The 72,089-nt window shown below is 36.0% G+C and overlaps 1 protein-coding gene across 1 annotated transcript; it reads right to left on the bottom strand.

Annotated features, from left to right (window-relative positions):
* Positions 1–40,244: 40,244 nt before the first annotated feature.
* On the bottom strand, positions 40,245–41,256 carry LOC149155439 (2S seed storage-like protein). The gene is made up of 2 exons (XM_089440688.1): positions 40,768–41,256; positions 40,245–40,507 (listed from the first exon to the last, which is right to left on the bottom strand). Exons 1-2 carry the CDS (start codon positions 41,177–41,179, stop codon positions 40,479–40,481), a joined length of 441 nt encoding a protein of 146 aa, XP_089296814.1. The 5' UTR covers positions 41,180–41,256; the 3' UTR covers positions 40,245–40,478.
* Between the last annotated feature and the right edge of the window lie 30,833 nt (positions 41,257–72,089).

The raw sequence follows: 72,089 nt of genomic DNA, 5'->3' as shown, positions 1-72,089 counted from the left end.
ATATAGGTTGGCTTAAGCCCCTAGCAGACTTGTGCCAGCTGACCAAGTGATAGCTGCGGCAAGAGCTAGTACTTGTGCATACAACATCGTCTCTTCCAAGTTTGTTACGAACTACCGGGTTGATAAAAGTAAAGAAGGGAGTCCCAGGAGTTGCAGCACTTTTGCTGCAATACTGGAGCACACGGAAGTGTTGAATCAAAAATTAGTTATAATTTCCCCCACTATAAATTACTAATGAAAAAGGAAGAAATATTGTTACTTTTCTTAGGATTAATTCCTTACCTACCAAGAGGCTCAAATGAGATGCCTTTCCTGGTCATAACTTTGTACAAAAAATAAAAATAAATAAGAGGATAATTATTCCATGAAGGGTTTCAATGTATAGAGAATTCAAAGTGTGAAAAAACCTCAATGCTACCTCGGCCTTTTACCTAGACTTCCCTCATTTTTCTTTTGAAATAGCTGGTGAAATTTCTGCAATCTCAATGAAAGGGAAGGTTAAGTTCCTTATTCTAGTGAAGGGTGAGTACCCTGTTAAAATGGGTAAGACGAAAAATTATCAGAAAGCTCAGAGAACCTCTGTCAAAATTTAAGAAAGAAAAAATAAAGAAATTGTTTAGAGGCTTAAAGAGACTAAGGAGATCCTATCTCGTAATCTCATGTGCCATTGAGGACAAAGTATACATTTTTCCAAATAGATAAAACCTACAGCTATCCCTCACCAAGACAATGAAAATTTAGCTGCCTTGAGTACTACACTAGGGCTTGAAGCTAGATAAAAGAGATCCAAGCCATTGTGAGATAAATTGCACAACGAGACTTCGCTGGTAAGTTTGGGTAGGGCAGTTATAGAAAGAACAATAGTGTGATGGATTATTCTATTCATAATTATGAGGCATAATTTCCATAACATGATAGGGAGGTGGTAAATTTGTTAGAAAATAAAAATAAAAATATAAGGTTAATTTCGTCATTTACTTTTTTGTTAATTTGGGGATGTGACATTTAAGAGAAGAACGCCACAACAAATAAAGTGTTCCTAATGAAAAAATTATATAATTTTGTTGGGATGTGTTATATTCTTTCCACAACTAGCCCACACATAGTTAACCTGGGGGTTAGACGCCCCCCCTTTGTTGCACCGACTACGTTGCAGGGGGAGTCACAGGGGGTTTGAAGGGTGCAGGTAACCCCACTCTGTGGGGTATGGGGCAGCACCTCGGAAAATTTTGTTTTTGGATCCTATATTAGGTTGGGCAGACCTACCTATGGTTTTGTGCATGATTTTCGCACAAGGTTTTGGACGTGATGGTTTTCAGTCCATGGTATTGAATGCTTCTACATGTATAATATGTATTGTAACATTGAAAGGAACATAATAAAAAATCAAGCTAGGAGTCCCGGTTTTGGGATCCAGGGGAAAATCTCTATGTATATGTGTTTTATGTGTTATTCTCTCGCATTATTTATTTTCTATGTTTTAGAATTCATATGAAGGTAATTTATGTACGGGGTTAAAACCGACATTTGGTATCAGAGTTTTTTTGGCTTCAAGGGGACACCTTTATTGCTGAGGGGTTTTCTCAGGTCTGTGGTAGACCTTGTTCAGTGGGAGATCTACGAGATTGATTCTGGTGATGAAAGAAGATGGCGAGCAGTGGAAAGATTGAGATAGAGAAATTTAATGCTCAGAGTTTTGAGTTGTGGAAACTCAAGATGGAGGATCTGTTGGTACATAAAGATCAGTGAATCATGGTAGATCCAAGTACTAAACCAAAGGGAGTGGCCGATGAAGAATGGAAGAAGTTGGATCGGAAGGCAAAGAGCACAATACGATTGTGTGTCTCAGATTTAGTATTGCTGAATGTATCAGGGGAAGCTATAGTGAAGGCTTTATGGGACAAGTTAGGGACTTTGTACCAATCTAAGTCTCTGGTGAATAAACTGGTACTACTAAAAAATATGTATAACTTGAGGATGAGAGATGGAGATTCGGTGATAGAGCAACTAAATGCATTTAATACTGTAGTAAGTCAGTTATTGTATGTTGATATTAAAATTTCAGATGAATATAAGTGCATTAGTTTGTTGTGTTCTCTACTAGATTTGTGGGATAGTCTGGTTATTGCAATAGGTAGCAATGAAACTGCCTTGGCGTTTGATGAAATAGTCTCATCCTTGCTGATGGAGGAGATGAGACGGAAAAATATGGAGATCCAAAATGGTGATTCCTTGTCTGTACGAGGACGGTCCGAGAACAGAAACAAAAATAAGTCATCGAGTGGGAGATCTAAATCTCTAGGAAAACCTGTAAAGGTGGTGTGCTGGAAATGCGGAAAGGAAGGGCACTACAAAAGGGATTGTAAATCTAAAGCTCCTAAAAAAGGAAATGGATTTGATGATGCTCCTTCTACAGAGGTGAAAACCACCTCAGATGAAGGTGGGGATTTGCACTTGGCTTCTTCAAGTACACATGTAGATCATGAGGCATGGTTAATTGACTCGGGTGCATCCTTTCACTTCACTCCCCCTAGAGAGTGGTTCTGCGAGTATGAGAAATATGATGGCGGTGATATCTTTTTGGCGGATGACAGGAAGGCTAGAATAATTGGTCACGGAAAAGTAAAGTTGAAGTTGCAAGGTTGAAGGGTTAGAACACTTCCGGGTGTTTTGCATATTCCTGAACTAGCCAGAAATCTGATTTCTGTAAGCAAGCTAGATGATGCAGGTGTAAAAATAGTGTTAGAGAAGGATACCTGCAAGATGGTTCCGGGGGCACTGGTATTGATGTGGGGAGTCCAAATTGGAACTCTGTACAAGCTATAAGGTAGCAGTGTTGTTGATGGGTGCAATAGTTATGTGGTTTCGGAAAGTGGAGTAGGAAATCTAGTGGTCTTTAGAGAGAAGACCATGCAGTGGCATCAAATGCATGGACATATTGGAGAGAAGGGGCTTCGAATGCTTCATGGTAAAGGTACGGTAGAAGGTATGAGTAATAGCTCTCTGGATTTTGGTTTCTGTGAAAATTGTGTATATGGGAAGCAGAATTGGGTGAGTTTCTCCTCTGGTGGTAAGAGGGCAAAACAGATATTAGAGCTTGTGCACAGTGATGTGTTTAGACCTATAAAGGTTCCATCATTGGGTAAGTTTGTGTATTATGTATCATTTATAGATGAATTCTCAAGGAATACATTGATATATTTACTTAAGAAGAAATCTGAAGTCTTTGACAAGTTTAAATAATTTAAGGTTCTGGTGGAAAACCAGACAGAGAAGAAGATAAAGGTGTTGAGGATAGATAACGATGGAGAATTTTGCAGTAAGGAATTCAAAGAATTTTGTAAGTGTGGTATAGCAGGAAAGAAGACTACTCCATATACACCTCAGCAAAATGGAGTTGCAGAAAGAATGAACAAGACGTTGATGGAAAGGGCAAGAAGCATGCTTAGTGGTGCCAGGTTCGGACAAGAATTCTGGGCAGAGGCCGTGGAGACTGTATGTTACCTGGTTAGCAGATCACCTTCATCGGTGTTAGAGGATAAGACTCCACAAGAGGTATGGACTAGTAAGAATCCCTCTCTTTCACATCTGAGGGTATTTGGATGAGATGCATATGTACATTTTCCAAAGGAGAAATGAACCAAGTTGGATAGTAAATCTGAAAAGTGCATCTTTATTGGGTATAAGTATGGTTTAAAGGGTTATAAGCTTTGGAACCCAGTTACAAGGAAGGTTGTGTATAGCTGAGATGTGGTGTTCAGAGAGGTGAAAATTGTTATGAAACATGAATTCCAACCGAAGGAACATGAGAAGATAGAGTTTGAACTAAAGGAGGAAGAATCAGACTCTACAACAAAGGAGGAATCAGAAGATGAAGAGCCACAAACTCTAGGTGTGAGAAGGTCAGTTCGAGAAAGAAGGCAGCCAAAAAGGTATAGTCCATCTACTTTCTATTCAAATTTTTCTTTATCTATTACTGATGATGATCCCAAAACTGTTAAGGAAGCAGTAGATTCAGAGGATGGAAAACTCTAGAAAGAGGCCATGGTTGATGAAATGGCATCTTTGCACAAAAATGAGGCTTGGGATCTGGTGGAGTTACCAGCTGGAAGGAAACCCATTGGCAGCAAATGGGTGTTCAAGAAGAAGACAAATGCAGAAGGAAAGGTGGAGAAATACAAAGATCGGTTGGTAGCAAAAGGTTATTCCCAGGTGCCAGGAATTGATTTTGGTGATATTTTCTCTCCCGTTGCCAAGGTAACTTCTATTATATTACTTTTATCTGTTGCTACTGCTTTTGATTTTGAGGTAGAACAAATGGATGTGAAGATAGTATTTCCTCACGGGGATCTAGAAGAGGAGACCTACATGGAGCAACCTGAAGGCTTTGCGGTGAAGGGTAAGAAAGAACTGGTATGCAAGTTAAATAAGTCTCTGTATGGGTTAAAACAGTCACGAAGGATGTGGTATTTGAATTTTGATACATTTAAATGGGGACTTGGCTTCACTAGAAGCAAAGAAGATCACTGTGTGTATTTTAAATTAATTGGTGACCGTGTTATTTATCTGGTCTTGTATGTGGATGATATGTTGCTGGTTCGAAATGACAAAGAAATTATCTAGGATTTGAAGACCCATTTGTCTTCCAAATTCAAGATGAAAGATCTTGGTACTGCAAAATATATTTTGGGCATGGAAATTAAAAGAGATCAGACAAAGACGAAGCTCTGGTTAAACCAGAGGAAGTATGCTCAGACAATATTGCAGAGGTTTAATATGCAGAATACTAAACCGATGAAGGTTCCTATTCCTGTAGGTGTAAAGTTATCTGTTGAATAGTGTCCCAAGACATAAGAAGAGGAAGAGGACATGTCTTGTGTTCCATATGCAAGTGTATTCGATAGCCTGATGTATGTGGTGGTTTGTACTAGACCAGACATTGCACATGCAGTGGGAGTATTGAGCAGGTTTATGTCAAAACTAGGGAAGGAGCACTGGACAATAGTGAAGCAGGTTTTTAGGAATTTGCGTGGCACTAGTGATTATGGTTTGTACTACCAAGGAAGACCAGGATTAGACAGAGTGTTGGATATTCGTGGCTTTGTTGATGCCGAATGGGCTGGAGATCTGGATCAGAGAAGATCCACAAGTGGATATGTGTTTACCCTATTTGGAGGTGCAGTCAGTTGGATGAGTAAGAAACAATCTGTAGTAGCAATATCAACTATAGAGGCAGAATACATGGCAGCCACTCATGTAGGCAAGGAAGCAGTTTGGTTGCAGAGATTGTGTTCAAGTATGGGGTTAGTATAGGGAGCTACAAGGATAGATTGTGACAGCCAAAGTGCAATTTTCTTGGCAAAGATCCCTGCATATCATTCAAAGATAAAGAAAATTGATGTTCAATATCACTTTGTGAGGAATATGATAGAAGACAAAAAGGTGTTGCTGGTAAAGGTGGACACTTTGAAGAATACTATAGATGCATTGACAAAATTTGTGAGGTCTGAGAAGTTCACTTGGTGTAGAGAAACAATGGGCATTGGAGGGCTGGATAAATGACTAAGCTCTCTTGTGGCCCCCTGTGGAAAGAAAACAACAAGTGGGAGAATGTTGGGATGTGTTATATTCTTTCCACGATTAACCCACGTAGTTAACTAGGGGGTTAGAAGGGGGCTAGATCCCCTCCTTCGTTGCATCGATTGCACTTTTTGGGCAGACCTACCTATGGTTTTGTGAATGATTTTCACACATGGTTTTGGATGCGATGGTTTTTGGTCCATGGTATTGGATGCTTCGACATGTATAAATATGTATTATAACATTGAAAAGAGCATAACGAAAAATCAAGCTAGTAGTCCTGGTTTTGGGATATAGGGGAAAATCTCTATGTATATGTGTTTTATGTGTTATGCTATTGCATTGTTTATTTTCAGTGTTTTAGAATTCATATGCATGTAATTTCTTTATGGGGTTAAAATCTACAAATTTTAAGATGGAAGATGATGCATTAGTTGTAGAGCACTTAAATGAATTTAATATAATTCCTACTCTACTTTTATTTATAAAAATCATTTTATATGATGAGATTATATTCATCATGCTCATGTACTCCATACAACATAGTTGGGAGAATTTGATAGTAGATATCAACACTTCAACACTTGCAAGGACGTTGAAATTTGATATTGTTAGCAGTGGTTTAATGAATAAGAAGTTGCGACACAAATTAATTTTAGAAAATAAGGGAGGAGAAGCTCTAGCCGTATATGATTGTGGAATGAAAATTGAATGTGATGGATGAGCGAATTCAAAATCTGGAGGTAGATCAAAGTTTAGAAAAGGAAGAATAATTTTCCATTATTAACGAAAATGTGGTCACATCAAGAGGAATTGTTGGATATGGAAGAAAGATCCAAAGAGTTAAAGGGAGCAAAAGGTGACCCACAATGACAATGATGAAACCACTATTGTTCCATCAAAAGGTGAGGTATTAATAATAGTTTCTTATGAAGATGCATGTCTTTATTCTTCTAATGTTGTTATGTTTGTGTTGCCATTGATGTTTCCTAATGGTTATCATGACTCATATTTTTCTATTAATGCATTTTCTATGTATTTCATGTTGTCACTGTATTCAAAAGGTTGTCATGGCTTTTCCTAAGTTTCTCATTGTGTTAAAGGGTTTGATGATAGCAACCATGTTATCTCATGTTCACTACTAAAGTTTACCTCATAGATGGAGGTCATTACCCGATACTTGCATATAGATATTACATATGCTTGGAGGTATTGCCATGTTTATAAGTGCCTTGATGTCGTAGAGGTGTTGTAGAAGTTTTCATGATGTATCAAGCACACTTCTGAAGCTGAGCTACATGGTTGATGCCACTTGACAAAACTCTTGCACTCGTGAGTATTATCATATACTCATGAATTCTATGTCTTTTATGAGATTAAAAATATGTTTCAAAGTTGTTTCCAAGAATTTTCAAGGTTGGATAAGTCCTACAGATGTTGGAAAAGTTTATCAAGCAGTTTGGTAGTGTTGTAACATTTTCTAACACCTTTAAAAGTTACAAAAATATTTCAAAATCTACTAAGTGATTTCTTGGTTATATATATAAATTTTTGTCAAGTTACCATCACCTAAATCCTTCAATTAATTAATCTTCCAAAAAAATCATCTCCTCTATGAGTCAAAATTGAAAAATATCCCAAACCCATATCTAGCCTTAATTTTTATCTAAATTCCTTGGTCCCTTTCTAGCTATTCCCAAATCTTATATTTCTTTCAGGAACAATATTTTTATGTGGGTCACTGCACTCGCCTTTCGCCCTTATTATCACACCCCCTATTTTTTCTTATATATATTTTACTATACCCTACTATTAATTTTATTATTCATTCATTCTCCATGTTTACCATAATCACACGTAAAAATTATAATCTTGTACTTTACTTTTTATCTTATTTATTTATTGCCATTATTCCATACTCCACGCATTATTAAAATATTATTTATGTTCATTAAAACTGATGTCCCCACCTGCGTTTCACACATCAAAATAACATTATATACATAACCTCGAGGTGTGTGAATAAATAAATCTATGGTTTGTGGAGGGCTGCCTATCCAACCTTTAATCTACCGCCCTCCACAAAGTTGTTTCATTTTTACTGCATTTTGCATGTGTTCCTATTTCATGTATTACGGACACCCCCTCCTAAACCATTTACCACCAACTATCCCCATGCAAAACTGTTGACATACCACTTACCATATGGATTTGAATCTATAAATGGAGTGTGGGAAATTATAAAGTCTGCATCAAAGGCGATAATGGAGGGAAGACTTTTATAGTCCAATTTTTGAGGAATGAGATTATGGGTGAAATATTAATAGAATAGGAGGTTAGATCAACAATTGAAATATATTTTCGTGCAGGTAAAATGAGGATGCATGTCCTAGAAATACATTTCAATACAAATCATAGAGTTTCCAATGTTATAAAGAATTATTTACACCTTGTGGAATAATTTTACAGAGGTAAAAATATAATTTTACATAGCATACAAATAAACGTTTCATGCTATAAGGAGGAAAATAATTATAAAGAGGAAAATGCACATGAACAAAAAATTTAGATAATTTCTTATCCAAAATTTTTACAAGCATTAAAAGGGGGAGATGAAAATATATTTTAACTACTTACCAAACATGGTTGGAGACATGGTTTTCAAAACCATGGAAAGAAAAACAATAGATGGTTTTCAACCAAAAAATGAGAATTATTTATGAAGTTTCATTTATTCATAAGTATACAAAAAGTGGGAAAAAATAAATATGAAAGCAGTGCATGATTTGGGTAAATTATTGTAAATTTATTTTATGAAATTCATAAACAAATAAATTTTACAAAGGAGAAATATTACAAGAGATGGTTTTCAAATCCATGGATGGATTTTCAAAGAAAAGATTATTTAAGTAAATATTTCAGGATTTGATTTATGAAACTCATGAGAAGAAACAATTTTATAAGTCAAAACAAGATATGGCTCTATATTAAAGACATGGTTTTTCAAAACCACAAGCAGGAATGATTTTTATGGAAATATGAGTTTACAGATTTTTGGGAATTAGTTTATGAAATTCTTATTCCCAAAAATTTCAGATGTATATTTTTCAAAATTAAAGAGTGACAAAAAATCAATCATTTCCAAATCATTTTCAAATTTCTCGACAATGGTTGAGCACATAAGGATAATTAAGATAATTGAATCATCAAAGGATTTTATAAACTAAGAGGGGATTAATCAATTATATAAAAAGAGATGAGTCAACCAGATTATGGGTGTATTAACTGAGTTTTAGGGAGAAACTTCAACAACCTCCAGAATCTGAGGCAAAAGATCACATGGCAGAAGATTAAATCAAATTTGTGACAAAAAATGGGCAACCAATTTTAAGAATAAAGGCAATCAATAAGTGATTAGTTAGCCAATTCCCAGATTTGGAGGAATAAGAATTTCAAGCGCTAGATTTCCTGCAGTTTTTCAAAGATTCTTTTTCTTTTAATATATTGTTCATATTCTTATTTCGAAAATATAGACACAGTCAGTTGGGTGTAATGCTATAGATATTGTTTCAATTTCAATGTAAAAGGGTTGGCTTTTGATGCCAAAACCCTCTTATTTTTATAAAGAATTTGATTGTAGAAATTTTAATTGAAGTATTCTATATTTAGTTTCATGAAATAATTTGTTTCTCATGTATATTTTTGCTGTGATTTCATAATCTATTTATGCATATGTTCAAGGTAACATAGGCACTAGGAAAAGGCTACGTTTGAGTATCAACCTCCTTGAAAGCCCATGGCAAAGTTATCATCATTACAGAGACTAGTTAATTGAACAATCTATTTAAAAAAGTTCATGTGCATCATTTGATTGTTTCATTATGTGATCTATTGAATGCATATTTGTTTGTTTGTAAAATTATTCTACTCGCATCTACTATATCTAGTTGATTAAGTATTTAGTATGAATGTTTAATTATTATATATTCTCTTCTATTCCTCTACCAAATTTGCTAAAATATATTATTCTGTTGAAGCTAGATGTTAGAACTTTGATAAGGCCTTTGCAAGAGAGGGATTTATTCAGAGTAGAGATTGGATACTCATCAACAATCACCTATAAAGGCCATAGATATATTTTTTGTACTTCATAGGTTGTTTTCTAGTTATAGTGAACATTGTAAAAAAATCTAACACTTGAGGGACCCCCTTTAGTTTGAGCGCTAGCTTGAACCTAAATTTTGGTCGAGCTCGTTTCTTGGCATAGTTTCACATCCAAGAACTACTTTCGAGTAACATATACAACATTTGGCACTGTTGCTGGGGAGCGAAGTAATGAAGAAAGATTTCCCTAGATAATGATCAATACTAGATCTATTCCTTACTAGTGAACAATGTAACGCAGTTAATATTGGTTGTATTTCTTTCACCTAGCGACTCCACTTTTCCTATGTGGCGATTCCGCTGAGTTACCAATTCCAGTGGTTCAAGATTTTAGTTTCATTCATTGTTGTGTTTGTTCAAGGCTCAACGATGGTTTCATTCAGTAATATATCTTTCTTCCCCTCAACCGTGATGAGAAATATCATATGTCTACAGAGGATGAAGTCTTCAAATTTCAGTTGTAAGTATTAGTTACCTATGGAATTTGTATTTCATATTGTAATTATATTTCATATCTTCAACTCCATGCAAAGTGATCTTCTAGTTAATTGACTTCCCCTGTGGTTACAATGGAAATTTGACTACATCTAACAGTACATATTTTTAGTTCGTTTAGATAGAGGTGTGCGGGATTGAATCAATATATCATTTAGTTTCAGTGCACAGTAGATCATTCAGTTTTGGTGTGCAGTTTGTAAATGGGTTTTACTTTCTGTAGTTGTTTGAGTTTGGATTCCAGTTGTAGTATGTAGTTTGGTTTGCTTGAATTGAAATAAGTTGTAGGAGATGTCAAGAAGAATATTTTTTTACTATTAACTTCACTAACCCAATGGTTTAAGCATTGTTATACTTAATTTTACTTGCAACAACTGATAGTTTCGTTTTAGTAGGAAACTTACATATTTCAGGCCACAGATTGTAGGTATGAGAGTGCATATGATTATTCTAATTATGGAAGGACTCCATGACCAACAAATTCAAGGTAGCTGGTTTATAGAATCTTTGCATCCCGTAGGGGGAAGAAGTCCCCAGTAGCCTATGTTGTAACGTTTTGTGACACCTCTAAAAGTTACAAAAAAAATTCAAAATTCGCTAAGTGATTTCTTGGCTATATATAAAAATTCCCATAAAGTTCCCATCACCTAAAGCCTTCACTTAATTAATCTTCCAAAAAGTTCATGTCCTCCATGAGTCAAAATTGACAAATATCCCATATCCATATCTAGCCTTAATTTTTATATAAATTCCTTGGTCCCTTTTGACCTATTCCCAAATCTTATATTTCTTTTAGAAATAATTTTTTTATTCCCGTCACTCCATTCAATTTTCACCCTTATTATCATATCCCCATTTTTTTTTTATATACGTTTTACTATGCCCTACTATTATTTTTAGTATTCATCCATTTTCCATGATTACCATAATCACAGGTAAAAATAATTATATTGTACTTTACTTTTTATCTTATTATTTATCCCCATTATTCCATACTCTATGTATTATTAAAATATTATTTATGTTCATTCAAACATATGTCCCCACCCCACATTTGACATATTAAAATACCATTATATACATAACCTCGAGATGTGCGAAACGCTAAATCTATGGTCTTTTGGGAGCTTCCTATCCAACCATTAACCTATCCCCCCGCCCTTGCAAAGTTGTTTCATTTTTATTGCCTTTTGTACATGTTCCTTTTTCATGCATCGCGCCCCCCCTAAACCCATCAACAATAACATTAACATAACACTTACCATATAGGTTTTAATTTAGAAATGGTCCATGGGAGATTATAAAGTTTGCATCGAAGGCAATAATGGAGGGAAATTTTTTATTGTCCAATGAGCTTATGGCTGAAAGATTTAGGGAAGAGGAGGCTAGTCAACAATTGAAATAAATCATACAGTTTCTAATGTTATAAAGAAATATTTTCTCCATGTGGAATAATTTTATAGAGTAAAAAATAAAATTTTACACAATAGACAAATAAATATTTTATGCTATAAGGAGGAAATGAATTATAAAGAGAAAAATGCACTTGAACAAAGAAATTGGATAATTTCTTATGGGTGTAAGATTTAGGGAAGAGGAGGCTAGGTCAACAATTGAAATAAATCATAGATTTTCCAATGTTATAAAGAAATATTTCCTCCATGTGGAATAATTTTACATAGGTAAAACCATGGGAGGAAAAACAGGTGATGGTTTTCATAGATAAATGGGAATTATTTATGAAGCTTCATGTATTCATAAGTATACCAAAAGTGGGAAAAACTAAATATGAAAACAGTGGATGATTTGGGTAAATTATTGTAATTTTATTTTATGAAATTCATAAACAAATAAATTCTACAATGGAGAAGTATTATAAGACATTGTTTTCTAAACCATCGATGGTTTTACAAAGAAAAGATTATTTAAGGAAATATTTCAAGATTTGATTTATGAAATTCATGAGAAAATGAATAGTTTTACGAGTCAAAACAAGACATGGTTTTATATTTAAGACATGATTTTTCAAAACCATAGGCAAGAATTATTTTTATGGAAACATGGAAATATGAATTTATAGATTTTTGGGAAATAATTTTATCAAACTATATTAATCCCAAAAGTTTAAGATTTATATTTTTGAAAATTAAAGAGTGACAAAGAATCAATGATTTCCAAATCATTTTCAAATTTCTCGACAATCGTTAAGCACCTGAAGGATAATTAAAATAATTTAATTATCAAAGGATTTTATCAAACTACAAGGGATTAATCAATTCTATAAAAAGAGACCAGTCAACGAGGTTATGGGCATATTAACTAAGTTTTAGGGAGAAAATTCAACAACCTCCATATTCTGAGGCAAAAGATCAACAAGCAGAAGATTAAGGCATATATGCGACAAAAATTGGGTAACCAGTGTTAGGAATAAAGGAAATCAATCAACAATTAGTGAGCCAATTCCTAGATTTGGAGGCATAAGAATTTCAAACAACTCTAGATTTCCTGCAGTTTTTCAAAGATTCTTTTTATTTTAGTTGTTCATATTTTTATTCCAAAAATATAGACACAGTGAGTTGGGTGTGATGTTCTATATACTATTTTAATTTCAATGTAAAAGGGTTTCCTTTTGATGCCAAAACCCTGCCATTTTTTAAAGGGTTTTATTACATAATTTTTAATTGAAGTATTTTGGCTTTAGTTACATGGAAGCGTTGTTTCTCATGTATGTTTTCCCTGTGTTTTCATAATATATTTTTTGCATATTTTCAACGTAACATAGGAGCTAGGGAAAGGCTAGGTTTGAGTATCAACCCCCCTGAGAACCCATTGCAAAGTTATCATCATTATGGAGATTAGATAATTGAACAATCTATTTAAAACAACTTCTATACATCATTTAATCATTTCCTTTTGTCAACTCTTGAACGTATATTTGTTTGGCTATATAATTCTTCTACACACATCTACTATATCTAGTTGATTAAGTATTCAGTATGAATATTTAGTTATCATATATTTTCTTTTATTCCTCTACCAAATTCTATAAAATTTATGTTATTTTGTCGAAGTTGGACATTGGCACTTTGATTTGGACTCTCCAAGAGAGGGATTTATTTCTGAGAAGAGATTGGATACTCATCAACAACCATCTATAGAAATCATAGATCTCATCATTGTGCTTCATAGGCTGTTGTCCAGTGACAGTGAACAATGTTAAAAGATGTTGTGTAACACATGAGGGAACCCCCTCTGGTTTGAGGGCCAGCTTGAACCTACATTTTGGCCGAATTGGTTTCTCAGTGCCGTTTCACAACAAAGAAATGCCTTCGAGAAATACATACAACATGTAGAAGTCTAGGTTGAAAGAAGTTGAGTTTTCCCTATCATCTGCCCCAACTTCTAGGAGAGAGTGTTGTGGGTGTGGTTGTAAGTATTCAGTCGAGATCTGCTAGTATCAGGGGTTCGGTTGTAAACCTTTCAATTGAGTTTTTCTAGTTTAGTCCCTATGGTTGTGGCCTAAATTAGCAATTCTATGCATTCCTCTTGCATCTCAAGAGTTTAATTGGTTTCTGATTGTCTTGCTCATGATTTTTCATTAAAAGGTTGGGAAAACGGTAACTAACTTCTAGAAGATGGTTAAAGTGAAGAATCTCTCTGATTAATTGAATTTAGTGGCAAGATCAATTCTAGGAAATGAATGTGAATCAATTCAAGTGTATGACCAAAGCTTTTGAGTGCTCCATCACCTATAGCATTACAAATTTAACCATCTTAGAAAATTATAAATATGAGGATGTTATGAGATTATTTGGTTGGTTATTTTTGAGTGTGTGGGAGTATGCCATTGAGAGGGCATGGAGGGAGAAAATATATAGTTGTTTCTACTCACGCATAATTGTAGAAATATTTTAGAGTGTTGTATGCAAGAAATTTATATCAGATTTGATGAAAAGATGTAGAGGGTGAATTTCATCACAAAACATGCTATATATTGATTTTATTTTCATTGTAATTATTAGTTGGATGGATTAAGATAATTTCATGGTGGCTATAGATGCATATCGTATATCATATTTTGTTTTGTAGGTCCCTGATTTTGTTATGCATATTACAATGTTTAGAGAAGAGAAGAAGTGGCAGAAGATAGAGTGTTAGAGAGTGAGGAATTGATATGGATATTTTTGTTGTTGATCTATCATGGTTGTGTTGTAGATATTGTTGTTCTTTTTGAGCTTGGAGTCCAATTTAAAAATGAACGAAAGTGTGGCTCTAAGAGTTTGATAGGGGTGGTGGGTCCTTGCTGGTGGTATCTAGCAAAAAAATATATTAGGACTTGAATAAACATCTGTGATGATGAATAGTCTAGTGGTAGCTAGGCGAGGCTCGTTGTGAGTGGTTGTTTTCAACAAGTGTTGGCTTGTAGAGTCGTGTGAGTAGAGACTTCCTAGTTGGTGGATGCAAACAATACTAATCACATGGGTGGTTCCTCCTTGCTATTGTAGGCTCACTAAATTGATGTAAAATAAGATTTGATTAATGAAGATTTAGAGCAACACAAAAGCATCAAGGTGTTTTTTCTCCCCTTGAGGGTTTCCACCAGAAATACTTGTCTTATTGTGCATGACTCTGTTGATTCTTTTCACTGTTTTGATGTGTTGATTTACATTAATATCTGTTAATATTGTTCATGTGTGTGGCCATTTGGTAATCTACAAAAAAGTTTTTAAAAGGTAATATAGTTTCTATCATTATTGATTTACCCCACCTCTTAGTAACGATCTAGTTTCTAACATATAATCATGATAATGGTTGGATTTTAGATTTTTGAGCTTCCTATAATGCTACACAAATTAGAGAAAAAAATATTTCTTATAAATCTAGTAATTTTGGTAAGGTTTGATTGGGAAATAAAAGTATTTATGGCATTAAAGGAGTAGGAGATGTAATAGTAAAGACGAAATATGTTTCGAGTTTATTGTTGAAATAGGTTAGGCATGTGCTAAAGCTTGAAATGAATTTTATTTCCACTAATAAGTTAGATAATGAAGGATATTATCTAGTGTTTGGTAAAGGAACATGGAAAGTTATTAAAAGAGCACTGGTCATGGCTAAAGGACTCAAGGTAAGATCCTTGTATACATTAAGGGAAAAGAAAGAAATATCGAATATTGTATTTTTTGCAAAAGAATGAAACTCAACCGATTTATGGATAAGTGGTTGGGTCACATGAGTGAAATGGGCCTTAAAATCTGTGTTGAAAAAAATATTCTTCTAGGAATGAAATCCCATGAACTTAGTCATTGTGAACATTGCATATATGGTAGATAATGAATAGTTTCATTTATGAGAAGTTTCCATGAAAGGAAAACAAGTATACTAAAATTCATATATTATGATGTGTGTGGGTCATTCAATATTAAGTCTTTAGGAGGAGCCTCATATTTTGTCACATTCATAGATGATGCATATAAGAAGGATTGGGCATATCCCATGAAAAAAAATGGTGAGGTGTTTGATATATTTCAAAAATTTCAAGTTGCTATTGAAAGAGAGACTAACAAACTATTGAAGTGTTTAAGGATAGATAATCGTGGTGAATATTGCTCAAATGCATTCAACGGTTACTACAATAGGTTATGCATAAAGCATGAAAATAATGTCCTCGGTAACACTCAATATAATGGTACTATAGAAATAATGAATCATACTATTATGGAGAAGATGAGGGGTATCTTGTCCATCTCAGGATTGGAATTTGTTTTTTGCGCAAAAGCAACAAGGACATCTTGTTACATCATAAATTGATCACCTACTATAGCCTTGGATGGTGGCATTTTTCTCACTTGAAATTTTTTGGATTTGAGGCATTTTATGCATATTCCCATAGAGAATAGAACTAAATTAGATTATAAATCCATGAGGTGAAATTTTGGGATATGTGGATGGTGAGCTTGGGTACCATCTTTGGGATCCATTTAAAAATAAAGTTATTGGAAGCGACATGTTATATTTAATGGGTTATAAGGTGGTAAAAAGGGATTTACAATAGCTAAAGTGGTAAAAAGGGGGACATGTCCTAAGCTAATGAACAATTACTTTTAATTTATAAAGTTAAAAAACCATTGAAGTGACTTTATGAAAATAAAAGAGTAAAAGGGTGGAAAATGTGGAAAATGAGTTATAAAAAGAGGAAGATGAGGAGCCTATCCTCATTATATCTTTTGTCATTTGAGAAAATAAATTTTGGAGAGCTCTTAGAGAATAATTTAGACTTTTGGAAACTTGACTTGTATATTGCTAGTTTCAATGTTGAGACCATACACCCTAGCTAGTTGGAGAGTGGAGTAACTTAGATTTGACTATTGTGGTTCAATGGAGAAGAAGAATTAAGGAGGGGAATAGAAGTAACAATGTTATCTGTTGATTTTATCCTCTAATCTTGAGTTTTCTATATATCTATTTATAGGAGGATATTCCTGAAGATTAAGGGCCAAATATGAATCATATTATTCTGATCCAAATTGGGTATCCTCTTATGGGTCGAAATCCAAATCCTAAACTTTACTATGGGTCGAGTTTGACTTGCTAAAGGGATCGATTTCTTCCCAAAAGTCTTGGTCAGTTTTTATAATCTATATTGGGGTCGAGTTTCATAATGAGAGGTTGAGTTCCTTATCTTCTGGCTAGTTGAGAATCTTTACAACTGTTAGGATATTCCGACACATAGGAAATAGTTAAGTACAACTTGGTCTAGTATAGAGTTAGGTAAAGTGTGTTTCTTTACCGTTGTAAATTTTGTAACTTACAATCCGACGGTCACGATATGTAGTGATCCGACGGTCCATTCTCTCCTCGGTATTACCGACACTTGATCTGTGGCTTGACACTCGATTGGTCCACGATTTCTATTTAAAGCGCATGGAGGGTCATTTGTAGGGTAATCCGTGCATGAGAGAAGCATATGTAAATTTTCATTCTTTTATTAATAAATTGCCTGAAGTGGCCGCATTGGCTCAGGCCGTGGACTGTTTCCCTCTTTGAGGGTTTTAACCACGTCAAAAATACTAGTGTATTGATCTGCGATCTGGTTGTGAGCGGTGTCCTTTGGTGTTCTGTCTGAGGAACTTACCCTGTAAATTCCTACATGGTATCAGAGCTATTTGATGGCCATGTCCGTTGGTGATCCAAATCTGAAGCCGGTAGAACTGCATCCGATTTTCTGTTTCCTAGATCTGCTGTTTCTGACTACTTTCGGGCCGAGAGGAATGCTTTGCTGTGTTGGGAGCATCTGTTTCAGTGAGGAACCCCTTTTGTTTCACGCGAAAAGGTTTCTAGTAGCCCTAGCTGCGTCATTTTTAAGATCTGGAGGTATACAGTGTTTATTTGCAGTTTACTGTTATTTTCTCTCTATTTATTTCGGTTTCGGTTTATTTAGCCTTTTTTATTACCGGATATATACCTTTCATTTCTGCGTATGCTCTTTGCCCTGTGACTCTGTGCGGTCTGGGCAAATCAGAAACAGAAAGGAAGGATTTTTCTCATGCGTATGCTCTTTTCCCTGCGCCTTACGGTGATCTCAGAAAATCAGAAACATTGAGGAAAATATTTAGTTTCCGGCTAAAGCTAACTTTGAGCCGCAAGGTTCATTTTTGAAAATATTCAGTTTTTCAGCTAAAGCTAACTTCGAGCCGTAAGGTTCATTTTCTTTGCATGTCCATGTTGGGTTTTGTGTTTTTTGTTTTGTAGGGAAAAAGAGCTTTCTTAAAGCAAGCACGCAACCCAAAGCACCCCCCCCCTCTCTCTCTCTCTCTCAAATTTTTTGTATAACTCAATTGGTTCAAAGCTATTTTAAGAGAGTAGAGGTCTTGGGTTCAAGTTTCCATTTTGTGGGGGCGGACTTTTTCATTTCCGCACATTCCCGTACTTCATCAGCAACTTCAACAACTTTGTTTCCAAAAGCCATAACTTCTTCATCCAGAAGCCGTTTTCAGAGCCATTTTTTTTAAACCAGCCTAATTTTTCGAGATCTATCCATTGGAACACTTAGTTTCAGCATATTTAGCTTCAATTTCCGTTGAAATGGAGAGTCAATACCAAGTTACCCTTGACAGCACCCACTACTTCCAATGGTTGGCCTACATTGAGGATTTACTTAGAAGTAAATGTCTCTACAGAATAGCCTCAGGCCAAGAAAAGAAACCGAAGGATGAAGATAAGGCTGCTAAATGGGAAAATAGGCAAGATCAAGCACGTGGACTGATAGGGATGTCTATTTCTCCAGATCTTAGATTCCATATTGCAGAACTTGATACTCCTGATGAAGCAATGAAACAAATCAATAAAGTTTTTGGGATTAAAAATGAACTTAGAGCCCATCAACTTGAAAATGAGTTGCTTACATTGGACCCTAATAATTTTTCTTGCATTGAAGATTTCTTGTCCAAGTTCAAGACGCTTAGATATCTCTTGGAAGGTGTTAAAGTTAAGAAAGAATATAGTAACCTTATCTATTCCATTCTTACTAAGTTGGGACCAGCCTACTCTGTGTTTGTTTCCACCTTCCATTCTACAAGAGAAGCCTTCATTTCTCAAGGAACAGACTATAAGTCCCCTTCCTTTGACTCTTTTTGTGATTCTTTAATAAGAGAACAAGAAAAACTCTTACACCTTGGTCTTCTTAATCTTGGAAACTCGTCCAAGAAAGCGTTAGCCGCCCAGCAGCAACCAAATTCAAAGAATCCTAAGAAGTCATATCCTAAAAGGAATGGTCCTAAACCAAACAAGGGTCCTAAGAAATCTCAGCCTCAAAATGAAAAATCTTTTCAACAAAATGATAAGACAAATAAAAACAAATGGAAGAAGACTGATAGACATTGCAACTTTTGTAATCGAGATGGCCACTTAGAATCAAATTCTTTAAGAAGATGGAAGACTTGGAAGCAGCAATGAAGAAGCATAACATCCATTTGAGGCAATCTTCAACTTCAACTTCATCTTCATGAATGGCACTTTCTTCATGTGGATGTCAAGCATCTCGGTCTGGCTATGCATTAAATGTATCTTCTTCTTCTCATTCTCATGAGTGGCTCATTGATTCTGAAGCTTCTTATCACATGGCCAAAAACAAAGCCATGTTTTCTTCTTTAAATGATTGTAACACCAAAAATATATATGTTGGTGATGATAGATCTCTTAGTGTTGTAGGGATTGGAACTGTTCATCTAGACAATGGTCAGTTTAATGATGTATTATGTGTTCCAACCTTATCCTGCAACCTTATATCTGTATATTAGATAACTCATTCAGGTGAAGGTAAAATCGTTGAATTTTCACCCCATGATGTTGCAATCAAGGACCTAAGAGATCCTAAACAGATTTTGGCTACTGGCATTGCTGATGATTCTACAAGGTTGTATAAGTTTCACAACTTTGGGTCATCAAATCTTCCCTCAGTATTTGTTGCTCATAACAATGAAGTGAGCAAACTTTGGCATGAGCGATTTGGTCACTTAAACTATCGCTCCCTTCAGCATCTATGTAAAGAAAATATGGTGACAGGTCTTCCTATGGTGTCTTGCAAAGATGGTGTTTGTTCCGGATGTGTACTCGGAAAACATCATTGGGACAGTTTTGAAAAACGTGCCTCTTGGCACGCCTCAGCCCCTTTACAGCTTGTGCATAGTGATTTATGTGGTCCACTTCCTGTTGTTTCATTCTCTGGCTGCAAGTATTTCTTAACTTTCATTGATGATTTCTCCAGACGCACTTGGGCATACTTCTTGAAACTCAAGAGTGAAGTATTTAACACATTTTTGGCCTTGAAGGACTTTTTTGAAAAACAATCTGGACATCAAATTCTTAAGCTAATATCTGATAATGGCGGAGAATATGTTAAAAACACATTCATCAACTTTTGCACTGAGAATGGAATTCAAATGCAACATACTGTTCCATATACTCCACAACAAAATGGTGTAGCTGAAAGGAAGAATCGCACCTTAAAGGAAATGGCTAATTGTATGCTACAATCTAAAGGACTTGGTCTTAGTTTTTGGGCAGAAGCAATTAAGTGTGCAAATTACATAATAAATCGCACTCCTACTAAGGCTTTAAAGAATATCACTCCATAAGAAGCATGGAGCTCAATCAAACCAGATGTAAGTCACTTTCGTGTTTTTGGAAGTGAAGCGTGGGCCCATATTCCAGATGAAAAGCATAAAGCTTTAGAACCTAAAAGTGAAAAATGTACTTTTGTTGGATATTCTGAAGATGTCAAAGGCTATAGACTTATTCCATTTAAGTCCAAAAATGTTATCATTAGAAGAGATGTAAAATTTTATGAAAATATATCGGCCTGCGAGCCTCATCCGACGGATGTGCCACCTCTCCCTATCTCTTCTACCTTTGAAAACATTTCTTCTTTAGATGATGAAAGTGAGGATGAAAATCCTTCCCCACCATCTTAGGATCCTCCTTCAGCTCCTGAGCTTCCAAAATGGTTTCGTGCTACTCGAGATGCAGCAGGTAATCTTGCCGGTGATCCTACAGATCAACGATGCACACGTTCTCAGTTCGAGAGAGCCTCTTCTTTACTGGCTCAAGCTCCAGTAAATTATGATCCTAACACCTTTGAGAAAGCTTCAGGCCATCCAGATTGGGAAGCAGCTATGAATGAAGAATATCATTCATTATTGGCAAATGATACATGGGATCTTGTTCCTCTACCAAAGGGACGAAAACTTGTTAGATGCAAATGGGTTTACAGAACCAAGTATGGACCAGATGGGAAAGTTGATAAACATAAAGCTCGTCTTGTTGCTAAAGGTTTTTCATAGGTTGAAGGCATTGACTACACTGAAACCTTCTCCACTGTTTCCAAAATGAACTCTATCCACCTTGTTTTTTCCCTTGCTGCCTCGTTCAAATGGGAAGTCCATCAGATGCATGTTAAATCTGCCTTCTTGCATGGGGACTTGAATGAAGAAATCTACATGGAACAACCCATTGGCTTCATAAAAACGGACTCCAGCCTTGTATGTCGGCTTAAGAAATCCCTTTATGGTCTCAAGCAAGCTCCTCAAGCTTGGTATGCCAAAATGGACACCTTTCTTTTAGAATCTGCCTTTTCTAGGTGTCATTCTGACAATACTGTCTACACCAAGAAAGTGGGCAAGTCTCTTATCATTCTTGTTCTTTATGTTGATGATCTTATCCTTACCGGTAGTGATCCCAACCTTATCAACCATGTGAAGTCTAGCCTTAAAAGGAAGTTTGAAATGACAGACTTAGGACACTTACATTATTTTCTTGGTCTTCAAGTCTTGCGATCCAAGGAAGGTATTTCCCTTTCTCAGTCCAAGTATGCCTGTGATATTCTATGCCACTTTCACATGGAAGACTGTAAGCCAACCCCTTCTCCCTTTCAGTTTGGAGTCAAACTTTCAGTCACTTGTACTTCTCCTAAAGTTGATGCTACCTTATACCGTCAACTTGTAGGAAAACTTTTGTATCTAACCCATACTCGTCCTGACCTTTCCTTTGATGTTGGCCTTGTTGCTCGGTTCATGCAAAACCCCCGTGAAAGTCATTGGAAAGTTGCTAAAAGAATACTTCGTTATGTTTGAGGTACAGTTCAGTTTGGGATTCATTACATTGCCAAAGAATCTCCTCTATTGGTTGGTTTCACTAATTCTGATTGGGCTGGTGACCCTGATGATCGGAAGTCTACTGCCGGTTATGTGTTCACTCTTGGTTCAGGACCTATTACATGGGCTTGCAAGAAACAAGGTGCCATTTCTCTTTCATCAGTAGAAGCAGAGTATCGTGGTGCCGTAGAAGCTAGTAAGGAAGCATTGTGGCTTCATCAGATCCTATCAGAGTTTGGATTTGAGCAGCAGCATCCGACTACACTTTGGTGTGATAATCAAAGTGCCATTCAGCTATGCAAAGATCGAGTCCAACATCAACGCAGCAAACACATTGAATTGCACATGCACTTCATCAGAAAGCTCATTCACGACCATGTTCTTGAAGTGCAATATTGTTCAACAGATGATCAAGTTGCAGACATCTTCACAAAGGCTCTCACAGAGGCGAAGTTCACTAAACTTCGATTTATGGTTGGAGTTCAGGAAGTTGTCACTAAGGGGGGATAGGCTCTAGTGCCTCCTTCCTTCTCCTATTGTGTCATATTTGTAAATCCTTCAATCCTATCCCAAGTTGTTCTTAAGGGGGGATGTTAGGATATTCCGACACATGGGAAATAGTTAAGTACAACTTGGTCTATTATAGAGTTAGGTAAAGTGTGTTTCTTTACCGTTGTACATTTTGTAACTTACAATCCAACGGTCACGATATGTAGTGATCCGACGGTTCATTCTCTCCTCGGTATTACCGAAACTTGATTCGTGGCTTGACACCCGATTGGTCCATGATTTCTATTTAAAGCGCATGGAGGGTCATTTGTAGGGTAATCCATGCATGAGAGAAGCATATGTAAATTTTCATTCTTTTATTAATAAATTTCCTGAAGTGGCCGCGTTGGCTCAGGCCGTGGACTGTTTCCCTCTTTGAGGGTTTTAACCACGTCAAAAATACTGGTGTATTGATCTGCGATCTGGTTGTGCGCAGTGTCCTTTGGTGTTCTGTCTGAGGAACTTACCCTGTAAATTCCTACAACAACTTGGGCATACAATTATTCCATTATAGGGGGAGTTTGTTGTCAGGGAATCTCTGTGTTGTGGAGTGGAGATCTATCAATGTGAAAGGGTCGAGTTTAGCCACCATCGTTGGACAAGATGGATCATTTGAGAGGGTTTTAGTATCACTAATTTTTGGGTCTGAATTTCAAGTTGAGAAGCTCTTCTAGACAGACCATGAGAACCGAATTATAGGTTTTGGTCCTCATTTTCTTAGGAGTATGAATGAAACCACTATTGGAGGTTGAATATTCTCCTATTCATCATTGGTTGCAAGTGGAATTACCATGGGTTTCATTTTAGGTTCCTACATACCATTTCCAATATTTACAAACTCTAATATATATTTAATAAAGTCGTTTAATATTGTTAAACCTTTTTTATACAAATTAGGGTTGTTTTCAATACAAGATAGTGGTTCTACATGTTGTCATAAATGTGTATCAATGGTGCTATAATTTCGTGAGTTTGCTTTCATTATTTATTTTTGTTGAGGAGCATTTTATAGAGTATATTTTATATTGTGTGTCTATTTTTGGGGATAAATATATTAAAGTACACCTACAACATTTCATGTGCCAACTGTTTGTTAAAATGTCATAGTGAACCAAATCAAATAAAGTAAAAGATTTTGTTGGATTTAAAGATATTCCTAAGACAACATCTTACAGTTTCTTGGAAAATTGGAGGTTTAAGGGGAATTTTGAAACCACAATTTATGAGTTATAAAGAACATTTATACGCCACTTACAAAAGGAACTACAAGGTCAGGGAACCAACTCCAATTTCAGAGGAAGAGGAAAATCCTAAAGCAAAAAGAGAGGTAGAAGAACCACTTAAGAAGGGTAAAATAGTTGTTGGAGACAAAGAGAATCCAGAGTTTAACAACTTTCTTAGAGTCCTAAATGACTTTGCTAAAGGCAGAAAGGAGATGGTAGATTTGATGATAAACTTAAGAAGCAAGGTGGATTTTGCTAGAACTCAACTAGGGGAGTAACATAATAATGATCCTAATAATGGTGAGGGGACCAATAGTGGAGACGTTATCCACACATAAACAAAAATACAGAACCAACCCCACATATATAGTAAGACATCCAGACCCACCATGCCATAATTTCTCAGAGAGATAGAAACTAAACACGTGGATTAGAATGAAAAGGAAATTACCTTTGGTGATTATATGGTGGATTATACGAGGTTTGATTCATACTTCCAAGCTATCATGAGCTTGAGATACTTTTGCAAAATTTAGATGAAGAATAAGCCCAAGGGTGTGAAGAAGACAATGGGGGAGAGAAATGATCTCCAAAATACACTAAGGAAGGTGTCTATTCTATGTTATGATGGGTCATCAAAGTGCTCAGCTATATCATGGTTCCAAAATTTGGACACCTATTATCATATACATTAGATGCCTCAAGTGGATGCCATTAAGTTGGCTACATTTCATTTGGATGGGGGAGCCCATGAGTGGTCGTATCATGGGTTATAAACCGTGGGTCATGCCAAAATCACCTCATACCATAATTTCACGTAGATACTCATCAAGAAATTGAACAAGAAGGATTAGGAGATTCATTTAAGAGATCCCTCTCAACTCAAGTAGACAAGAAGTCCATAGGCATACATATTACAATTTTAGAGACTAGCGGTTAGTCATAGACATATTTTAGGCACTAGTGGTGATGCTATTAGTGGAGGGGCTATCTAATCCTCTACATGGTTGGGTTAAGGGTTATCATCCTACCACTTTATGAGATGTAGCAAATAGGCCTAGGGACATGCATGATGTTGTTCCTAGGAGCATATACTCTCCTAAGCCTTCCTAACCCAAGAATAGAAAAGGGATGAAATATTTTCACGAGTGGATGAGGAGACCCAAAAGGATTTGAAGAAGAAGAATCCATGTTTTAGCTATCAAGATCCTTGGGCACAAGGGAAAAAATGTGTAGGAAATGAATAGATAGGAAAGGCCCATTATATTGAGGCGTACTCAGAGAGTGACAATGAAGAAGATGATGATGAGTTAGAACTGGAGTAGACACAGGGACAAAGACACTAGATAATTGGGAATGATACATGGAAAACTGGAGGAAAATCCCATGTTATTGCATCTATGTTAGGATTCCCTAGGTATCATACTTTTAGAGTCATCGGAGTTCTGAGACCGAATAAGGGTGACAATATTAATTAATGGTGGGGCTTCCCATAAATTCATAGATGCAATCACGTTTTATTCGATAGAGTTTCCAAAAGAGGAGTTCGGCGGCTTCACAGAAGCCATACTAGGTGGCCATCAAATGCATTTCACTAGATACACCCAAAATTTGAAGCTAAAAATGGGGAATTACATAGTGTAAGATGATTTCTTCGCGGTGGATGTTCCCAACAAAAATGTGGTGCTATGAGTTTAGTGGCTCTGTTAGAATGGGACATATACTACCAAATAGAGGAACATCGTGATGGAATTCACTGACTCGGTAGATGGCAAGAAGGTGGTATTAAAGGATATGCATAAGTACCCACAAAAGATAGTATCATCTAACAATACGGGAGCAATGTTTCAATGTTATGAAACTGAGTTGGTATTCCAGTGCTTCATTATAGATAACAGGCAATTGGATTAGCCTCAATGAAATTCAGTTATTATTCTACAAACACCAAAACGTTTTCCCTAGCATTCCTCTAGGTAGACCACCAGACAAAGGTTTTTCACATGTCATAAAGTTGGAGGGAGTGCAGACTATCATATCCATCCCTTATCAACATCCCAAGGTTTACAATATGAGATTGAGAAATACATTAAGGATTTGTTAAGGTTGGGCCATATTCACCCTCATTTTAGCCCCTTCGCTTATTGAATAGTGATGGCTAAAAAGAAGGGTGACGCTTTGCAGATGTGTATTAACTATTGAGCTCTTAACAGGAAGACAATAAAAAACTGGTATCCCATTCCCATAATAAATGGGTTGATGGATGAGCTGAGAGGAGCCAAATATTTTTCAAAGATAGATATTCATTTGGGCTACAATCAAATCATGGTGGCTTCACTTAATGAACCCGCAACATATCACAGGCATTCATGGCATACTAAACAATACCCTTAATTTGACTACATATTGGAAAATACCTTTAAAAATCACATTATTTAACCCCATACCAATATGAACCCAATACATCTTCCCAATTTAAGAATCCCCTACTTTCACTAGATATTGTAGGTATCCAATTTTTCATTAACATTTTTTATACCCCTATATATTTTTTCAATAACTTTGATCTTCATTTTTTATACTTGCCAATGTAAAAACCCTTTACCCCCTATTTTCTGCTCAATTTATTATGTCATTTTTTCCTCAATATACATCCCCTAATATGAATGCATGTGGTATGGTATTGCTACCCCAGTGAAACCCTTGTGCATCAAATATGAGTTCAGGAGTAGGACATCTCGAAGATTGCTTTCATTCGCCATTAAGGGAACTACAAGTTTCTGGTTATTCAATTTGGGCGAACGAATGGCCCTAGAACTTTTCATTCCTACATGAACCATGTGTTCGACAAAAAATTGTAGAAGTACTTTCTATTTTTCTTTAACAACATACTTGTCTACAACAAGACTTGGGAGGATCATCTCATACACTTAAATGAGGTATTGTGGAGTAAGAACACTATGCAAAAGATTCCAAGTGTGAGTTTGGCATGACATATATGCTCTAATTGCGACATGTGATTAGGAGTTTTGCCATTTAGGTCCACTAATGGATGATCATGGCAATCATTGAGTAGCATACCCCAAAGAATGTAACTAAATTAAAGAACTTCTTAGGATTTCACACATACTACAAGAAGTTTGTTAAGGGGTTTTCACTGTTGATGACACCTTTTACAAACCTCACCAAAATGGGGGCCTTCATTTGGTCCGATGATTGTTAGAAAACCTTTGGAATGATGGAGCGGGCAACGAGTTCATAACCTGTGCTAGCGCTATCAGATTTCACTTATTCGTTTGTGCTAGAGTGTGATGCTTTGAGGACTAGAATATGAGTATTTATAATGTAGGATCACCACCCCATAGTGTTAGAGAGCCACAAAATAAAGGATTATGAGTGGCATTACTTTATTTATAACAAGGAGATGTTATCCATTATGCATGTACAAGCCAAATTCAGACAATATTTAGTGGTGAATAGGTTTAAAGTGAAGACGGATCATAAAATATTGATATTATTCATGGAATAGAAGGAGTTGAGTGAGAGTCAACATAAATGGATCAGCAATATATAGGGCTATGATTTTGAAATTGAGTATGTTAATGGAAAAAATAATTTTGTAGAAGATGCCTTTTTTAGGATACGACACAGTCGCTCACTCAATGGAGATTACCCAGGATTAGAAGTCGTTCATGCTTGTAGAATACTATTAAAAAAAATATTCTTATGAGATTATGTAGGGATTGATCTAAGACGATAGATACAGGGTCATACATGACATCATCTACTATAAGAACTATATCTATTTGGTACCAGAATCATAACCCAAGGAGAAAATCATGCAAGAAACTAATGACTCACGCCTAGTAGGGCAGTCATAGTACTTGAATACCTACAGGAAAATAGGAGAGAGATTCACTTGGAAGAGACTCAAGATGGATGTGATGAGGTTTGTGAAGGAATGCAACATCCGCCAATTGAACAAATCCTAACACACTTATATTGTGGAATTGCTACAACCACTCCCCATCCCTAATAAAAACTGGAGATAATTTCTATGGATTTCATCATTGGGATACCTCAGGTACAAGGGAAAGACTACATATATGTAGTGGTGGATAGGCTTACAAAGTTTGCACACTTCTTTTCCATACCTTCAAAATATTCAGTAGCACAGGTGGAGTTGTTGTTCTTAAGAGAGGTCTCCTGACTACATGGGTTGTCGAAGACTATTGTGAGTGATAGGGACAATAGATTTATCAGATACTTCTTGCAGGAATTATTCATATTTATGGATACAAAGTTAACACCAAACACTAGTTACTACTAAAAAATTGATGGACAAACCGAGATAGTCAACAAATGGCTAGAGGGATATGTTAGAAACAATACATCCAACAAATATAATGCATGGGTAAAGTTATTGCATATGGGAGAACACGGTTAACACCACTTTCCTCATGTCTATTGGAATGACACCCTTCAAATCACTATATGGATATGATGCCCCAACATTTGCAAACTGAATATTTGGAGACAACCTAACCCCTTTAGCTAAATATTGGCTTTAGGAGAGCTAGGATATTCTATGGGTCCTTAAAGACAACTTGCAAATGGCTCAGAACCAACAAAAAGTATATGTATATAGGCACAAGGTAGATCATAGCTTTGAAGTGGGGGACATGGTGTACCTTCATCTACAACCATATACACAGTCATCGCTCAAAATAAAGGCGGCACAGAAACTGAAGCCTAGGTTATACATGCCATACATGATTTTGAGATGAGTTGGGGAGGTGGCCCACAAGCTAGATCTTTCATATGGGTGTAAAATTCATAATGCCTTCCATGTTTCTTGCCTAAAAAAGGCTCTATGCTAGGTCCCCATAATACTAGTGTAGCCTCCTTATTATTATTGTTAATGTAGCCCCCTTATTGTCATTTTTGTGCCCATGTAGCCCCTATATTTTTATTATTGTGCACTATAGAATCCCATTATTGATATTGTTGTTCCCTTACATTATTATTGTTATGTAGTCTCTTGTGATACTGTGACCCCTTAGACTCCTCTATATACCAAGGAGGTCTTGTCATTTGTATCATCCAAGAAATTTTTATTTATATGATTTAAATGAGGTTTCCACTTAAAAGAGGATAATTTTCAAGTCATTGTTCTATCTTTTCTTCTATTTTGTGATCTGGTTGCATAACATTTGGTATTAGAATTTTGGATCCTAGGGTTTTGCTACTTCAAACATGTCATCTTGGAATTTTTGCTATAAATGTTTTTGTACAATACTTCAGAAGTTGAAATTTCGACCAAGTGGAGAAAACATAATGGTGAACTTTGTATAAAATTTTAAGATCTTGGTTTGCTATATTTTTGGAAATATGGTCGAAATAATTTAGGGTTTTGCATGCTCTATGATTCAGTCTCAAACAAGAAACCAAGGAAAAATTGTCATAATTTTTTCTATGAGCCTCAAAATTTGAATTTCGTAAAAAGTGACTGAAAGTGCATAGACTTTAGTTTTTCTAATATCATTTTTAGGGTTGAATGTTGAAACAATGACATGTGGAATGTCGTACAAGTTCATTCTACTGAACGAGTCCATAACCGAGTCATAGTGGGATATTGGGCATAATTTTAGCTCGAGAAATCCAATCTTAGTCCAACTTGTGGAGTTGGAAAGAAGACTCAGAGAGATACTAGAGGATGAAATTTCAGAACCTGTGGAGTCAAAATTATAGAGACAAAACCGTTTCAAGATTGAGCTCCTAAAAGCAAGAAAAATGTGTGTAGTTTTTTTTAATTGCATGAATTTTGTTTGAAAAATTAGCTTGAAGTGATTCGAAGGGAATACTGAAGCATAAATATTAGTATTTGGTTCTAAAATGTCTCCCAAAAAAAATAATATTACACCCATTCATCCCTCAGAAATCTCTATTATGATGCATGAAGAGTAATAATTCCAACATGATATATCAAAATTAAGGGACCAAGTGGAACAAATTTCACTCGCACAAAGAGCAACCAACGATGAAAAAAAGGGCACATGGATGAATTTAAAGGTGACATGGATGGTTTAAAAGAATAAATATAAGGTGACATGGATGGTTTAAAAGTAGAAATAAAAGGCAATATGAATGGTTTAAAAGCAAACATGGAAGCTTTGTAGGAAGGCTTGATAAAGTTGCTACAATAAATGCTTCTTAATGACGATGAGGTATTCCATGAAACTCATGATGAGGAAAAAAATAATGTTGATCATGATTTTAGAGACTCTAACTTTGGGTTTAATATCAACCACTTTCCAAAGATCGATATGAGGAAATTCAATGGCAAGGATATGGTAGCATGCATACTATAGATGGAAGAGTATTTTTGTCTAAATCCAACAGGAGGTTCACCTTTAGTAACCTACTTCATTGGAAACGACATTCAGGGTGGAAAAAAAAGTTGAAAGAAAAATTATGGAAACATGGAAGTCTACAACTCACAATTATAAAAATGAAAGTGTTGCTGGTCCTAGCCTCCCACAACCTACAAGGCTTAAACCATAAAAACTAGAGGAAAAGAGAGAAAACGGATTTGTTACAGTTGTGATAGAAAAATACAATAAAGGTCATAAATGTGCCAAGAATAAATTATTTTACATATATTTTAAAGAGGAGGAAGAAAATGAACAAGAAACATGAAAAGAAGAGTATATACACCAAGAACCAACTTTGGAAAAAGAAGAAATGAATCTGACCATATCTTGTAATTCATTAGCGAGAGATAATACTCCTCAAACTCTCAAGATAGAAGGATATATAAAGAAGAAAAAGGTAATAGTGTTGATTGATTTAGGTAGTACCCATAATTTTATTCATTGTAAGATAACCAAGGAATTGAATTTCTTTCTATATCGAGTACCAGAGTGACAAGTGATGGTTACAAATGGAGGAACTATAAATTTCTCTACAAAGTTCCACAATATCAATCTAACCATGGGTGATTATGTATTAAATAGTTCAATTCTTTCCATTCTAATGGGAGGTGATGAGGTTGTACTAGGAGTCCAATGGTTACAACCTTTGTGGATGATAGGTTTTAATTTTCAAGAACGTTTCTTGAAATATTTCTTGAAAGGAAAGGAATCCCAGGGAAACCAAGGAAGATATTCAACTCTAATGGCATGAAAAATATTTTGAAGAAAGAAAAATAGGGTGTAATAGCAAAATTATTCTCACTAGAGGTTCAAACATCCAAATCATCCATTTCTCCACATCTGCAAAAGCCTTGGACAATATTTCAAAGCTATTTGAGACTCCAAAAGGCCTCCTTCCTATTCGTGATTATGATCATTCTATTCACTTGATTCTAGGAAGTATTCCTTCAAACATCAGGCCTTGCAGATATCCCTATGACCAAAAGAGTGAAATTGAACATATGGTTGCATAAATGCTAGAGGTCAGTATAATTCAAAATATCCAAAGTTCTTTCTGTGCTCCAATAGTATTGGTGCACAAGATGGATGGACCATGGTGTATGTGTCCAACTTATAGGGAGCTTAACAAGATCACTATTAAATATAAATTTCTTGTTCATGTCATTGATGAATTGTTGGATGAATTACATGGAGAAATTTACTTCTCCAAGTTGGATCTTTGTTTAGGATATCATCAAATTAGAAATAAGACATAATACATTCCAAAAATAATATTCAAAACTCGTGAAGGTCATTCTTAATTTTTGGTTGTTCCTTTTGGCCTTACTAATGCACCTTCCACATCTCAAGGTTTTATGAATTCCATTTTCAAACCATTATAAAATCTCTGTTAATTTTTTTATGATATACTAATCTATAGGAAGTATTGGAAGGATAATGCTAAACATGTTGATAAGGTGCTCAAACTATTGGAGGAGAAACAATTATATGAGAAAACCTCCAAATGTTTCTTTGGGGTGCAAGGGGTGGAATATTTGTGTCATATTGTATAGACTTATGAGGGTGTTAAGGTAGAACTTAACAAAATTAAAGATATTAAGGAATGGAAAATCCCCACAACCCTAAAGCATATTCAAGGGTTTCTCGGGTTGATAAGGAATTATCGCAAGTTTGTTAAGAATTATGGCACAATAGTAGCACCTCTAACAAAATTAATGAGTAAAGATGCATTTTCTTGGACTCGATTTGCAACTAAGGCCTTTGAATATCTTAAAGAGGCAATGTGCCAAGCATCGGTCTTAGCTACACCAAACTTCACAAAAAATATTTATTATGGAATGTGATGCTTCGGGAAATGGAATTGGTCTTTTAATCCAAGAAGGAAGACCCATTGCTTTTAAAATTTGTCAAATCAAGGGAAATTATTTACAAAAACTTATTTATGAGAAGGAAATGTTGGCAATATTACATGCACTAAAGTAATGGCGACCTTACCTAATGGGAAGACGCTTCAAGGTGAAAGTGAATCATGATAGTCCTAAATACTTTTTGGAACAAATATTATCTTCAGAAGAACAATAGAAATGGGTCACAAAGATGTTGGATTATGACTTTGAAATCATCTACATAAAAGGGAAGAAAAATTTTGTTGTAGATGCACTCTCAAGAAGGGATGAGGATGTGGAAACATTGCTTTGTGTCATTTCTATTGTCCAGCCTGATTGGATAACTAAAGCAAGGGATGAATGGAAGAATGAAAACTAGGTGTGGACACTCATTCAAAAGTTGCAGCAAGATCCCAATACATCTGATACATTTATCTGGAAAAATGAACCATTATAGTACAAAGATTGCTTATATCTATATAAGAATTCTCAATTCCAACAAAAAAATATTTTGGAATTACACACCACCCCCTTAGAAGGGAACCGAGGATTTTTAAAAAGTTACCACAGGGTCAAGAAGGAATTCTTTTTGGGATGATGTTAAATATAATATTCATATGATTATAGCTAAATGTTTGGTTTGCCAAAAAAATAAAGTTGAGACAATTAAGAACGTGGGTCTATTACAACCTTTAGCCATTCGAAGTTCCAAGTGAGCATTGTGGGGAAGTCCCATTGGATTTTTATCACCAGTTTACCCAAGTCCAAAGGAAATAGTGTCACTATGTTGGTAGTTGATAATCTTACCAATCATGAACACTTTTATGCATTATCTCATCCTATTAAAGCCACTACAATTTCTACTGCATTTAAGGAAACAATTCAAAAGCTACATTAAAACCCAAAAAATGTTGTAAGTGAAAGAGATTCCATTTCCAATGGAAATTTTTGGATAGAGTAATTTTATTGTCTTGGTACTCAATTGGCTCATAGCTCATATAATCATCGTCAATCTGACAAAAAAACCGAGATAGTGAACAAATGTTTGGAAGGATATCTTCATTGCTTTGTATCTAATAATCAAACATAATGGGTCAAGTGGTCACCTTTGTCCAAATAGTTGTATAACACTTCCTTCCATACTGTAGCAAAAATGATGCCATTTATGGCACTTTATGGATACTAGCCACGATCCATCACATTACCTTTGAGAGGAAATTCTAAGGTTTAAGCAGTGGAGATCACATTGAGCATCAACAACAGGTTCTCCAACTCTTAAAGGATAACCTCACTATGGCACAAAATCGAGTGAAACAACATGAAAGATCGACATCATAGTGAAAGAATTTTTGATGTAGACGATTGGGTATTTTTACAGCTTAAACCATACAAACAAATATCCCTCAAGCAAGCTAAGAAGGATAATAAATTATCACCCAAGTACTATGGTCCTTAAAACGTGTTGCAAAAGATTAGTACTATGGCATAAAAATTGGAGTTGCCTGCATCTTCATAGGTACACCTAATTTTCCATGTTTCATGCTTAAAGAAGGCTATCAATGAGAAGCTCCCACTTCAAACCATATTTATAGAGCTTGACAAAGAAGGAAAAATTATATTTGAGCCTCATGCAGTCATGGAAAGAAGAAGCCAACAAATGTGAAATCATTCAATTTTAGAGTATCTCATTAAGTGGAAGAACTTATATGTTGAATATTCTACATGGGAGGATGAGAATTTTATACAAAAGCATCCAATACTACTCAAATGTTGAGGATAAATCCTTTTTTTGAAGGGGAGGGGCATGTTAGGTCCCTATAATACTAGTGTAGACTCTTTATTGTTATTGTTAATTTATCCCCCTTATTATTATTGTTGTGCCCATGTAGACCCCATATTGGCATTATTGTGCCCCATAGAAGCCCACTATTGTGATTGTTCTGCCCTTACATTATTATTGTTATGTAGGCTTTGATTATATTATGACCCCTTAGACTCCTATATATACCAAGGAGGTATTTTCATTTGTATCATCCAAGAATTGTTCATTTATGTTATGTAAAGGAGGTTGCCCCATCGAAGAGGCTAATTTTCAAGTCGTTGAGCTATCTTCTTTTTTTTGTGATCTGATTGCATAACACTCTAGGACATCATGTAGTTACTTCTTGCGAGTTTCCTTCCTAATATGAAGAAGGGGAGTTGGTTATGGTTTTGGAGGAAATTTTGGAGGTAAGGGAGTGGAAGTTAAGTAGTAGGGCTGTGAAGGAGTACTTGCTAAAGTGGAAGGATCCAAGAATTATTCATTTATGTGATGTAAAGGAGGTTGCCCCATCGAAGAGGCTAATTTTAAAGTCATTGATCTATCTTTTTTTGTTTTTTTTTGTTTTGCGATCTCATTGCATAACACTCTAGGACATCATGTAGTTACTTCTTCCGAGCTTCCACCCTAAGATGAAGAAGGGGAGTTGGTTTTAGTTTTGGAGGATATTTTGGAGGTAAGGCAGTGGAAGTTAAGTAGTAGGACTGTGAAGGAGTACTTGCTAAAGTGGAAGGATCCAAGAATTTTACATCTATGTGATGTAAAGGAGGCTGCCCCATCGAAGAGGCTATTTTTCAAGTCGTTGATCTATCTTTTATTTTGTTTTTTGATCTGGTTGCATAACACTCTGGGACATCATGTAGTTACTTCTTCTGAGCTTCCACCCTTAGATGAAGAAGGGGAGTTGTTTTTGGTTTTGGAGGAAATTCTATAGGTAAGGGAGTGGAAGTTAAGTAGTACGAACGTGAAGGAGTACTTGCTAAAGTGGAAGGATTTTCTTGTTGAAGATGCCATTTGGAAAGGTGAACAAATGCTTAGTTGTCCAGAGTTGAAATTGTTTGAGGAGAAGCAATCTTGGGAAAAGAGGACTATAATGTCCTGAAATTCTTAGGAGGCATAAGGGGGAGTTATGCTAGTGTAATAAACTTCTCGTAGAATAAGCCTAGGAAAAATTAACTAACATAACATGATTCACCTAGGAGAAACATTACAAATGCTAAAGTGGTAAAAAGGGTTCATGTACTAGCATAATGAAAAGTCACTTTTAATCTATAAAACGAATTAGATAGTAAAGTGAATTTATAAAAATAAAAAGCCAAAAAGATGGAAAAAGTGACACATAACTTATAAAAATGAGAGATTTAGGAGCCTCCCCTCATTCTATATTTTGTCATTTGAGAAAAGAGAAATTAGAGATCCCTTAGAAGAGAGTCTGTGGCTTTGAAACCCTAAGATTTCACCATTGTGCTTTATTGGAGAAGAATATTTAAGGAGGAGAATGGAGATAACAATTTTATTAGTTGCACAAGGAGTTTTAGTTGATTTTATTCTCTAACCTTGAAATTTCCATATATCTATTTGCACGAGGTATTTTCTGAAGATGAAGAGACAAAGATAAATCATATTCTTGTGAGCCAAAGTGGGCATCATCTTGTGGGTCAAATTTCCATGTTTGAGATTTATTATGGGTCGATTTTTGACTTGACGACGAGACTGAGTTCTTCACCAAAGTCCTAGTTGACTTTTTTCCTATGTTGCACAAGTTTCTAGTATGTGGGTACTTCTGATACACGGGAATGAGTATCCGGCACGGCTAGAAGTATTGCCCAAATTTACAGGAAACGTCAAGTTGGGAGTGACTATAATATAATATATTAAAATTTAATATATATTAAAAATAAAAATAAAATAATTTATTTATTTCCATCCAAAACTTGCCAATCAAATTCCATCTTGCAAAGAAACATGTAAAAGATTGAACTTTGAAACATTGCCAAAAGAATGAAAATATTGATCCATCAACAATTTCTCAATCAAACTCCTTCCAAGCAAAGAAACATGCAGAACTCCCAAACCAAAAAATATATTGTTATTACTAGATTATTAGGTGATTTCATGCAACGCTATATGTTAAGTCATTGGTTCAATTCTTCGCCCTTGATGTAACCTCACCAATATTATATATATTACATCTAATTATAATAGAGATAAGAAAAAATAAAATATATATTAATAGTAATTAAAAAAAATTAAGAGAATAGAGTTTAAATCCAATGTTATTTTAAAAAGAGTTTGTATAATAAAATTATAAATTTCCAAGTTAATATATATTTTATACTTAAATAAATACGAGAATTAAATTAAAAATTGTTTTTTAATAACATTTATATTTCATAATTTCATAATTTCAACTATTTTTTTTTTTTTTTTAGTATTCCATCTTTTGTCCATTCAGCTTGGGTGATAATGATGGTTTTTCCAGTGGCCAACGATCTTCTTAAACTCTTTTATCCATCTGCCATGCACGTATATGAGGATAATTAATAGATTTCCAATGAAAAAGATTAGGATTGGCCAGACACCTTTGGATAGAAGGGCTTTCCATAAACATGTTGTGTCTCTTAGTTCCAGACCCATATCCAAATCTAAAACGAGCGGCATACCCTTCCCTTCACACAGTTCCATCAGTTCAAGAAGCACCCAAGTTGGCAATGTCAAATGCACCTACTTTTGCACTTACTCATTACATTGAAGCTACCAAAACGTCAAAAATCGGTTGCAACGAAGCTCCCAAAAAGTTCCAAAGTACCCGTTGAAGCTCCCAACGACTTTGGAGCATTTTTTATAAGCTCCCAAGCTCCGAGGGGCAGGGGAGCTTTGGGTACTTTCTCTCCAATTCCTGGGAGCGGTACCATGTAACTATGCTTTTTTCATCTGTAATTGGCTCGAGTTTCAGTTTCATAATGAGAAGTCGAGTTCCTTATCTTCTAGATAGCTAAGAATCTTTGTGTCTCAGTCATACATTTCATCCATTCCAGACTAGGTTTGTTTTGGGTAATATCTATCACTATGAAAGGGTTGAGTTCGACCACCATTGTTGACCGAGTTGGAGCTGTTGAGAGGTGTTAAGCATCATTAATTTATGTGTTTGAATTTCAAGCTGAGAACCTCTTCCAAATAGGCTGTGAGCACTAAAGTATAGGTGGTGCACCTCATTCCCTTATCAGTACGAATGCAAATTTTGGAGGTTGAATATTCTCCTATTCATCTTTGGTTGCAAGTGGAGTGAATATGGGTTTCATTTCAGGTTCCTCTACCACATTTACAAGCTTTGCAAACCATGATATATTTATATTTAATAAAGTGGTTGAATATTGTCAAATATTTATTTGTACAAATCTACGATGTTTTCAATAGAAGAGAAGTGGTTTTACATGTTGTCATAAATGTGCATCAGTGGTGTTTTCATTTCCTGAGTTTTCTTTCATTGTTTACTATTGTTTGGGAGCCTTGTATGGTATATATTTGCTATTACGTGTCTCTATTTGAGGATAAATATAATAAACTACACTTACAATAGTTCATGTCCCAATCATTTGTTAAAATACCAAAGTGAACCAAATCAAATAAACTCAAAGATTTTGTGGTTTTTCAATATCTTTCTAAGAGGGTATCTTACAGATTCACCAAAATAAGAATAAAACATGTAGCAGCCTTTGCAAGAAGTCCAACTAGAAAAAACACCACCACAATTAGTTTGAAGGTCTATCAAGACTCATAAACCTTCACAAAGGTATCCACCCTCATATTAGATTTTGAACCTTCACAAAGGTATCCATCCTCATATTATATTTTGCTTAGTGATGAAGGTGAACATGAATGTTTTAAAAAAACTTATAAACTGGAAACTAGCAAAGAGTGAAAAAAAGAAAACTATTGAGGAAGAAATGGGCTCTCTATTGAAAAAGAAACTTGGGAATCAGCAACACATCCAAAGGAAGAAACATCTTATAGAACAAATGGGTGTACATGATTAAACATGAAAGTGAAGGGAAGAAAGAAATGTTCAAGGTAAGGATGGTGGTAAAAGGGTTTGCTTAAAAAGAAGGTGTTGATTTTATTGAAATTTAATCTCTTGTTAAGATGTCATGCATAAGAGTTGTTCTTAGTCTTGATGCTAGTTTAGATTTTGAATGTGAAAACTACATGCTAAAACAACCTTTGTTCATGGAGATTTGAAGGCCAAGATTTGAATGGAGCAACGAGATGGATTCAAAGAAACATGTAAAGAGAATTTAGTTTGAAAATTGTAAAAGAACCTCTGTGGGATAAAACAAGTGCCATGCCAATGATATAAGAAATTTGATTCATTTATTTTCGAACATAGTTTTAAAATATTAGAGGTTGATCATTGTGTTTACGTCAAGAGATATGAAGAAAGGTACATTATATGATTGTTATATGTGGATGACATGTTGAAAGGTACACTATATTATTGTTATATGTGGACGACATGTTAATTGTTGGACATGATGAAAACATGATCAACAAGGTGAAGAAAGGTTTGGGCAACAAATTTGCAATAAGATATTAACGTTTAATACAACAAATATTGGGTATGACAATCATACCTGATAAAAAGAACAAAAATTTATGGCTATCACAAGAGAAATATATTGAAAAGTTGTTAGAGAAAACCAACTGGTACATCCCTTGCACCTAACACCAAACTTAGTGTTGATTTATGTCCTTGTGATGATGAGGAGAAACAGGAAATGAGAAGGACTCATTATGCTTCACTAGTTATTTGTATAATTTTGGTAGTGCATTGATGTCTTGAGTGTCAAGATTGTAAAATCTAGTAGCTCTCTCCACAACAGAGGAACAATATATAGCTAGAATAGAAACTTTTAAGAAGATGTTATAGATGCACACTTTCTAGAATATTTGGAAATAAAACAAGACAAATATATATTTCATTGTGATTGTCATAGCGCTATTCACTTAGTAAAAAAGCCATTATATATTTCTAAAACAGAGTATACGAAAGATATATATCATTGGATTCATTGAGTACCAGATGAGGAGGAGCTTTGTAGAACACTGTGTGGTGTGACACAAGGGAGATGAGAAATTTTTAGGAAAATATTAGTGGCTTTAGTATTTGGTCTCAGGTGGGAGATTGGAGATTGTTAAGTGTTGCTCCAAATATAGTTGAAAGTGAATGCAAATATAGTTAAGAGTGAATGAAAATATTTAAGTGGAAGTGAAAACATTTAAGTAGGAGATTGTTAAGTGTTGGTCCAAATATAGTTAAAAGTGAATGCCAATATTGCTAAGAGTGAATGCAAATATTTAAGTGTAAGTGGAAATATTTAAGTGTGACTTCAAATATGGTTGAGTGAAAGTGTAAATATTATTAATTTTACTCCTAGAATGAAACGAAAACTTCTCCCTTGTAAGTAAAACTGAGAAATCTACTATAAATAAAATTGATTTCATTCATTATTGAGCAATTGAGAGTTGAGCTGAAGAAAAAGTTGAGAAATCTTCAATATATAAAATTGAGTTCATTCAATATTGAGAAATCCAGAGTTGAGCTGAAGAAAGAAGGCCCTTATAAGTATTATTGCTAGTAATATGAGAGTTGAGTGCTAGTAATATGAGACTTGAACTCAAAAGAGAAAGTTCCTAGAAAACTTCTCCCTTGTAACTAAAACTGACAAATCTACTATAAATAAAATTGAGTTCATTCATTATTGAGCAATTGAGAATTGAGTTGAAGAAAAAACTTAGAAATCTTCTATAGATAAGATTGAGTTCATTCATTATCAAGCAATCCAGAGTTGAGTTGAAGAAAGAAGGCCCTTATAAGTATTATTGCAAGTGATATGAGAGTTGAGTGCTAGTAATATGAGACTTGAACTCAAAAGAGAAAGTTCTTGTAATTATTGTTGCTAGCAATAAAAAAGTGTTGTTGATATTTTCTATGTGATTTTTTTATGTTCCCTCCAACGTATGATAATTCTAAATCATTATTTTATGTTCCCTGCACACTATGGTCATTCTAAATCATTATTTATTCTATTTTGTTTTTGAAAAATACTATATTTTTGATACGAAAAGACCAAAAACCCAACATTGTCATTCTAAATCATTATTTATTCTATTTTGTTTTTGAAAAATACTATATTTTTGATACGAAAAGACCAAAAACCCAACATCTTCCTTTCGATGTAGTTATGAGCTCTTACTCAGAGTCAAATTATGTTTGTATTTTCTGAGTGTAAAGATATTTTCACATGTTTGAATTTTCTAACGAAAAGATTTACTTTATTGTTGATACTTTTTGATATTCCTATATAGTCTAATTCATCTCTTTGCCTCAAAGCATATATTGCATTCGCTGATGAAATGAGAGGAAGCCTGCTTTGATGGTGGCCATGACATGAAACAAAATGATTTTTTGCTCGTTCATTCAGTCGTTTATTACATAGAAGGGAACACATCAAGGTATGATATAAGTGGTGGGCATCAAATGAAATGAGACGAGAGCCTATAGATGTATACAACCATAAGCTCCTCCGGAAGGAAACCCACAATTTCGTAGCGGCTTAAGTGATCACTTCCTTGCTTATTTAGTTACATAGACACATTATCTATATTTTCTGTTCGTCGCGCACTTAAAAGCCGCTGTCCGTCGTGAAATAGCCTGTCCTCCACACACCATTAACACATGAATTAGATTCATGTATCGGCAGTGTTTCAAGCAAAAATACATATAAATTGCAGCGAACATGGCAGACTAGATGATGGATTAACATGAATAACAAATAGCATCGTGAATAAATGAAAGAATGTGTTAGTCCACAGTATACTGACAGCAGCTTCCTACACACAAAGCTACAGAAATTAATTACTGTTTGTGTTGATAATGAGTAGTCATGGATATCGATCGATGGAAAGACTTACGAGAACGGCGTTGAACATCGCACCGGCGGGGAGGCTGGCGGACGTTGCAGGTTTCTGGAAGGTAAGCGGCTCTCTCCTCCATGGAGAGGTACTCCATGGTTGAAACATACGATTGAGATTGGTCAAGTACTTGCTGTATGGCTCGGCATCGGCATTGTGGAGACATTCTTTCCAATTCCTCGCAGCATCTCTCCGATGGCTGCTCTCTCCGGCACTCCATGTAGTCGCGGCACTGAGACAGTCGTTGCGGATCGCAGGAGCGTCGTTGTTGTTGCAGGCCCTCTCCATACATAATGCCTTCACGCGCATCAACAGTTGGGGTGCCCCACTGAAGAAGGAGCAGAAGGGTTACGCCTAGGCTCGCCCATTTAAGAGCCAGTCTCGTAGTGATCGGAGGGGAGAAAACATCCATTTCTTTTCTTCTTTCGTTACCGTGAAAGATTGATAGATATATGGAGCGGGAGTGTGAAGAGGAGGTGGATCCTTATGATATTTATGGCAGCGTGGGGAAGCGTCTACTTGTATGAACATAAAAGTAGAGAACAACACAACAGGAAGAAAAGGTCGAGAGTCCAGACGAAACACATGTAGCCCATGCCCCATCTCACACTCCACGTCCCAAAAATCGAACGCCTGCCTCCGATTCCAATAGCCGCGTCTTTCATTTGGGTTTAGTTGTTTTAAAGAACAGAAGAATCTTACAGGTGTATAGAATCCCTGACAGTGCAGGGTACAGTACCAACGATTATCGGAATTTAGAAAATTTAAACTCGGTCATGACAAACTGCCTTAGCGTGGTGGTGTTGATATTTCACATTTAAATCAGTGGCTACCACGGGCAAGGTTACCACAACTAACCTCCTACGCGTGCACTTATTGATGAAATGTTCCATTTTCACATGACGATGGCATGTGAAAATGTTCACTACCTACCGTATGATAGTAGCGCTTGGCTCATTCTAACCATACTGTAAGTGACTACGGACAGGGTGGGTGTGACAGTTTCCGAGAGAGGAACAAGATATCATGCTCGCGAGGAAGAAGTGTTATCGCTCAACCGAAAGGCCGAGGTTCGTCAAGTAAGCGGAATTGTAAAGTAAGTGGCTAGATGGTCTCGTCACCGGAGTTCATATGAAAACAAACTTCCATAGCAGGGATGGATTAGATTCTAGGAATGGTATCACACCCTTGTCTTTCTGGAGTTATAAAACCGAATACAAAGGAGAATATGAAAAACTGTCCACGCGATAAATTTTCATTAATAGTTAACTTTGTTGTTTGGAAGTGAAATGTATAATTACTATTACAGTGAAAGATGTACATACATTTTATGTTTTGAAATAATTCCTTTTATCTCCATATAGTCCTATTAGTTAATAATATTATTTAATAATATTATTAATTAATAAATTGACATATTACACAATACTACATATTTTTTCAAAAAATATTATTAGGAAAACATCATAATTCTCCACAATTTGTCTTTTTACCTTGATTAAAAATTCACAGTGCTTATATGAATTGTGAGGGCTTCAATTCGATAAAATAAGAAAAAACTGAAATTTCATCACCACATTTGACCCAAAAATATAATTCATCTTCATGTTTTCACCCAAACCGTAGCAATTACAAGTTTAACAATTAAATCTTTCATGAAAACCTAGCGCTGCACCCTGACCTATTGGTGAAGTGAACGAAAATGCAAAGAGTATATGGCACTTTTTTGCACCTAGGTTAACGCCATGTAGTCATCACAAATAACGTGGTCTGCAAGTATGCAATAACTTCAAACCATCGCTAAGGAATTTGAATTCAAACCATTGGTAAGGAATTTGAAGAAGAGGACTCACTTGACAATGGAAATCTTCCCAAACTGTAACCATGTTCAATGACGCCTACAACCGTGTAAGTGTTGAATCAAAAATTAGTTATAATTTCCCCCACTATAAATTACTAATGAAAAAGGAAGAAATATTGTTACTTTTCTTAGGATTAATTCCTTACCTACCAAGAGGCTCAAGTGAGATGCCTTTCCTAGTCATAACTTTGTAAAAAAAATAAAAATAAAGAAGAGGATAATTATTCCATGAAGGGTTTCAATGTATAAAGAATTCAAAGTGTCAAAAAACCTCAAGGCTACCTCAGCCTTTTACCTAGACTTCCCTCCTTATTTTTCTTTTGAAATGGCTGGTGAAATTTCTGCAATCTCAATGAATGGGAAGGTTAAGATCCTTATTCTAGCAAAGGGTGAGTACCCTGTTAAAATTGGTAAGACGAAAAATTATCAGAAAGCTCAGAGAACCTCTGTCAAAATTTAAGAAAGAAAAGATAAAGAAATTGTTTAGAGGTTTAAAGAGACTAAGGAGATCCTATCTCGTAATCTCATGTGCCACTTAGGACAAGATATATGTTTTTCCAAATAGAAAAAACCTACAGATATCCCTCACCAAGACCATGAAAATTCAGCTGCGGTGAGTACTACATTAGGGCTTGAAGCCAGAGAGAAGAGATCCAAACCATTGTGAGATAAATCGCACAATGAGACTTCACTGGTAAGTTTGGGTAGGGCAGTGATAGAAAGAACAATAATGTGATGGATTATTCTATTCATGATTATGAGGCATAATTTCCATAACATGATAGGGAGGTGGTAAATTTGTTAGAAAATAAAAATAAAAATATAAGGTTAATTTTGACATTTACTTTTTTGTTAATTTGGGGATGTGACATTTAAGAGAAGAACGCCACAACAAATAAAGTGTTCCTAATGAAGAAATTATATAATTTTGTTGGGATGTGTTATATTCTTTCCATGACTAGCCCACACATAGTTAACCTGGGCGTTAGACGCCCCCCCTTTATTGCGTTGATTACGTTGCGGGGGGAGTCACAGGGGGTTTGAGGGGTGCATGTAACCCCATTCTATGGGGTCTGGGGCAGCGCCCCAGAAAATTTTGTTTTTGGACCCTATATTAGGTTGGGCAAACCTACCTATGGTTTTGTGCATGATTTTCGCACATCGTTTTGGATGCGATGGTTTTCAGTCCATGGTATTGGATTCTTCTACATGTATAATATGTATTGTAACATTGAACGAAACATAATGAAAAATCAAGCTGGGAGTCTCGGTTTTGGGATCCAGGGGAAAATCTTTGTGTATATGTGTTTTATGTGTTATGCTCTCACATTGTTTATCTTCTATGTTTTAGAATTCGTATGTAGGTAATTTCTGTACGGGGTTAAAACCTACATTTGGTATCAGAGTTGTTTTGGCTTCAAGGGGATGCCTTTATTGTTGAGGGGTTTTGCTCGGGTCTGTGGTAGACCCTGTTGAGTGGGAGATCTGTGAGATCAATTCTGGTGGTGAAAGAAGATGGCGAGCAGTGGAAAGATAGAGATTGAGAAATTTAATGCTTAAAGTTTTGAGTTGTGGAAACTCAAGATGGAGGATTTGTTGGTGGATAAAGATCAGTGGATCACGGTAGATCCATGTACTAAACGAAAGGGAGTGTCCGATGAAGAATGGAAGAAGTTGGATTGGAAGGCAAAGAGCGCAATAAGATTGTGTGTCTCACATTCAGTATTGCTGAATGTATTAGGGAAAGCTACGGTGAAGGCTTTATGGGACAAGTTAGGGACTTTGTACCAATCTAAGTCTCTGGTGAATAAACTGTGCCTATGGAAAAATATGTATGACTTGAGGATGAGAGATGGAGACTCAGTGACAGAGCATCTAAATGCATTTAATACTGTAGTAAGTCAGTTATTATCTATTGATATTAAAATTTCAGACAAATATAAGTGCATTAGTTTGTTTTTTTCTCTACTAGATTCGTGGGATAGTCTGGTTATTGCAATAGGTAGCAATGAAATTTCCTTGGAGTTTGATGAAATTGTCTCATCCTTGCTGACGGAGGAGATGAGACGGAAAAATATGGAGATCCAGAATGGTGATTCCTTGTCTGTAAGAGGACGGTTCCAGAACAGAAACAAAAATAAGTCATCGAGTGGGAGATCTAAATCTAGAAGGAGATCTAAATCTCCAGGAAAACCTGTAAAGGTGGTGTGATGGAAATGCGGAATGGAAGGGCATCACAAAAGGTATTGTAAATCTAAAGCTCCTGACAAAGGAAAGGGATTTGATGATGCTCCTTCTGCAGAGGTGAAACCCACCTCAGATGAAGGTGGGGATGTGCACTTGGCTTCTTCAAGTACACATGTAGATCATGAGGCACGGTTGATTGAATCAGATGCATCCTTTCACTTCACTCCCCATAGAGAGTGGTTCTGCGAGTATGAGAAATATGATGGTGGTGATGTCTTCTTGGGGGATGACAGGAAGGCTATAATCGTTGGTCATGGAAAAGTAAAGTTGAAGTTGCATGGTGGAAGGGTTAGAACACTTCCAGGTGTTCTGCATATTCCTGCACTAGCCAAAAATCTGATTTCTATAAGCAAGCTAGATGATGCAGGTGTAAAAACAGTGTTAGAGAAGCATACCTAGAAGATGGTTCCGGGGGCACTGGTATTGATGTGGGGAGTTCGACTTGGAACTTTTTACAAGATGCAAGGTAACAATGTTGTTGATGGATGCAACAATTCTATGGTTTCTAAAAGTGGAGCTGGAAATCTAGTGGTCTTTGGAGAGAAGACCATGCTGTGGCATCAAAGGCTTCGACATATTAGAGAGAAGGGCCCTCGAATACTTCATGGTAAAGGTATGGTAGAAGGTATGAGTAATAGCTCTCTAGATTTTGATTTTTGTGAAAATTGTGTATATGGGAAGCAGAATCGGGTGAGTTTCTCCTCTGGTGGTAAGAGGGCAAAATAGATATTAGAGCTCATGTACAGTGATGTGTTTGGACTTGTGAAGGTTCCATCATTGGGTAAGTCTGTGTATTATGTATAATTTATAGATGAATTCTTAAGGAATACATTGATATATTTACTTAAGAAAAAATCTGAAGTCTTTGACAGGTTTAAATAATTTAAGGCTCTGGTGGAAAACCAGACAGAGAAGAAGATAAAGGTGCTGAGGACATATAACGATGGAGAGTTTTGCAGTAAGGAATTCAATGAATTCTGTAAGTGTGGTATAGCAGGACAGAAGACTACTCCATATACACCTCAGCAAAATGGAGTTGCAGAACGAATGAACAAGACGTTGATGGAAAGGGCAAGAAGCATCCTTAGTGGTGCCAAGTTAGGACAAGAATTCTAGGCAGAGGTGGTGGAGACTACATGTTACCTGGTCAACAGATCACCTTCATCGACATTAGAGGATAAGACTCCACAAGAGGTATGGACTAGTAAGAATCCCTCTCTTTCACATCTGAGGGTATTTGGATGAGATGCATATGTACATGTTCCAAAGGAGAAATGAACCAAGTTGGATAGTAAATTTGAAATGTGCATCTTTATTGGGTATAAGGATGGTTTAAAGGGTTATAAGCTTTGGAACTAGTAACAAGGAAGGTTGTGTACAACCGAGATGTGGTGTTCGGCGAGGTGAAAGATGTTATGAAACATGAATTCCAACCAAAGGAACCTGAGAAGATAGAGTTTGAGCTAAAGGAGGAAGAATCAGACTCTACAGCAGAGGAGGAATCAGAAGATGAAGAGCCACAAACTCTGGGTGTGAGAAGATCAGTTCGAGAAAGAAGGAAGCTAGAAAGGTATAGTCCATCTACTTTCTGTTCAAATTTTGCTTTATATATTACTGATGATGATCCCGGAACTGTGAAGGAAGTAGTAGATTCAGAGGATGGAAAATTCTGGAAAGAGGCCATGGTTGATGAAATGGCATCTTTGCACAAAAATGAGGCTTGGGATCTGGTGGAGTTGTCGGATGGAAAGAAACCCATTGGCAGCAAATGGGTGTTCAAGAAGAAGACAGATGCAGAAGGAAAGGTGGAGAAATACAAAGCTCGGTTGGTGTTATGCCCTTAACCTGCAAAATGATACCCCAATACAGAATATGTGAAGAAAAGATACCCAGAACACAAAATAGCAATGATTTTATTATTCAGAGAGTAATGGTCACTTGCCTCTTCGAGGGGGCAACCTCCAATAATGTAGAGCTCGACTACAAAATAAGACACGATGCTCCTCGCAGGGAGTCTCTATCCTTTATATATGACTCATACATGCAATACCACGGGCCAATACCGTGGGTTTTATTAATACCATCTATCTAATACTACGGCCCATTTGCAACTAACTGTGGTTCCGTCATTAATTGCGGATTAACCACTTACAATTATTAATATGGGCTTTATTGACACTTGACTATGACATGATCCCATTACATAAATAAGGGGGTTAGGGTGGGACCCTTACATGCCCTCCCCCTTAAGACGAGCCTTTTCCTTAAGGCTAAAGCTGCGGAAACTGCTGAAGAATAGTGGCTGGTTCCCAAGTTGCATCTTCCGGAGAGGTGTCTTTCCATTTGACTAGGACTTCCTTAATCATGGAGCCGTGCAATTGCTTGTCTCGTGTGTCTAGGACCTGTTCGAGTTGAAACCAGATGGACCCTTCTTCGTCCAATTCAGGTAGACTGGTCTGAATTCTACAATTGTTCCCAATCACTTTCTTGAGGCATGAGACATGGAAAACTGGATGGATTTTTGCAGTAGGTGGCAAGGCCAACTTGTAGGCCACTTCTCTAATGCGCTGAAGTACTTGATATGGTCCGTAGAATTTGGGAGAGAGTTTCTGACACCCCTTGTCCTTGAGTGATGTTTTCTTATATGGTTGTAGCCGTAAAAAGACCTGATCCCCTTCTTGAAATTGGCGCTCTGAGCGATGCCGGTCTACCTGTTGCTTCATGCGGTTTTGAGCTTGATGAAGATTCGCTCGAAGATGGCCGAGCATGGTTGCGCGGTGTTGTAGGAGTTGATCCACTGCTTGTACTTTTGAGCATCCCTTGAGATACGAAGTAGGTGAAGGCAGAAGTTAAGCATATACGGCTTCATAGGGAGTCATTTTGGTGGTGGCATGATAGTTGGTGTTATACCACCATTCAGCCAGAGGTAACCACTGTACCCAAAGGTGTTGCTTTTCTAAAGTGAAACACCTAAGGTAGGTTTCTAGACATTTATTGATGGGTTCGGTTTGACCATCTGTTTGCGGATGATAGGAAGTACTGAGTTTGAGTTGAGTGCCTTGTATTCTAAAGAGTTCCTGCCAAAAATTACTGGTGAAGATCGGGTCGCGGTTGGACACAATAGAAGTGGGCATTCCATGCAATTTGAAGATCTGATCCATGAAAGATTGAGAAACCAAAGTTGGTGTAAACGGGTGGGGTAGGGCGCAGAAATGAGCATACTTTGACAGTCGGTCCACAACCGCCATGATGGCTGACTTGTTCCCAGACTTTGGAAGACCTGTAATGAAATCCATAGAAACCTCCGTCCAAATTGATGCCGGAATGGGCAATGGTTATAATGTGCCTGGTGTGTTGACGGTTTCCCCTTTGTGGCGTTGACAGACATCAAATTCTGCTACGAAAGTAAGGATGTCCTTTTTCATGCCTATCCAAAAATATGATCTTCTGGTGCGAGCATACGTCTTCTGAAAGCCTGAATGTCCTGCAATGCGAGATGAGTGCAATTATGCCAAAATGCGACTTTTGAGGGTGGATGTTGGTGATATTACGACTCTGTCCTTGTAGCGAAGAATATCATCCTGCCACGAGTAGCCCTTGGTGGAATTTGGATCTACCTGCAATTGAGAAATGTGTTGAGAGAGCCCGGGGTGTGAAAACCATTCCCTGCGAGCCTCTTCAATCCATTCTGGAATGGGGAGGGAAATTGCTAGCAGATTACTTTCCTCCTCAAATTGGCGAGATAATGCATCTGCTACACTATTGTCTTTCCCTTTCTTGTGAATGATCTCATAATCATATCCCAGAATTTTGGCTAGCCATTTATTTTGTTGTGGGGAGGATAGGCATTGCTCCAAAAAATATTTAAGACTGTGATGATCTGTGCGGATTTGGAAACGTCGCCCCAATAAGTAAGGTCGCCAGGTCTCGACTGCATGTAAGATGGCCATCATTTCCTTCTCGTAGGTAGATTGGCCCAGATTCCTCCCACTGAGTTGTTGGCTTGTGAAGGCCAACGGTCACCCTTCCTACATTAAGACTGCCCCAATACTTGTACCCGAAGCATCACATTCAATGACAAAAGATTTGGTGAAGTCAGGTAGTGCTAAGACTAGAGTGGAACAAATGGCATTTTTTAGAGCTGTAAAGGCCTGTTGTGCTTCCTCATTCCAGAAGAATGAATTTTTCTTTAGGAGTTGGGTGAGGGGCTTCGCTATGTGACCATAGTTGCAGATAAATTTATGATAATAGCTTGTGAGACCCAAAAATCCTCTCAAGCTCTTCAAGGTCTTAGGTTGAGGCCATTCCTGCATTTCCTGGATCTTTTTGGGGTCCACCTTGACACCTTCACGCCCCACAATGTGGCCCAAATACTCTACTTTTTCCATGCCAAACGAACACTTGGACATCTTGACAAATAATTTATGCTTGCAGAGCAGTTGCAAGAGTAGATCTACATGCTGAAGATGTGCGGCCCAAGTGCAACTATAGATGAGGATGTCATTAAAGAAAACAAGGACAAATTTCCTGAGATATGGTTTAAGAATGTGGTTCATAAGGTTATGAAAAGTAGAGGGGGCATTACAAAGACCAAATGACATGACCAGGAATTCATAATGGCCTTCATGAGTTCTGAAAGCAGTCTTGGGGATGTCGACTTCCTTCATGCGAATTTGGTGGTAGCCTGAGCGAAGATCCAGCTTAGTGAAGAATTGAGCCCCATTGAGTTCATCCAGCAAATCATCAACCACTGAGATGGAAAATTTATCTTTGACTGTCAACTTATTGAGGGCCCTGAAGTCGGGACACATCCGCCACTCCCCATCTTTCTTGAGCACCATGACCACTAAGGATGAATAAGGACTAATGCTGGGACGAATGACACCTGCTTCCAAAAGTTCCTTGATGATTTTTTCTATTTCATTCTTTTGGGTGAACGGATATCTGTATGGGCGCACATTTGGGAGTTGGGCCCCTGGAACCAAGGTGATGCTATGATCATGTTCCCCTCATGAGGGTGGAAGCTCATGAGGCTTGTCAAAGACTGGAAGATGGTTATTTAAAATCTGTTGCATCTCAGGATGAATTAGTAGAGGCTTTGTTTCGATTGCCTGGATGGCATTAAATTGAGCTACAACTCCATGATTTCCCTTTTTTAACAATTTTTCCATCCTATGCGAGCTGTTGATAGAGGGGGCTCCTGCCTGGAGTCCACGGAGGGTATGTGTGTAGTTGTTCTGCTTAAAACTGATATATAACTCCTGGAAATCCATTGTGATTGGCCCAAGAGTGCGGAGCCATTCAGCGCCGAGGACAATGTCGCAACCCCCCACGTGTATGGCAAACATGTGGGTTTTCAACTGATAATCCCCCATTTGAAGTTTGACATTTTCACAGTGGCCTTCACATTTCATTGTGCCTCCATCCGTAATTTGAACTTAGAAGTTAGAAACTGCTTGTACAAAATAATGCACTGCTTCTGCAACTTTTTGATGGATGAAATTATGTGTACTTCCACTATCAATCAAGATTACTACTGGGCGATGTTTAATAAAACCTCTGATTTTGAGAGTTTGAGGGGAAGAAATCCATGCCAAAGCATGCAATGAAATAACTGGTTCGTCAGAGACATTGTCCTTTTGGTTGTCTTCTTCTAGCGGCTCCTGTTCCTCCAGGGGTCGATCTTCCTCTGTTGAGCTGTAGTCAGTGGCATCAATTTGAAAAAATTTGGGCTCCTTGCATCTATGACCTGGGGATTATTTTTCATCACAGTAGTAATATATGCCTTGCTTTCTTCTTGCGGCCATTTTCACAGGTGACACCTTTTGGACCTTAAGTGGTTGAGTCGTGTTGTGAGCCTGTGGGGGGCGACCTTTAGCGGAGAAATTTGGGCGACTGTATTGGGCTGCTAATGCACGTTCCACGTTACGAGCTACCTTGCAAGCCTCCATCCATGTGGGAAGTTGGTGCAGTAGGACTTGGGCTTTGATAGCTTCTTTAAGACTGCTGATAAAACATTCCGTGTAGAACACATCTGAGAGAGCCCAAGTGCAGAAGGCTAAGGCTTCAAAAGCTGTAATACATTCATCCACTATACCAGTCTATTGGAGCTTAGTAAGACGACCCAAAAAAGATGATTCCTGGTCAAAGCGGCCTTGAAGAGCTTTGGTGAATTTCATCCAAGTCCTAAAAGGTCCAGTGCAATGCTGATGCCATTCCCACCATTGCCACCTTTCATTGTCCAAGTACATGCTCCCCAACATAAGCTGAGTCGCATCATCGAAGATGTGATTCAGTTTGTAATACTGCTCCATTTGTGCTATCCATGTCGACGGGTGAGAGCCGTCAAATTTATGCATATCCAACTTGGGAGGTCGCTGACTGGGTGGTGGGTGGGTGTGCCAGACGTGATGAGAGTGGCTAGACTCACCCTCATTGTGTTCAGTGCCATTATACTCCTCGTGGGCTTGCTCCTTGCCCTTCGGGACTATTTTCTCGACCATGCTACATAGTCCGGTAAGCTGAAGGTGGAGGTTGTGCATTGATTCTTCAAGTTTGTCCATCCTTTCATTGGACATCGCTTGAGCTCTAGTTTCTACCATACACCAACCAGATTTTTTTAAAATTGGGACCGCCTAAAAATTTTTCACTAAGAAGTGAATCGTACCACCGTGCTCAGCTCGTCATCCTGATTCTGATGGGCTAGATCACCAATAAGCACCCTTTTGCACAGGTGGATCTAGAAGAGATGCTGTGTGATCCCCTGATAGAAAAGGGAACTATAGTCTTGAGGAGTGTCAGGTGCTACAGATCGCAATATACATAAGGGTCTGGCAGTAGTACTCGGCCCAATGTTTCAGGGCTCTAACTAAGGAGGATCGACCATACCCTTAGCCGTACAACCCGACTACCCTATCGTATGGGTGAGTAATCTCCCCGAGTGCTGTTCTCAGTGTACTATAGCCGCAAGACGGCTGACGGTTTATCTATGGCAAGGTTTCAAGGGAGCCTAGGGGGCTTCCAATATACCCAGAGGGTACGTGGAAGACAATCCGTTCGCGGTTCTATCTAATGCGCTACTACTCAAAGGGGTACCACAGGGGTTACAAGGGAGTCCAACAGACGTGACCACCTCTTGTATTTCCTGCGTGCATGCCTCCCCAAATCTGTAGGTTTATGCGCTCAACGACAGATCCCGTGGTTTAAAGACGCCAGAACACGTCTCTAGCCAAATTTTTTTTTTGTTAAGAAATGGAGATCCCACCGGCCCTGGAAATTGCTATGATACCACTTGTTATGCTCGTAACCTGCAAAATGATACCCAAATACAGAATATACGAAGAAAAGATACCCAGAACACAGAATAGCAATGATTTTATTATTCAGAGAGTAATGGTCACTTGCCTCTTCGAGGGGGCAACATCCAATAGAGCAGAGCTCGACTACAAAATAAGACACGATGCTCCTTGCAGGGAGTCTCTATCCTTTATATATGACTCATGCATGCAATACCATGGGCCAATACCGTGCATTTTATTAATACCATCTATCTAATACTACGGCCCATTTGCAACTAACTGTGGTTCCGTCATTAATTGCGGATTAACCACTTACAATTATTAATATGGGCTTTATTTACTCTTGACTATGACGTGATCTCGTTACATAAATAAGGGGGTTAGGGTGGGACCCTAATAGCTGGTAGAAAAAGGTTATTCCTAGGTGTCAGGAGTTGATTTTGGTGATATTTTTTCTCCTGTTGCCAAGGTAACTTCTATTATATTACTTTTATATGTTACTGCTACTTTTGATTTTGAGGAAGAACAGATGAATGTGAAGATAGCATTTCTTCACGAGGATCTGGAAGAGGAGATCTACATGAAGCAACCTGAAGGCTTTGCGATGAAGGGTAAGAAAGAACTGGTATGCAAATTAAATAAGTCTCTGTATGGGTTAAAACAGTCACCAAGGATGTGGTATCTGAAATTTGATACATTTATATGGGGACTTGGCTTCACGAGAAGTAAAGTAGATCACTGTGTGTATTTTAAATTAATTGGTGATCGTGTTATTTATCTAGTCTTGTATGTGGATGATATGTTGCTAGTTGGAAATGACAAAGAAATTATCTAGGATTTGAAGACGCATTTGTCCTCAAAATTCAACATGAAAGATCTTGGTACTGCAAAATATATTTTGGGCATGAAAATTAAAAAATATCGGACAAAGAGGAAGCTTTGGTTAAACCAGAGGAAGTATGTCGAGACAATATTGCAGAGGTTTAATATGCATAATACTAAACCGATGAAGGTTCCTATTCCTGTAGGTGTAAAGTTATCTGTTGAACAGTGTCCCAAGACACAAGAAGAGGAAGAGGACATGTGTTGTGTTCCATATGCAAGTGTATTCGATAGCCTGATGTATGTGGTGGTTTGTACTACACCAGACATTGCACATGCAGTGGGAGTATTGAGCAGGTTTATGTCAAAACTAGGGAAGGAGCACTGGACAACAATGAAGTGGGTTTTCAAGAATTTGCGTGGCACTAGTGACAATGGTTTGTGCTACCAAGGAAGACCAGGATTGGATAGACTGTTGGATATTCATGGCTTTGTTGATGCCGACTGGGTTGGAGATCTGGATTAGAGAAGATCTACAAGTGGGTATGTGTTTAACCTATTTGGAGGTGCAGCCAGTTGAATGACTAAGAAAAAATCTGTAGTACCACTATCAACTATAGAGGAAGAATACATGGCAGCCACTCATGCAAGCAAGCAAGCAGTTTGGTTGCAGAGATTGTGTTCAAGTATGGGGTTAGTATAGGGAGCTACAAGGACAAATTGTGACAGCCAAAGTGCAATTTTCTTGGTAAAGAACCCTTCATATCATTCAAAGATAAAGCAAATTGATGTTCAATATCACTTTTTGAGGAATATGATAGAAGACAAAAAGGTGTTGCTGGTAAAGGTGGACACTTTGAAGAATACTGCAGACGCATTGAAAAAATCTGTGAGCTCTGAGAAGTTCTTTTGGTGTAGAGAAACAATGGGCGTTGGAGGGATGGATAAATGACTAATCTCTCTTATGGCCCCATGTGGAAAGAAAATAGGAAGTGGGAGAATGTTGGGATGTGTTATATTCTTTCGACGACTAACCCACATAGTTAAATGGGGGTTAGAAGGGGGCCGGAGCCCTTACTTCGTTGCGCCAATTGAACATTTTGGGTAGACCTACCTATGCTTTTGTGAATTATTTTCACACATGGTTTTAGATGTGATGGTTTTCGGTCCATGGTATTGGATGCTTCAGCATGTATAAATATGTATTATAACATTGAAAGGAACAAAATGAAAAATCAAGCTGGTAGTCTCGGTTTTGGGATACAGGGGAAATCTCTATTTATATGTGTTTTATGTGTTATGCTCTTGCATTGTTTATTTTCTATGTTTTATAATTCGTATGTAGGTAATTTCTGTATGGGGTTAAAACCTACAAATTTTAAGATGGAAGATGATGCTTTAATTGTAGAGCACTTAAATGAATTTAATATAATTCATGGTCAACTTTTATTTATAAAAATCATTTTATATGGTGATATTATATTCATCATGCTCATGTACTCCATACAACATAGTTGGGAGAATTTGATAGTAGATATCAACACTTCGACACTTTCAAGGACCTTGAAGTTTGATATTGTTAGCAGTAGTTTAATGAATAAGAAGTTGTGGCACAAATTAATTTTATAAAATAAGGGAGGAGAAGCTCTAGCCTTATATGATTGTGGAATGAAAATTGAACGTGATGGATGAGGGAATTCAAAATCTGGAGGTAGATCAAAGTTTAGAAAAGGAAGACTAATTTTCCATTATTAATGAAAATGTGGTCACATCAAGAGGAATTGTTGGATATGGAAGAAAGAGCCAAAGGGGTAAAGGGAGCAAAAGGTGACCCACAATGACAATGACGAAACCAGTATTGTTGCATCAAAAGGTGAGGTATTAATAATTGTTTCTTATGAAGATGCATGTCTTTATTCTTCTAATGTTGTTATGTTTGTGTTGTCATTGATGGCGCCTAATGGTTATCATGACTCATATGTTTCTATTAATGCATTTTCTATGTATTTCATGTTGTCACTGTATTCAAAAGGTTGTCATGGCTTTTCCTAAGTTTTTCATGGTGTTAAAGGGTTTGATGATAGCTACCATGTTATCTCATGTTCACTACTAAAGTTTACCTCATAGATGGAGGTCATGAACCGATACTTGCATATAGATATTACAAATGCTTGGAGGTATTTCCATGTTTATAAGTGACTTGATGTTGCAGAGGTGTTGTAGAAGTTTTCATGATGTATCAAGCACACTTCTGAAGTTGAGCTACATGGTTGATGCCACTTGATACAGCTCTTGCACTCATCAGTTTTCTCATATACTCATGAATTCTATGTCTTTTATGAGATTAAAAATAGGTTTCGAAGTTGTTTCCAAGAATCTTCAAGGTTGGATAAGTCCTACAGATGTTGGAAAAGTTTATCAAGTAGTTTGGTAGTGTTGTAACATTTTTTGACAACTTTAGAAGTTACAAAAATATTTCAAAATCTACTAAGTGATTTCTTGGTTATATATATAAATTTTCGTCAAGTTACCATCACCTAAATCCTTCACTTAATTAGTCTTCCAAAAAAATCATGTCCTCTATGAGTCAAAATTGAAAAATATCCCAAACCCATATCTAGCCTTAATTTTTATCTAAATTCCTTGGTCCCTTTCTACCTATTCCCAAATCTTATATTTCTTTCAGGAACAATATTTTTATGTGGGTCACTCCATTCGCTTTTCACCCTTATTATCATACCCCCTATTTTTTCTTATATATATTTTACTATACCCTACTATTAATTTTATTATTCATTTATTCTCCATGTTTACCATAATCACAGGTAAAAGTTATAATATTGTACTTTACTTTTTATCTTATTTATTTATTGCCATTATTACATACTCCACGTATTATTAAAATATTATTTATGTTCATACAAATCGATGTCCCCACCCTGCATTTCACACATTAAAATACCATTATATACATAACCTCGAGGTGTGTGAATAAATAAATCTATGATTTGTGGAGGGTTGCCTATCAAACCTTTAATCTACCCCCCTCCACAAAGTTGTTTCATTTTTATTTCATTTTGCATGTGTTCCCATTTCATGTATTACAAACACCCCCTCCTAAACCATTTACCACCAACTATCTCCCCGCAACACTGTTGACATACCACTTACCATATGGATTTGAATTTATAAATGGAGTGTGGGAAATTATAAAGTCTGCATCGAAGGCGATAATGGAGGGAAGACTTTTATAGTCCATTTTTTTTGGAATGAGTTTATGGGTGAAAGATTGAGAGAAGAGGAGGTTAGGTCAACAATTGAAATATATTTTCGTGCAGGTAAAATGAGGATACATGTTCTAGAAATACATTTCAATACAAACCATAGAGTTTCTAATGTTATAAAGAATTATTTACTCCCTGTGGAATAATTTTACAGAGGTAAAAATATAATTTTACATAGTAGACAAATAAATGTTTCATGCTATAAGGAGGAAAATAATTTTAAAGAGGAAAATGCACATGAACAAAAAATTTAGATAATTTCTTGTCCAAAATTTTTACAAGCGTTAAAAGGGGAAGATGAAAATATAATTTAATTACTTACCAAACATGGTTGGAGACATGGTTTTCAAAACCATGGAAAGCAAAACAATAGATGGTTTTCAACAAAAAATGAGAATTATTTATGAAGTTTCATTTACTCATAAGTATACAAAAACTGGGCAAAACTAAATATGAAAGCAGTGCATGATTTGGGTAAATTATTGTAAATTTATTTGATGAAATTCATAAACAAATAAATGCTACAAAGGAGAAGCATTACAAGAGATTGTTTTCAAATCCATGGATGGTTTTTCAAAGAAAAGATTATTTAAGGAAATATTTCAGGATTTGATTTATGAAACTCATGAGGAAAGAAACAATTTTATAAGTCAAAACAAGATATGGCTCTATATTAAAGACATGGTTTTTCAAAACAATAAACAGGAATGATTTCTATGGAAATATGCTTTTACAGATTTTTGGGAATTGTTTTTATCAAATTCTTATTCCCAAAAATTTGAGATGTATATTTTTCAAAATTAAAGAGTGACAAAAAATCAATAATTTTCAAATTTCTTGACAATGGTTGAGCACATAAGGATAATTAAGATAATTGAATTATCAAAGGATTTTATAAAATAACAGGGGATTAATCAATTCTATAAAAAGAGATGACTCAACCATATTATGCGCATATTAACTGAGTTTTAGGGAGCAACTTCAGCCACCTCCAGAATCTGAGGCAAAAGATCACATGGCAGAAGATTACATCAGATTTGTGACAAAAAATGGGCAACCAATTTTAAGAATAAAGACAATCAATCAACGATTAGTTAGCCAATTCCCAGATTTGGAGGAATAAGAATTTCAATCAGCTCTAGATTTCCTGCAATTTTTCAAAGATTCTTTTTATTTTAGTATGTTGTTCATATTCTTATTTCAAAATCTAGACACAATCAGTTGGGTGTAATGCTCTATATATTGTTTCAATTTCAATGTAAAAGGGTTGGATTTTGATGTCAATAACCCTGTTATTTTTATAAAGAATTTGATTGTAGAAATTTTAATTGAAGTATTCTATATTTAGTTTCATGAAATAATTTGTTCCTCATGTATATTTTTTGTTGTGATTTCATAATCTATTTATGCATATGTTCAAGGTAACATAGGCACTAGGACAAGGCTACGTTTGAGTATCAACCTCCTTGAAAGCCCATGGCAAACTTATCATCATTATGGAGACTAGTTAAATGAACAATCTATTTAAAAAAGTTCCCTTGCATCATTTAATTGTTTCGTTATGTCATTTGTTGAATGCACATTTGTTTGTTTGTAAAATTATTCTACACGCATCTACTATATCTAGTTGATTAAGTATTTAGTATGAATGTTTAATTATTATATATTCTCTTCTATTCCTCTACCAAATTTGCTAAAATGTATGTTATTCTGTCGAAGATAGATGTTAGAACTTCGATAAGGCCTCTGCAAGAGAGGGATTTATTCCAGAGTAGAGATTGGATACTCATCAACGATCACCTATAAAAATCATAGATCTAGTTGTTGTAATTCATAGGTTGTTGTCTAGTTATAGTGAACATTGTTAAAAATATCTAACACCTGAGGGACCCCCCTCTAGTTCGAGGGCTAGCTTGAACCTAAATTTTGGTCGAGCTGGTTTCTTGGCGTAGTTTCGCATCCAAGAACTACTTTCAAGTAAAATATAAAACATTTGGAACTGTTGCTGGGGAGCAAAGTAACGGAGAAAGCTTTCCCTAGATAATGATCGATACTAGATCTATTTCTTACTAGTGAACAATGAGTACACAATTAATATTGGTTGTATTTCTTTCACCTAGCGACTCCACTTTTCCTATGTGGCGATTCCACTGAGTTACCAATTCTAGTGGTTCGAGATTTTAGTTGCATTCATTGTTGTGTTTGTTCAAGGCTCAGCAGTATATCTTTCTTCCCCTCAACCATGATCAGAAATATCATATGTCTATAGAGAATGAAGTCTTCAAATTTCAGTTGTAAGTATCGGTTACCTATGGAGTTTTTATTTCATATTGTAATTATATTTCATATCTTCAACTCCATGCAAAGTGATCTTCCAGTTAATTGACTTCCCATGTGGTTACAATGGAAATTTGACTACATCTAACAGTACATATTTTCAGTTCGTTTAGATAGAGGTGTGGTGGATTGAATCAATATATCATTCAATTTTAGTGCATAGTAGATCATTTAGTTTTGGTGTGCAGTTTGTAAATGGGTTTTATTTTCAATAGTTGTTTGAGTTTGGATTCTAGTTGCAGTATGTAGTTTGGTTTGCTTGAATTGAAATAAGTTGTAGGAGATGTCAAGGAGAATATTTTTTTACTATTAACTTCACTAACCCAATGGATTAAGCATGTTATACTTAATTTTACTTGTAGCAACTGATAGTTTGGTTTTAGTTGGCAACTTACATATTTCAGGCCACAGATTGTAGGTTTGAGAGTGCATATAATTATTCTAATTATGGAAGGACTCCATGACCAACAAATTCAAGGTAGCTAGTCTATAGAATCTTTGCATTCCATAGGGGGAAGAAGTCCCCAGTAACCTATGTTGTAACATTTTGTGACACCTCTAAAAGTTAAAAAAAAAAAATTCAAAATTTGCTAAGTGATTTCCTGGATATATATATATATATATATATATATATATATATATATATATATATATATATATATATATATATATGTATCTATCTATATATATATATATATATATATATATATATATATATATATATATATATGTATCTATCTATATATATATATATATATATATATATATATATATATATAGATAGATACATACATACATACATACATACATACATACATACATATATATATATATATATTATATATATATATATATATATATATATATATATATATGTATGTATGTATGTATCTATCTATATATATACATATATATATATATATATATATATATATATATATATATATATATATATCTATATATATATATATATGTATGTATGTATGTATCTATCTATATATATACATATATATATATATATATATATATATATATATATATATATATATATATATATATATATATATATATATATATATATAAATTCCCGTGAAGTTCACATCACCTAAAGCCTTCACTTGATTAATCTTCCAAAAAGTTAATATCCTCCATGAGTCAAAATTGACAAATATCCCATATCCATATCTAGCCTTAATTTTTATATAAATTCCTTGGTCCCTTTCGACCTATTCCCAAATCTTATATTTCTTTTAGAAATGATTTTTTTATTCCCGTCACTCCATTCAATTTTCACCCTTATTATCATATCCCCATTTTTTTCTTATATACGTTTTACTATGCCCTACTATTATTTTTAGTATTCATCCATTTTCCATTATTACCATAATCATAGGTAAAAATAATTATATTGTACTTTACTTTTCATCTTAGTATTTATCCCCACTATTCCATACTCTACGTATTATTAAAATATTATTTATGTTCATTCAAACATATGTCCCCACCCCACATTTCACATATTAAAATACCATTATATACATAAACTCGAGATGTGTGAAACAATAAATCTATGGCCTCTCGGGAGCTTCCTATCCAACCCTTAACCTATGCCCCCGCACTTGCAAAGTTGTTTCATTTTTATTGCCTTTTGCACATGTTCCTTTTTCATGCATCGCGCCCCCCCAAACCCCCTGACAATACCGTTGACATACCACTTACCATATAGGTTTTAATTTAGAAATGGACCATGGGAGATTATAAATTTTGCATCGAAGGCAATAATGGAGGGAAACCTTTTATTGTCCAATGAGTTTATGGCTGAAAGATTTAGGGAAGAGGAGGCTAGGTCAACAATTGAAATAAATCATAGAGTTTCCAATGTTACAAAGAAATATTTTCTCCATGTGGAATAATTTTATAGAGGTAGAAATAAAATTTTACACAAGAGACAAATAAATATTTTATGCTATAAGGAGGAAATGAATTATAAAGAGAAAATGCACGTGAAAAAAAAATCGATAATTTCTTATGGGTGGAAGATTTAGGGAAGAGGAGGCTAGGTCAACAATTGAAATAAATCATAGAGTTTCCAATGTTATAAAGAAATATTTCCTCCCTGTGGAATAATTTTACATAGGTAAAACCATGGGAAGAAAAACAGTTGATGGTTTTCATAGATAAATGGGAACTATTTATGAAGTTTCATTTATTCATAAGTATACCAAAAGTGGGAAAAAATAGATATGAAAATAGTGGATGATTTGGGTAAATTATTGTAAGTTTATTTTATGAATACATAAACAAATAAATTCTACAATGGAAAAGTATTACAAGACATGGTTTTCCAAACCATGGATGATTTTACAAAGAAAATATTATTTAAGGAAATATTTCAAGATTTGATTTATGAAATTCGTGAGAAAAAGAACAGTTTTATGAGTCAAAACAAGACACAGTTTTATATTTAAGACATGATTTTTCAAAACCCATAGGCAAGAATTATTTTTATGGAAATATGGAAATATGAATTTATAGATTTTTGGGGAATATTTTTATAAAAATATGTTAATCCCAAAAGTTTAAGATTTATATTTTTGAAAATTAAAGAGTGACAAAGAATCAATGATTTCCAAATCATTTTCAAATTTCTGGACAATGTTAAGCAAGGGAAGGATAATTAAAATAATTTAATTATCAAAGGATTTTATCAAAGTACAAGGGATTAATCAATTATATAAAAAGGGATCGGTCAACCAGGTTATGGGCATATTGACTAATTTTTAGGGAGTAAATTCAACAACCTCCATATTTTGAGGCAAAATATCAACAAGCAGAAGATTAAGGCATATATGAGACAAGAATTGGGTAACCAGTTTTAAGAATAAAGGAAATCAATCAACAATTAGTGAGCCAATTCCTAGATTTGGAGGCATAAGACTTTCAAACAACTCTAGATTTCCTACAGTTTTTCAAAGATTCTTTTTATTTTAGTTATTCATATTTTTATTCCAAAAATCTAGACACAGTGAGTTGGGTGTAATGTTCTATATATTGTTTTAATTTCAATGTAAAAGGGTTTCCTTTTGATGCCAAAACCCTGCCATTTTTGTAAAGGCTTTTATTACATAATTTTTAATTGAAGTATTTTGGCTTTAGTTTCATGGAAACATTTGCTTCTCATGTATGTTTTCCCTATGATTTCATAATATATTTTTGCATATGTTCAAGGTAACATAGGAGCTAGGGAAAGGCTAGGTTTGAGTATCAACCCCCCTGAGAAACCGTTGCAAAGTTATCATCATTATGGAGATTAGAGAATTGAAAAATCTATTTAAAACAACTTCTATAGATCATTTAATTGTTTCCTTTTGTCAACTCTTGAACATATATTTTTTTGGCTATATAATTCTTCTACACACATCTACTATATCCAGTTGATTAAGTATTTAGTATGAATATTTAATTATCATATATTTTCTTTTATTCCTCTACCAATTCTATAAAATTTATGTTATTCTGTCGAATTTGGACGTTGGCACTTTGATTTGGACTCTCCAAGAGAGGGATTTATTTCTGAGAAGAGATTGGATTCTCATCAACAACCACCTATAGAAATCATAGATCTCATCATTGTGCTTCATAGGATGTTGTCCAGTGACAGTGGACAATGTTAAAAAATGTTGTGTAACACTTGAGGGAACCCCCTCTAGTTTGAGGGCCAGCTTGAACCTACATTTTGGCCGAATTGGTTTCTCGATGCAGTTTCATAGCCAATAAATGCCTTCACGAAATAGATACAACAAGCAGAAGTCTAGGTTGAAAGAAGTTGAGTTTTGCCTGTCATCTTCCCCAACTTCTAGGAGAGAGTGTTGTGGGTGTGGTTGCAAGTATTTAGTCGAGATCTGCTAGTATCATGGGTGCAACTGTAATCCTTTTAGCCAAGTTTTTCTAGTTCAGTCCCTGTGGTTGTGGCCTAAACTTGCAATTCTTTGCATTCCTCTTGCATCTCAAGAGTTTAATTGGTTTTTCTGATTGTCTTGCTCATGATTTTTCATTAAAAGGTTGGGAAAACGGTAAATAACTTCTAGAAGATGGTTAAAGTGAAGAATATCTCTGATTAATTTAATTTAGTGGCAATATCAATTCTAGGAAATGAATGTGAATCAATTCAAGTGTATGAATAGAGTTTTTGAGTGCTCCATCACCTATAGCATTACAAATTTAACCATCTCAGAAAATTATAAATATGAGGATGTTATGAGATTATTTGGTTTGTTATTTTGAGTGTGTGGGAGTATGCCATTGAGAGGGCATGGAGGGAGAAAATATATAGTTGTTTCTACTCACACATAATTGTAGAAATATTTTAGAGTGTTGTATGCAAGAAATTTAGATCAAATTTGATGAAAAGATGTAGAGGGTGAATTTCATCACAAAACATGCTATATATTGATTTTATTTTCTTTGTGATTATTAGTTGGATGGATTAAGATAATTTCATGGTGGCTATAGATGCATATCGTATATCATATTTTTTTTTGTAGGTCCCTGATTTTGTTATGCATATTACAATGTTTAGAGAAGAGAAGAAGTGGCGGAAGATAGAGTGTTAGAGAGTGAGGAATTGATATGGATATTTTTGTTGTTGACCTATCATGGTTGTGTTGTAGATATTGTTGTTTTTTGAGCTTGGAGTCCAGTTTAAAAATGAATGAAAGTGTGGCTCTGATAGTTTGATAGGGGTGGTGGGTCCTTGCTAGTGGTATGTAGCAAAAAAATATTTTAGGACTTGAATCACCATCTGTGGTGATCAATAGTCTAGTGGTAGCTGGTCGAGGCTCATTGTGAGTGGTTGTTTTCAACAAGTGTTGGCTTGTAGAGTCATGTGAGTAGAGACTTCCTAGCCGGTGGATGCCAACAATACTAATCACATGGGTGGTTCGTCCTTGCTATTGTAGGCTCACTAAATTGATGTAAAAGAAGATTTGATTAATGAATATTTAGAGCAACACAAAAACATCAAGGTGTTTTTTCTCCCCTTGAGGGTTTCCACCAGAAATACTTGTCTTATTGTGCATGACTGTGTTGATTCTTTTCATGGTTTTTATGTCTTGATTTTACATTAATATCTGTTAATATTTTTCATGTATGTGGCCATTTGGTAATTCAACAAATATTTTTTAAAAAGTAATATAGTTTCTATCACTATTGATTTACTCCACCTCTTAGTAACGATCTAGTTTCTAACATATAATCATGATAATGATTGGATTTTAGATTTTGGAGTTTCCTATAATGCTACACAAATTAGAGAAAAAAATATTTCTTATAAATCTAGTAATTTGGGTAAGGTTTGATTGGGAAATAAAAGTATTTATGGCATTAAAGGAGTAGGAGATGTATGTTTCCAGTTTATTGTTGAAATAGTTTAGGCATGTGCCAGAGCTCAAAATGAATTTTATTTCCACTAATAAGTTAGATAATGAAGGATATTATCTAGTGTTTGGTAAAGGAACATGGAAAGTTATTAAAGGAGCACTGGTCATGGCTAAAGGACTGAAGGTAAGATCCTTGTATACATTAAGGGAAAATAAAAAAATATTGAATGTCATATTTTTTGTAAAAGAATGAAACTCAGCTGATTTATGGCATAAGTGGTTTGGTCACATGAGTGAAAGTGGCCTTAAAATCCGTGTTGAAAAAAATATACTTCTAGGAATGAAATCCCATGAACTCTGTCGTTGTGAACATTGCATATATGGTAGACAATGAATAGTTTCATTTATGAGAAGTTTCCATGAAAGGAAAACAAGTATACTAAAATTCATATATTATGATGTGTGTGGGTCATTCAATATTAAGTCTTTAGGAGGAGCCTCATATTTTGTCACATTCATAAATGATGTATATAAAGAGGATTGGGCATATCCCATGAAAAACAATGGTGAGGTGTTTGATACATTTCAAAAATTTCATGTTGCTACTGAAAGAGAGACTAACAAACTATTGAATTGTTTAAGGATAGATAATCGTGGTGAATATTGCTCAAATGCATTCAACGATTACTACAATAGGTTAGGCATAAAGCATGAAAATAATGTACCCGATACCACTCAATAGAATGGTACTATAGAAATAATGAATCATACTATTATGGAGAAGATGAGGAGTATTTTGTCCATCTCAGGATTGAAATTTTTTTTTTGGGCAGAAGCAGCAAGGACATCTTGTTACATCATAAATTGATCACCTACTATAGCCTTGGATGGTGGCATTTTTCTCACTTGAATTTTTTTGGATTTGAGGCATTTAATGCATATTCCCAAAGAGAATAGAACTAAATTAGATTATAGATCCATGAGGTGAAATTTTGCGATATGTGGATGGTGAGCTTGGGTACCATCTTCGAGATCCATTTAGAAATAAAGTTATTGGAAGTGACATGTTATATTTAATGCGTTATAAATTTTTAAAATATATACAGGTGATATAGAGGTAAAGTAAATTGTTAGCAACCTTAAATATGTACCACCATTGTAAGAATATGGGCAGGAAATTCAATAATGTGACAAACAACAAGCGGAAAATGATGCTGTAATGTTCCCAACCACTTAGGATGCACAAAGAGGATTTACAATAGCTAAAGTGGTAAAAAGGGGGACACATCCTTTTTTTTCCGGAGAAAATATTCGAAACTTTTTATTAATGGTATAAAAAGTTACATATTTCGGAAGATCATCATCTAACCACCAAGAGATGGTTTCTAAACTGATAGGTCTGTTCACTATTTTAGATCTGTGAGCAGTGAGAAAGAGGGACCCGTAGTCAACCTCCAACTTACAAAACCAAGAGTAAAAAACAGAAACAGAGGAATCTGAAACTGTCGATAGTAAGCGAATTTATATGTTCAGATTCTCTGAATCCATACAGAAAACTTCTTCATGACTATGCGGCCTCCTTCACTGGACATATAAACAGTCACGAATTTACTGTATCAGCATGTACAGGATCAAAAAGTAAACCTGTTTTAGCAATTTATGAATGTACAGGATCAAAAAGAAACTGTTGCAGCATTTTATGATTGTACAGGATGCATGAAAAAACTCTGTTTCAGCATATTGTGTGTTTGATATAATGAACGCTGCCCTCCTGTAAACGACACCATGGAAAGAATGACGGGATCAAAAAGAAACTGTTGCAGCATTTTATGATTGTACAGGATGCATGAAAAAACTCTGTTTCAGCATATTGTGTGTTTGATATAATGAACGCTGCCCTCCTGAAAATGACACCATGGAAAGAAGATGACCGTAGAGCATAACCGAGTTTCAGCTGTGAGATGTTTTAGGAAAAAACCATCAAAGAGGCGGAGCAAAAGGAGGCATCTGTGATGTGGTAACCTGCCCCTGACTTGTTTCTTCAATAAACCAACTCCCCGTCGCTTGCTGAAGGCCATTTTTTGAAAGCTGGTCTGCTGATGCATTGTGTTCTCTGTAGATATGGCAAATAGAACAGTTATTAAAATGAGAATTTAGAGAAACTATATCATCTAGGATAGTCTTCAATATCTGGTTTTGACACATGGAATTGCCATTAACCCATTTGACAACGTTCATGGAGTCACCAAAGATTTGAATGGACAAAATATTCTTTTTTAATGCCCAGCACATGAGGAGACGTAGTGCAGACATTTCTGCATAATTATTTGATCCTTGACCCAGACCCACAGAAGCTTTAAAAGACTGATCGTGGTTCAAATGAATACATAATCCAGCACCTGCCCTGTTCTCTTGGGAAGCACCGTCGAAGAAAGCCCAAGGAGAACCTTCCTTTATCGCTGGAGGACTGTGTCAATTTTGTGCACTTTTTGGTTCAGGAGGAGGGATAGAAGTGTATATGGCCACACAGGTTGATGCAGTTGTTGTTGTAGTTATGGCCTGGTCTTGAAATATGCTCTTATTCCTTGCAAGCCATACACCCCAGAAAAAGATTGGTGGGAGGTTTCTAAGGTTACCATCGGGGTGGTTGTTCCACCAATTTCTCCACGCATCTTCTAATGGAGTGTGTCCCCAGTGGTCTTTTATTTTTAACAGATCTGTTATCTCTCCCCAAATTTTTAAGGAAACAGCGCAAGTTGTGAATAGATGGTTAATAGTTTCCTCATTCGCCTTGCAGAGAGGACATCTCCCCGGCCCTATGGAGAATCTGGACTGAAGAGTGTCCCATGTTGGGATTTTCCTCTTCAGCATACACCATAGAAAGATCCTGGATTTCAAAGGACATTTAAGTTTCCATAAATTTTTCGACCACCACTCCGCAGCAGACCATCCTTTCTTCTCCATCAGGAAAGAGTAACCCTCTTTTGGAAAATAATTTCCTGTTTTTCCATGAGCCCACATCAGCTTGTCATGTTCATTAATTATTCTAACATGGGAGCGATGGAGTTCTTCAACATACGAGGACCATTCAGGATGCCATCTAATATTTAATCCAAGGTCTTCGGCACTTTTCCATGCCTGTCCCCATATGTTTGATTGACCCACTTTCTCCACTTGATTTAGAGTGAAAATACCTCTACTTCCCAAATGTCTCAAGAGGCCAGGGGAGAGGGCAAATGATTCGTTACAGCCAACCCAAGGATCCCTACCAATTTTGACATTATTCCCATTGCCCACTTTCCACGCCAAGCCCTGTTCTATCACTGAGAAAGCTTCAATTGTTGCCTTCCATATTACTGAGGACTGTTTCGTCTTCTTCTCCTGACTTCTGATCCATTCTTCCAGGGGGGTAGGATCAATATATTTTCTTTTGATCACCTGGGTCCAAAGGTTTTCCATTGTGATAAGTCTCCAACCAGATTTTGCTGCCAATGAAAGGCTGAATTCTGGTAGTCTCTTGATACCCCATCCGCCCCACTCCTTTGGTCTGGCAATCTTGTCCCAGGCCACCCAAGGGAGAACAGATTTTTCATTTGAGCCTGCCCATAAAAATCTGCTACAGAGCCTTCTAATCTTCTCCATTATGCCCTTTGGGATCCAAGTTAGAGCAGCCCAATAAACAGGAATGGCCAATAAGACAGATTTTAGAAGTGTCATTCTTCCTGCTCTCGAAAGCCATCTAAAGCTCCAATGGGATATTCTTGTTTCAATCTTTGATATGAGCCAATTCCAGTCCTCATTTCTGTAAGCATCCGGTTTTAACCAGAAGCCAAAGTATTTAAAAGGAGAGGCCAAGGGCTGTAAATGGAAAGGGAAAAGATCGGACATTGTATTGCATTCTCTCCTATTAAATCCTGCAACACACACTTGTGATTTTCCATAGTTTATCTGCATTCCTGTAGCTTTCATAAATAGATCAATAATAATTTTATATTCCTTGAGTTCGTCATAAGATCCATTAGAAAAAATCAGAATATCATCAACAAAGAGCAGGTGGGTGATATAGAGGTTTAAGGCCACCTCAATACCTTTTATCTTGTTTGACCTTCTGGCTTTGTGGATCAGTCTACTAAGACCTTCTACCACAATCAGGAAGAGGAGCGGGGATAAGGGGCACCCTTGTCTGAGACCCCTTTGGCTTTTAAAAAAAGGGGATGCCACTCCGTTGATCAGCACAGCAAAACTCACATTGGTAATGCATCCCATAATCCAGCTGGTGAAAGAGTAGTCAAAGCCCAAATGAGTGAGCAGCAATCTGATATATAGCCAATTGATACGATCATATGCCTTTGAAAGGTCTATTTTAAGGACTACTCCTTTCTTCTTCTTTTGTTTGATGCTATGAAGAACCTCTTGGGCGACACCAATCGCCTCATGTATTTGTCTGCCGTCCAAGAAGCCAAATTGTTCCATTGAGATATTTCTGGACAGAATTAGAACAAGTCTTGTTGCTATCACTTTGGCGATGATTTTGTAAATGCAGTTACAAAGAGATATGGGTCTAAAGTCTTCAAAGGTCTCCGGCTCGTCTTTTTTAGGAATCAGAGCGACGAAGGTTGAATTAAAGGGTTTGTATATTTCCCCTTTCAACCTCGATTCCTCCACTACTTCAGTGATATCAGACCCTATCTGATAAAAAAAATGAAGGAACAGTTCAATAGTCCAACCATCCGGACCAGGGCTTTTGTCCTTACCCATGCTTTTCATTGCCGCCTCAACCTCCTCCTTGGTGACAGGGCTTGAGAGCTCAGCTGCTTCATCCTCCTCCAGGAAACTAGGAAAACAATGAGCTGTCCTCATAACCTCAGCTATTGTGGCCTCTCCTGAATCAGAAAAGGTTCTTTGGAAGTGTCTCTGACCCAAGCCCGAAAGTTCTGAGAAAGTTTTTACCACCCTACCTTCCTCATCTTTAAGGCTCCAAATTGTGTTAGCAGATTTCCTCCCTTTTGCATAGTTATGGAAAAAACTTGTATTTTCATCTCCTGATTTTAGCCATATTGCTCTGCTCTTCAGTCTCCATTCCTCTTCCTTTGCTAGAAGGATCTGATTTTGGGCTTTTTCCAGAGATAGGATTCGGTCCTTTGAGTCCTGCGTGGAGTATCCATCTGCATCAATGCTTTCCAATGACTTCAATTCCTCCCTGATTTATAACAGATCTTCATTTTGTTGTTTTTGTCTTTCTTTTGCCCAAGAGATGGTTGCTTTCTTTAATCTCTTCAGATTTTCCATAAATAAGAAACTCTTACAGTTACTTTTAATTTATAAAGTTAAAAAACCATTGAAGTGACTTTATGAAAATAAAAGAGTAAAAGGGTGGAAAATGTGGAAAATGAGTTATAAAAAGAGGAAGTTGAGGAGCCTATCCTCATTATATCTTTTGTCATTTGAGAAAATAAATTTTGGAGAGCTCTTAGAGAATAATTTAGAATTTTGGAAACTTGACTTGTATATTGCTAGTTTCAATGTTGAGACCATACATCCTAGCTAGTTGGAGAGTTTAGTAACTTAGATTTGACTATTGTGCTTCATTGGAGAAGAATATTTAAGGAGAGGAATAGAAGTAACAACGTTATCCATTGATTTCATCCTCTAATCTTGAGTTTTGTATATATCTATTTATAGGAGGATTTTGATGAAGATTAAGGGCCAAAGTTGAATCATATTCTTATGATCCAAATTGGGGGTCCTCTTATGGGTCAAAATCCAAATCCTAAACTTTAATATGGGTTGAGTTTGACTTGATAAAGGGATCAACTTCTTTCCAAATGTCTTGGTCGGTTTTTATAATCTATATTGGGGTCGAGTTTCATAATGAGAGGTTGAGTTCCTTATCTTCTGGCTAGTTGAGAATCTTTGCAACTTGGGCATACAATTATTCGATTCTAGGGTGAGTTTGTTGTAGGGGAATCTCTGTGTTGTGGAGTTGAGATATATTAATGTGAAAGGGTCGAGTTTAGCCACCATTATTGGACAAGCTAGATCATTTGAGAGGGGTTGAGTATCATTAATTTTTGGGTCTGAATTTCAAGTTAAGAACCTCTTCTAGATAGACCATGAGAACTGAATTATAGGTTGTGGTCCTCATTTTCTTAGGAGTTCAAAGGAAAACACTATTGGGGGTTGAATATGCTCCTATTCATCATTGGTTGCAAGTGGAGTTACCATGGGTTTCATTTTAGGTTCCTATGTACAATTTTCAAGATTTACAAACTCTAATATATATTTAGTAAAGTGGTTTAATATTGTTAAACATTTTTTATACAAATTAGGGTTGTTTTCGATACAAGATAGTGGTTCTACATGTTGTCATAAATGTGTATCAATGGTGTTATAATTTCATGAGTTTGCCTTTATTATTTATTGTTGTTGAGGAGCCTTTTATAGAGTATATTTTCTATTGTGTTCCCATTTTTGGGGGTAAATATATTAAAGTACACCTACAACATTTCATGTGCCAACTGTTTGTTAAAATGTCACAGTGAACCGAATCAAATAAACTAAAAAATTTCGCTGGATTTAAAGATATTCCTAATACAACATCTTACAGTTTCTTGGAAAATTGGAGGTTTAAGGGGAATTTTGCAACCACAATTTATGAGTTATAAAGAAAATTTATACGCCACTTACAAAAGGAAATACAAGGTTGGGGAACCAACTCCAATTTCAGATGAAGAGGAAAATCCTAAAGCAAAAAGAGAGGTAGAAGAACCACTTAAGAAGGGTAAAATAGTTGTTGGAGACAAAGAGAATCAAGAGTTTAACAACTTTCTTAGAGTCCTAAATGACTTTGCTAAAGGCCAGAAGGAGATGGTAGATTTGATGATAAACTTAAGAAGCAAGGTGGATTTCACTAGAACTCAACTGGGCGAATAACATAATAATGATCCTAATAATGGTGAGGGGCCCAATAGTGGATACATTAACCACGCATGAACAGAAATATAGAACCAACCCCACATATATAGTAAGACATCCAGAGCCACCATGCCATAATTTCTTAGTGAGATAACAGCTAAACACGTGGACTAGAATGACGCGGAAAATATCTTTGGTGATTATATGGTGGATTATAGGAGGTTGGAGTCATACTTCCAAGCTATCATGAGCTTGAGATACTTTTGCAAAATTTAGATGAAGAATAAGCCCAAGGGTGTGAAGAAGACAATGGGGGAGAGAAATGATCTCCAAAATACACTAAGAAGGTGTCTATTATGTGTTTTGATGGGTCATCAAAGTGCTCAGTTATATCATGGTTCCGAAATTTGGACACCTATTATCATATACATTAGATGCCTCAGGTGGATGCCATTAAGTTGGCTACATTTCATTTGGATGGGGAAGCCCATGAGTGGTTGTATCATGGGTTACAGACCATGGGTCATGCCAAATTCACCTCATACCATAATTTCATGTAGATACTCATCAAGAAATTAAACAAGAAGGATTAGGATATTCATTTAAGAGATCCCTCTCAACTCAAGTAGACAGGAAGTGCATAGGCATACATATTACAATTTTAGAGACTAGTGGTTAGTCATAGACATATTTGAGGCACTAGTGGTGATGCTATTAGTTGAGGGGATATCCAATCCTCTACATGGTTGGGTTAAGGGTTATCATCCTACCAATTTATGAGATGTAGCAAATAGGCCTAGGGACATGCATGATGTTGTTCCTAGGAGCATATTCTCTCCTAAGCCTTCCTCTCCCAAGAATATAAAAGAGGTGAAATATTTTCACGAGTTGATGAGGAGACCCAAAATGATTTGAAGAAGAACAACCCATGTTTTAGCTATCAAGATCCTTGGGCACAGGGGTAAAATTGTGTAGGAAATGAATAAATAGGAAATGCCCATTCTGTTGAGGTGTACTTAGAGAGTGACAATGAAGAATATGATGATGAGTTAGAACTGGAGTAGACACAGGGACAAAGACACTAGATAGTTGGGAATGATACGTGGAAAGCTATAGGAAAATCCCATGTTATTGCATCCATGTCAAGATTCCCTAGGTATCATACTTTTAGAGTCATCAG

Source organism: Pinus tabuliformis, chromosome 9, assembly GCF_031772625.1.
Source record: "Pinus tabuliformis cultivar Carrire ecotype Pingquan chromosome 9, CPIR1, whole genome shotgun sequence".
Lineage (NCBI taxonomy): Eukaryota > Viridiplantae > Streptophyta > Pinopsida > Pinales > Pinaceae > Pinus > Pinus tabuliformis.
The sequence above is the reverse complement of the archived record's forward strand: the minus strand, read 5'-3'. Positions and strand labels throughout refer to the sequence as shown.

Excerpts from the sequence above, each read along its gene's own strand:
- LOC149155439 (XM_089440688.1), bottom strand. The coding sequence starts at position 41,179 with ATGGATGTTTTCTCCCCTCCGATCACTACGAGACTGGCTCTTAAATGG. Across the intron at positions 40,508-40,767 it reads CGATGTTCAACGCCGTTCTC|GCTATTTCACGACGGACAGC; the intron begins GTAAGTCTTTCC and ends TGTGGAGGACAG.